At 41.2% G+C, this 71,731-nt stretch overlaps 1 protein-coding gene across 2 annotated transcripts; it reads right to left on the bottom strand.

Moving 5' to 3' along the window:
• Positions 1–33,045: 33,045 nt before the first annotated feature.
• Positions 33,046–59,796, bottom strand: tsc22d3 (TSC22 domain family, member 3). 2 transcript variants are annotated; one of them, XM_028416235.1, is made up of 3 exons: positions 58,963–59,796; positions 34,191–34,242; positions 33,046–33,713 (listed from the first exon to the last, which is right to left on the bottom strand). In XM_028416235.1, the coding sequence occupies exons 1-3, from the start codon at positions 59,301–59,303 to the stop codon at positions 33,429–33,431; spliced, it is 678 nt and encodes a 225-aa protein (XP_028272036.1). In that variant the 5' UTR covers positions 59,304–59,796; the 3' UTR covers positions 33,046–33,428. The 2 variants fall into 2 exon arrangements, with proteins under 2 accessions (XP_028272036.1, XP_028272038.1); XM_028416237.1 differs by lacking the exon at positions 58,963–59,796 and adding an exon at positions 34,661–35,097.
• Between the last annotated feature and the right edge of the window lie 11,935 nt (positions 59,797–71,731).

Genomic DNA, 71,731 nt, shown 5'->3' on the forward strand with positions numbered 1-71,731 from the left:
CATTGTGAATGGGTGAGCAGCTTTTACCAGACACATACAAGGTTGTTAGCTGTCTGGATCCCAGGACTTAATCCATGAGCTGGTAGGAGTTAATAAGGGTTTAGAGGCAGGAGGTTGTCTATTTAGGAGGGGCTTGAATGTCCCAGTAATGTTGATGTGGCATTGAAGAATGTCCTGTGTCCTGGGTTTGCACATGGACTAAAGAGATGTGAATACAGCACACACGTGTGATCATGTTCTGACTTCTGATGTCTGTGGGGGAAAAAAAGGGGTCAGTGTTCTGTTGAATGAGACACTGAAGCCAATCACTAAGCTCTGTGTACGATTACACATCCGTATGTTGACTGACAAATCAATACAGAAGAACAGTCTGTATAAAAAATTGCAATTCTATATCATACACACAAACATTGAAAAGGACAGAAAAGTATGAAAAGAAAACTGTTACACCACACACTCTAATTTTTTGTCCATGGTGTCAAGGATTGTCTCCACTGTAAGCTGAGATCATTGTTTTTGCAGTAGGCTGTAACACCAGTTGCTCTGATGTCCGTGTTAAATGTGCATTAGAACACACCCACCTGGACTGGGGGAGGACTAGATACTACACTGATTTACCATCACATTTTCATATCAGGGTGGCTCATTATGCATCATCACTTTTATATTGCAGCTCCAACCCATCTTCCCTCCATCCTGAGTCAGCAACTCACAGAGAGGTGAGAAATAGTGGGTGTAGATTTCCATATCTAAATCCCCATGAAACTTCCAGGCAGGTGTAACTGTCACACCCCTGAGAGCAGGAAGTGACATATCATATCTGCCCATATACCAGCGTCAGCAGGAAAAGGCTTGGTCACAGCATTGGGTAGAACTCCTTCCTGAGTCACAGCCGCATTGCGTGCACGCCTACAAGCCCCAACACAAACTGAGTACACACACACACCCACACAATATGCGCTCAGCAGCATGGTGCTGCTAATCTGATGAGCAGGAATATGTCTCAGTGTACCTGCTCCGCTCCCTGGGGCCTGGCTGGGACATGCAGAAACCTTCACATTTTAATCCCATCAATGTTGCTTTGTACACTATTGAATATTGTAATTATTTATTTAAGAAAGAAATAGCTACATACATACACAAAGACAGGATGTCACTGCCTACTTATAACCTATTGTATGGTTATATCATATTCTAGTGCTGGACATGTTATATAAATGCAGACAGTTTGTGTACTGTGACTGTTTATCAGTTGCCCCACTTGCACTCCTATACAATCTAACAAGTGTGTAGTATCTGCCTGATGTTATCAATACATATAGTCTATTCAAAGGAAGTGAGAGGGCAGGGTTCACTTACAGTTTCCTTTTCACAAGTACAATTTGTTTCTTTTGTGCAGAGCTCAGCGATCTGTCAATAATATCAACATGTAATGTGTTTCCAAGTGAAGAAAGGCACAGTTTTTGCAGTATATAGCTGACCAGTGCTGTTTATCTGTATATTATAAATCAATGAGGGAGACTATCCCTCACATCACAATCATGCTCGTAAATCAGTGCAGCGATCCCAGTTAGATGAGGGATGATCTCACATCTAATTAGAGAGAAGAGTTGGACTTCAATCAGAGGGTGTTGTTGCCCCCGGGATGTTTTTTTTTTTTTTTTCAGGAGGTTAAGCATGTGGATGAATTCTCATTGACAGTAATAAATGAGGTTTTCATGCTCATTACACACATCACATTACATGACACGGTTAAAGTGCTCCTCTGTAACTGTACTTACCTGCTTCTTTGGCTTGTAAGTGTAACTCAGAGAGCTCGTGTATGAACATGATCTGACTGAATGGCACAGAGGTGGAAAAGTTCATGTGTTGCAGGTGTCAGTATGGGCTTACAACAGATCATATGATTAGGTGACATTTTGTGTGCAGTAATCAGTCATTTTAAATTTTCCGTTTCTGGTTTTTCTAGTTGTCTTTAGTGTTTTTTTTCTTGTATTTCCTGTTTTATTTCAAAGTGCTTGGTTCCCTGTGTTGATGAAGATTCTCAGTCATCCAGGTCATGATTTGTACAGAAGATTGAAGCAAGGCGTCTGGACTTGTAGAGTTTTCTTAAAGACGTTTCACTGCTCGTCCATCAGTTCCCTGTGTGTCCGTCTGTTCATTTTACTTCCTCTTGTGTTTGATTACCTGCCCTTCCCTGATTCTTCTCACCTGTGTCTTGTTATGTTTTTGTGTTTAAGCTCCCTTTTGTCTTTTCTAGTCCTAAATCCAACTAAAAGCTTTCTGACTAAACAGTCAAGACAATAGGAACCTAACCTCTCACTTTTAAAGACTCGCCCACACAAACGCTCTTGCCTTGAAATACCTGTTCTGTTGTGTGTATGTAGGACTGTGTGGATGAATCCACAGTTTTTACCTTTGTGTATTTAAATGTTGTTCACTCAGCTTCTTTTACATTTGGACCGGCCTTCCTTACCCTTCAACAAAAACAAAAGAGAGAACAGCTCCTCTACCTTGTTTTTGGTTGAATATAATTAACGGGCACCGCCTTGCTTCCTTGGAAGTCAGCTATTAATCAAACCAGACGTGGTTTCCACAGGAAGCAGGCCTATCCCCTCCTGGAAGAACTCCAATATCATCTCACTTTTTTGGCAGAGTTTACCCTCATTAGTGTTTATCTGCTGATTACCATGCTCTCAAACTGGCACTGTCCCACTCCTCACGTCTCAGTTTCCGCACCTAAACCAGACACATCGCCAAAGAAGAACAAAACAGAACTCAGTATCAACGCTGACCTAGACATGCCAGACAAGTTCAAACAATGGCTGCAGCAGCAACACTGGCACAGTCACGTTCATAGGCAGCCCGTACAAGGAAATCAACCGGGTGCATGTGTTTATTGTTGAACTCGGTGTAAGGTTTTGTATGGTTCGTGAACATGACTTTCTGCTCACCTACAGTGCCACTTGGACACGTGCACGAGGCAGCATGGGGCACACTCACAGCAGTTCACACACTGATCCTGCACACGCAACTACACACATCAGGTTGCAGAGTACCTTTATTTATATTTACACATTGACACCCACACCGTGGCCCAGATAGTGTGGCAGAGGATCCAACAACCTTAATTTAAAGCCAGTGTGCTCAGCAGTGGATAGCTTAAATTCTAGTTATTACATGTTTATGACCTTGTAATCAGGCCCAGTAAGCAGACTTTTCATACGCTACTACTACTACTGCAGCTCACTGTGTTAGCTAACTGAATTAACTAAACTACATAAGTGCTGTTAGTTAAACATGACCACTGAGCGCTGCCTAACTTAAAGCTTCCCGCTCTGATTAACCTCTGTGTGTGTTTGTGTGTGCTACAATCTAGTAGACATGTGCTTCTGAGCTTGTGTTGCACTGGGTTAATTGCATTTGCTGCAGATTTTTACATGTGATGTGCATGTGTTTTAGCGTCACTAAATTAAAGAAAAGAACATTTAATTTAAACTAATTGACCCTTTTCTCTCTGCTCTGTTTAAGCAGCTGAATAACTATTATCTTTGTCATTCTTCTAAACATAAGTTCTGGTAGTTCTGAAGGAACACTTAAGTGACACTGGGCTGCAGGTTGAGACGTACGTTTGTTCCAAAGACATTCCGTTTCTTTTTGCTTCCTCTATGTGAAGTGGCTGTGTGGGTGTTTTTTTGCAGCCTTTTGGCTGGTTCCCTGCCAATGACCGTACTTTGAACCAGCAGCAGCTGGGGCGTGAGCACAGCCAAAGATAGATGGCTAGCTTAAGCAGGAAAGCAAAGACCAGCCTCTCTCTCTCTCTCTCTCTCCCTCCCTCCCTCCCTCCCTCCCTCTCTCTCTCTCTGTTTGTTTCTATCTGTCTCTCACCCTCCATTCCGTGCTTCCCTTTCATCGCTTCCCACGTCACTTTAATAACTCTGCCAAAGCTCTACCAAAAAAAAAAAAAAGCGACTGCCTTCCTCCTTCCAGCAGGTTTATGGCTCCCACAGCCGCAGATCTGTGATGTCACCCTGCCAAGCCTGGTCATTTTGACCTAATTTTTTATTTTTTTTTTTATTATTTCAAACCAGCCTCAGTCCCAAAGAGTAATATGTCCCAATCATTAAAACATGTCAATCAAAATGTCCTTTGAGTTGAACTCCAAAAAAAGCATGATGTTGTTTTCTGAGGTTTTCTTTTTGGCTGACAGGGTGGTCACAACATGTCATGTTAGTCTTGGAGATATTTGGATATTTTTTTGTCCCACTGCGTTTGCTCCATTACTTCCACTGTAATAAACACACACATACAGCAGTGGTAAAAATCGCACAATAGAGCCAAATATCAGGAAAAGACACATCTATAGAGCACTGAAACTATTTATAGACGGTGTTTTTGTTTTGTAAAACACATCGTCGTTGTTGCCTTCTGCATCTTGTTCTAATAATAGCTCTTTCTTCCTCTCTCCGCTTGAAATGGTCACTAATAGAGTGCAGGTTTCCTCTTTTCCCTCTCCTGTACCTCCTTGCTCACTGCTTGTTTTGTTCTTTAAATCTCGCTGAGTCAGGCAGAGGGAGGGGCTAGCTGCAGCTGTATACAGCTGCATTTGCCTTTTTTGTAGAGAGAAAGCCTTCATACATTTTATCTGGGGTGTTTCAGGCAAGAAATTATAGAGCCGGTATAGGAATAACAGAGGCCCAGCCAGTGGATAAAAGCTGTTTTGATCTACGCGTAAAAGATGGAAATGGAGGATTGTTTTGATATTTATAGTCAACTCACTCCAGTCTCAAGTCATTTTACATTTTTCCATCAACACAGTCTATAAGTGCAGTGCAGGCTGAAAACCTCAGAAGACACACACACAGAGTCATGCTACAATGTCTTTAGGGACTAAAGTCTTTCAGTATATAGATGCTTGTTGTATATATGATATAGCAGTCTCACAGCAAAATATGTAATTAAGTGTTCAAAATGTGGTTAACATTGTGAAATATTGACTATTATACCAAATCATAATGCTTTCCAGAAGGTAACAACTGTTGCTGCCTAACCAAATGAAGCACATTTGGTGTGATCCTGGCTGATATCTTTCTTGCATGGCTTACTCCTCTTCCACCGTTCGTTTCATCATCTTCCTCTTCACAGCTTAGCCATCTCACAGTCTGGATTTAGGGTTTTTGGGGCAGTAGGTAGGACTTTGAGCTAATGTGGCAGTATTCAGGACCAACAGCACATTAGAGAAGGGAAGTTCAGTACAGTACAGTACAGTACATAGTGTACATGCTGTACATGTCACTAATGTAACAACTGTCTCTAAGGAGGTTGGTGCAAATCCAGTGACTAGACACCAGTGAGTGACACTGATCCCGGGCAATCCATTTGGTGTTCCGTGGCATGGCTTCAAATCTGAGCATGCCTTTAAGACCCAGTGTTGATCAATTAATTCCCTATACAGGAAGAAGCTAAAGCTAAAGAGGATGGATGGATGGAAACTGATATTTTCTTTGAATGAGTTTAGACTGAATGAACTGGTTTGGAATAAGCTGTAAATGTGAGGGTAAATTCAAATAATATACATTTATAAAGGCAGCATAGACACACAGAGTGAGAAAGAAAGAAGGGAAAACAACATGAAACATGCATCTGTCATCCTCCACCCACAGTGTTACTCCATGTTTTTTCTCCACCTTTAGTTAAATCATCTTCTCAAGAAGAAAAACACCTAATGCTCTGAGGGAGTGGGTGTGTCCCATCGTGAGTGTGTGTCTGTCTCTCCTCCATGTCAGTCACCCCTGGCAAAGGATGAGAACGGCTGTGTTTGTTCTTGATGTGTGCTGTCCCCACCTGTGATGGAAATAACAGCGCTATTTATACAGCGACACATCCATTCATGACATTGTTAATGGGATTGGGACTTCTCCAGCTCTGCTCTTGTTTTGGCTGCTAGCAACCATCTGTCATGGGCCGGACATTTTTACGTGCCAGGCTGTCAAACAGGAACACTGGTACCCTGGACTGGCTTCACAGAGAGGGAGAGGGAGAGGGAGAGGGGGAGAGAGGAAGAGGGGGTCCTGCTAAGTGATGGCTGAGGTTCATATTTTACCGTCTGACATACAGGACTCACTAAGTCAGAGGAGAATGAATCACATTTTTATCCTTTAATGTGAGTACCAGTTCACCAGCTGACATTAGAGCCATTTCATTAAAATATGCAATGACACCTAATTATTATAACCTGAGGTTGTTCTTGCACGGCTGCTTTCATGAGACCTTTCATTCTATTAGCAGACATGCGGATTTACAAGGTGTTAGGTTTGACCCACATTTCCAGCCATGGCTTGTCTCTTAAACGCCCTGGCAGCTACAGTGGGCAACTTAAGTCCAAGCTGCTGACCTTGGGTTGGCTTTAAACATCTTTGTGTGGTTAATCCTGCTGCCACAACATCAGACCTCTTTAGGCTGACTGTGCTTTTGTTAAAATACTAGAGCACCAAAACCATCACGTTTGGGTTGTTTTTTTTTTCCTTTTCCATTTTAAAAAGCACAATTATATATGTCTACCTACCAGTGAAATGATGGAAAGCGGAGGCACAAAAATAGACATGGCATGAATCTGGGAACAGGCTGACTCAGATAATGGGGGAAAAGTTGAGATGGAGGCCAAGAAAAGGGCCATGCTGTTGAGGTGAAGTCATCGCTGGAAAAAGAAATTATGGGGCCCCCAACCCTCTTGGTACGCTAATAATGGGTGCTCTTTCCCCTCCTTGAAGGAAAACAAACATTAGCTGTGCTGTACAGAATCTGTAAAGAGAATGTGTGAGAATCGTGTCCATGTACTTTCATTTAATTTTGCACTTTATTTTAATAAATACATTTTTTAGCTAAAAGAAGCCTCTGACATAACACATCAAATGAAAAGTAAACAAGGACATTTTGTATATTTGCTTTTCCTGGTGCACTAATTTGCCTCAAACCAAACATGGTTGTGAATTCCTCTCAGGGGCAGAGCAGCAAACGTTGAAACAAACAGTTTATTAGTTAACATCCACTCAGTGTGTTTTTTTAGGCTGACTGAACCCTCTCACCTTAACCCTCAATGATGAAACGGGTCATTTTAGTGTTAAAGGGTGGAGTAGGAAAGCCAGCAGATGAATGAAACTCTTATGCCGCCACCTCTGCATCAACAGCATCATTGACAACCAGCGGTGTTGATTTTTAATGCTGAATATAGAAGCGGCACACGACGTAATGTGCTCGCTTTAGAAACAGCCGTGTGAGCTGTCATGACAGGGTGGTATGACATCTGCAACAGCCAATCAGCCAATCTGTGTGTGCAAAACCTTTTTTTTTTCTTACCCAATATGGCCAATGCTGAAAGAAGGGCAGGGCTCAGCGGTTTTCCTCTTAAATAGTTAAGAGGAACTGTGTCTCTGTGTCCATAAGTCATTTCCTGCTCTATACTCTGATGTCTGATGCCAAAAACGTACATTTAATGTTCATACAAAAAAACAACTGCTTTCAGTTGCAGACCCAAAAGCACAGCGTGTTCTTAAACTGCTGTTTCACATCACTTCCTCTTTTCATATCATTGTTTTTCATCCCCGTCGCCATAGTAACCACCTATCAGTGATGCCAAGAACAACAAAACAAACAACAAAACATTTGGTGCGATAGAAGGAAAAAGCCTCCCGATGCAGGTCACACAGAAACTGAAACAGCTCAGTTCCGACACATACGTTTGAAATTTAGCTTACTCAGTTGTTTGTGTCAAAGTGCAGTTTGCACCCGACTTTTTATAGGCCAGACAGCCTTCACAGTTTTAAGAGTGAAGTGTGGGGGGGGGGCTTTAGGTGGAAAAGGCTGTCTGGGTCTGGCGCTCTTCCTGATGGTGACTCAGACCAAAGGGGGGTTTCCTCTCAGTCTCCCGTCTGATTGTTGTGTGTTTTTAAGCTACTTCTCTTCTGTCATTCTTTAACCATTTCACCATTCCCCTGTCTGTTCTGTTGCTCTGGTGCACCCCCCACCCCACCCACCACCCTCTGCTTTCTCTCAGGGGTCTGTCCTTATAAGGTCCGCTAAGGGTTCTGCTGACAATAGGTCTGTTGACATTCGCTGCTGTGTCCCTGCTCTCCTAGTGAGCTGAGCGGTAGGTGTTTCCCGACGCTCCCGCTAACAGATGCAGACATAGGAGAAGGTAAACAGGAAGCAGATATAAAAGACTGCTGTGCTCCCAGGGTTGACATCATCTGTTTTCTAACTCTTTTTTTTTTTTAAGTTAAAAAGGTTCGGTGATGTTTGGTTTGTTACAGCAGTCTGGAGGGAGGAAGCTGTTAAATAAAAAGTCGCCTCTATCAGCAGGCTGTGATTTTTAACTCAGTGATCTAATCTCTGTTTTTCTTTCGTTCTTACTTTTTGCCAGGGTCTTTCTCTTTGTCACCCATGATATTTCAAACTGTGGCTCACAGTAGCAGTTTTTCTTGTTGGATGGTTCCATTTTGCATACCCATATACCCATCAAATCAGATGGTGTGAAAGTTTGTCCCACTCTCTTGCCTTGCCCTTTCCATATTGGACAATTAACCCACTAACATCTGGCTTTTGCTATGAGAGGGAAATTAGCGTTGCTGTAGTCATGGGTATTTATAGTAACTCCAATTGGTAGTGATGGAAACATGACACCTGGGTGGACGTGCTTAATTCATCCAATTTCCAGTATGATGCTATGAAGTGCGTCAAAGTTCCGTGCCATCTCAGCCACAAATTCCATCTGTTCCCATTCAAGCTTGACAGACACCCTCAGTCAGTGCTGAGTCAAGAGACTTAAGTAAACATTATACAAACAGTAACCACAGTCACTGGCCTCCATGCTGCTTACTGAAGAGGTCAAAAATGATACACCAGAAAATAAAAATCATCATCAATCATGAGGCACAATTGTCTGAAATAGTCACATTTAAACAAATGTTGGTGTACGGTGTATCTGTATCTGTAAAGCAGTGGTGGAATGTAAGTTTCTACTATTTACTGCACTTATGTGCATTTTTACATTTCCTTAATTAAATATATTAGTTCATACTTTAGACTTTTACTCCATCACATTTTGCAGCTATTATCTATACCTTCTACTCCATCTACAAAAATATGGATTGTGTTGCTTCCACGTAGTTTAAACCAATCAGGTGGCTCTCTCAGCTCCAGTGACAGCAGAGCTCATGTTTGGCAGCAGCACAGCAGTAGATACACAGTCACTGTCCTCCTGTCTTCTGCAGCTAACCTTACCATTGAACATGGAAAATAAGAAGATACACTACCGTTCGAAAGTTTGGGGTCACTTGGAAATGTCTTTATTTAAAAAAAACATTTTTTTTTCAATGAAGATAACATTAAAGTAATCAGACATACAGTCTAGACATTGTTAATGTGGTAAATGACTATTCTAGTTAGAAAAGGCTGATTTTTAATGGAATATATACAAAGGTATGCAGAGGCCCTTTTCCAGCAACCATCACCCCTATGTTCTAATGGTACATTGTGTTTAATCGTGTTAAAAAGGCTAATTGATGATTAGAAAACTATATAAAGCTATGTTAGCATAGCAAAACTGTTATGCTAATCAGCTAATCTGGTGACCCTAAACTTTTGAACGGTAGTGTATGTTTAAATTTGGATGGCCCAAAAAATGTGTGGATGTACCAGAGCATTCTACGTCTGCCTCAAAGAAAAGAGCTGCTGGCAGGGATTTACTAGTAGTGACATCTGTAGAGGCAGAAGTAACACCAAGAGCTGTATCTGCATTCTTTATCAAAATAGCACCACATAGATACTGAGAGACAACTCACTATGTGAGTACTTTTAATACTTTAGGTATTTAAATGTAAACATACTTAAGACTTTCACTTAAGTAGGACTGTTGATGTAGCACTTCTAATTTACTTAAGTATGTATTTTGCAGGGTAATTGTACTTTTACTTAAGTACCAAGCTTCAGTACTCTCTCAACCACTGGTTTTAAGCCTTTGCACAACCTGTATGAGAAGGACTTTTCAAGCTTTTTCCAGCCTCACCAGTTTGTGTAAAAAAGACAGAGCCGATGCATTGTTTGCATTTTTAAACTGGCAGTGAAGCCAGTCACAGAGCCCATACAATACCAGTGCATACCAGAAATCTGAATATGTAATTCGGATTATACATTTTATTTGTGAAAACACACCTAGACACAGAGTAACAAAGGCCTTTAGATTAGATGTGATGTTCAAAGGGGAGAAAAGGCAGCACAGTGAGGTGTCTTATCAGTGTTACAACAGCACATTCTCTCTGTTAAGGTGTTATAGTTTCTGTTTACATTGCATGAGTGCCAGATCAAAGAGATAATACGTTGCCATCCAATCTCCAAAGTAAATGAAACTCTTACATTTTCATTTTGCAAAGTAAATGTTATTTCAAAGACAAACAAATGAACAAACACACTTACAGTGTTTCAGGCCTAAAGCCTCTGTTTGGAGTCAAACCTGTCGCTGTTAAACATGTGCCTCTGTGTAAAGAATATTCCTAGACATCCCATATATCTAAGTGTACAAATCCCTTTAGCCCCTTAATTATCTTTCATCTGTCCCTTCAAGGTACAATGGTGAGCTCAAGTTTAAGTGGAGCGGATGAATGGAGGTCCTAATCCACTGTTACAAATAGAAAAGCCACAGAGAGGATTTGACCTTCTCACATGGATGGGGATGACCTAGATGTGATGATAGCACCATCTCAAACAGCTGATGTAAGCAGCCTTTATTATAAGGAGTCCTCTGGTTGGAGTCTTTGCATGACTGCCAGATTACTTTGTAAGAAATTATGTTTCTAATGATTGTCCAGATATAAGACAAGATGCCATGCCATGATAACTTTCCATTATTTATTACATATTTTGAATCAACACTGCTAAATGGTAAATACATTCATAATGACGTACAAAGCCAAGAGGAGTGTGGAGCACTGAAAAACCAGACTAAACAGGACAAGTGTGTGTGTGTGTAGATGTAGGTGTGTGTAGGTGTGTGTGTGTGTAGCTAAGGAAGATAAGAGAGATAAAAGTGAGATGAGATGTCCGGAAGATTCTATAGTCTTTTTTATCAGTAACAGAGCAGTTTTCTTGGAGGCTGTGCATCATAAACTCATCCTGTGCCCACACATGGTTGCCATGGAGAAGTATGGAGTTGTTGTCAGTGGTGCGGGTAACCAGGCATGGAGGGGAGAGTACAACAAAGGCTATGTGAGTCATTCGGTGAGTGACCCACCTCTGCCGAATGACATGATGAAATTGTTGCGTCCTTCCTTATATTGACATTCACATTTTACTGCACAACACCAAACTCTTGTTACCTGGTAACCGCTGTTGTTGTGATTGTACAGTCTGAAAGTTTCTGACACCTTTTTTCCTTTATGATGCAATAATGAATCTTGCCTAAGACAAACCAATGACAGAGGTGTGATGACATTACACTGTGTGTTTGTTAATTCTAAGTCATTTGTTAAGTAACCTTAGGAATAGTTGCTTATGAAAGACCAACACACTCAATGTCAGCCTCCAGTGCTGAACAGAGTAAACAGTACCAGATGGTGCTGACAACACAGTACCGGCACGGGCACTGAGAACACTTAAAACAAAATGAGACGTGACCGGGAAACAGGCTCTTAAATACAGAGGTCAGCTTGTCACATTGTGTTACTGCTGTTGCAAAGTTGCATCCACAAGGCTTCAACACATGTTCTGCCAAGATGGGTCCACCTTTTTTTTCTTCTTTTTTTTTCTCCAGCACTCTGTTCTGGCTGTGTTTACTAAAGTATCACCACGCATCATGTGGAAGAGGGAGGCCATATGGTGTCACACTTAGAACACTAGTGCAACCACGGGCTTGTGGTGTTCTACAGTGTTTTCACGTTATCTGTAACAACACATGGAGACTGCCTGAGTGTCTGCAGGCTGTGGTCTGCCACAATGTAGGGCAACGTCCTAGCTCACATAAGCTTTTGTAAATTAAAAAAAAAGGTAAACCATGACTGGAAATAAATGTTTAATTGTGTTTTGCAGACCAAATATTTTTGTTCCAGTATTTTCTCTCCAGGATAGTTGTATCTCCTCCATGTGCTGTATGTTTGCATTTTCTTAATTTTCCATTCAAGTCTTGGAACTGAGTTTGTGCTTGATTGTGCCTTGGCGTGCCATGTTTATGTCGTTACCCACATAACACTAGTTTTAACATGTCTGTCGTTGGTCCCTTAAATCAACTGTCAGCATTAAACACAACTGAAGGTTTGCTGCATATGGTACTGGAAAAGATGAAAAGTAGTATGTTTTTAACATAGATGATCAAGACAAAGACAAAAGTTCCTTCAAGTTAACCATACAAGCAGCCGTGCATAATGACCTGCTTTGGTGGCTGCAAGCTACAGACATAACCACCTCTCTGTGTGTTTGTCATTACCTAATTACACATACATTTCTCCTGAACTAAAAGGACTTAAACTGCTACCTCTTTTCTAAACCCTGTGTTTTTCCTCCGGGCCAACCGCAGCTATCCTGTTGTGTGTTCAGCACTAGACATTATCCTGATGTGTTTACATTCCCATCTGTTTGCAGTCAGACACACCACACACACAGGCAAAGACCTGCTCAAGGCCATGCACTTTGACAAGTGTTTCTGTTGCATAACAAATGGAATGCCAAGCAGCCGTCGCATATATTCACGCTCATCTTACTGGATTAGGTGCATTTTGTTTAGTTGGGGAAAACGCCATCCTGCCTCATTAAGGGCCGGTTCGAGCTGTCTGTTCACATATTGGAAATGTAAGGTAATGCGACAACTTATGTAAAAGGGTAGAACACGGGTATATGGTCGTCTGTGATCACTGACTCTCTTCAGGAACAAACACAGACGGGTGCCAAAATGAAGGTCAACTGATAAGAAGAGAGATACGTCCTAAATTATTTCTAACCCTGTTAACCTTTGTTCTGAGGACACGATAATAAAGAACTCCTTTTTTGCTACTATTTAACACACGCATTAAGTTTGGTGCCTTAAGAAATGTTTAATTGCTTTGCACTGTGGGTCAATCCTACACTCACTTTGTTATTACTGCAACTTAAAATCAGATAAAATCTGCAGCCATGATGCTTGGCTTGTATATTTAAATCACATAAATCCATCTCCATCATCATCTCCATCATCAAACTCCATCTTGAAGCTCCAGATGTGTGTGTGTGTGCCTAATAGAGTATCTGAAGTCAGATCTGCATGTAGATTTTTTCGATAAATATTTGAGTGTGTGTAAAAAGTATAGCATCTGCTTTGAAGCCCATGCTGTCATCTAAGACTTTATTGTACATCAGTGAGTCACAGGACATACATCTCCATTAAGCTTGACATGCGACGGTCACGGTGACTTAATGCCCAATCTGGATTTGTTCTATAATGTTCTATAAAGACAGGCTAGTACTTAAATAATCAATACAATTTCATAGTCTATCCGTAACATTGGTTACAAAACACCATAACACGTTTATAGTAAAAAAAAGGGGCATCTGTGCTAGCCCACCACTTGATGAGTCAAGTTTCTGGTTTACAAATGAGCTCACTGTGCATCCTGTCTCGCCATCCTCCTATCTGCAGATCGTCCCACGAGAGCACTTGAAGTGGATCTGTGCCTCGCTCTAATCTGTGTGTACATCTGCCTGCAGTAACATGGAAAAGAGGTGAAACTAAAAGAGACACACCCAAGGAAAACAGACCTATCCCAGTGTCTCTTTCCACCTAGTTTCAGTGTGCGACATTAAAACATAACTCATTCCTGTGGTTGGCTATTTTAAGACTCGTGTCTCAGCGCCTCCATTTTCTTTTCATTCCTCACACCTCACTGTCACCAAGTGTGTTTGTGTCTGAGCTTGCTTTTATCTCCATGGTAACGGTGGTAGAGGGAAACCCATAATCAGCAGACAAAATCTGACTAAGAAATTCTTCCATTGCTCATGACAGCAAACCAGCAGTATCTCAGAATAGAAGACCCAAGGGCTTGGTTTGTTCTCTCATGTACTGAAGCACAGAGCAGGCAGGAGGCAGGTTGTATGTAAGAGTGATAATTGGACAGCAATCCCCTTTTTTTTCCCAGGCCCCCAGTAGAGAGAGCGATATATATAAAAAAAGAGAAGGAAGTGGGTCACACCCTGGTCAACTATGGAAATCCAACAGATGTGTGTCACCGGGAGTCCTGGCACGGCTTCTTTCAATAGGAAAGCTGAACAAAGTTGATTCACACTCAGTGCCTGGTGGCTATTGTCCAAAGTGTGTCGGTAAGGCCTGCACTGGCAGCCAGGGACTGTAATTCCACTTAGGCTCATTGAAAACAAGCTAATGGATTATCTCTATTACTGCAATGGGCCGATGATAAATAAAACCTGGTTGGTGATTGTGTACCTGTTATGCAAGAAGCCTTCTCAAAAGCAGTGGATTTATTTAATCTAATGTAACCCCGGAGTACAGTAAGACCCAGCTGATGTGTGCAGCTGTCTAAATAGCATGTGAGGCCTTGAAGCAGTCAGGGATGATAGTCTCCCTCTGTGTGCCACTCCAGGAAAACCTGCAGAATACATGGGAAAAGAAGAGCAAGCATGTGCAACACAAATGTAACACAAATTATTACTGATGGAAGAATGTTTAATGAGGATGAGACCTCTTGTAGTTTAATCACCTTTTTCTAGACATGCAAACAAAAACCAGCATTACTGAGCTTTTTAATCAATAAAAAGATTCTAATAAATAACATTTATTAAGCTGTGTTTGCCATATTTACAATATTTACCTTAAACTGCACAGAGAAACCCTTTGTGCAAGTGTTTAACAATACATGAAGAAATCCTCGCATACACATGGTGGGCGGCCATCTGCCTTGACTGTTTGGGGTGAGCAGAGAGCTTACAGAGAAATAATGAAGATGGAGAAGCAACAACAAACAGTGTTGGTGCAGCCAGTAGCTGCTAATCAGAAGCATGCAGGCCAAGGCCAGAGATACCTGCCGGATGTTACAGGGAGAAGACAAACTTAGAGATAATATCATACGTAAATCCAGAAAAAAAGCAGGATTGTGCAGCTTTGTATCACCAAGACATCACTCTATACAGTGATCAAAGTCTGGCGGGCTGGTAAGCACGACAGTGTGCAATTTACTGTACTGGTGTGACAGTACATGATTTGGGGGGTTTATGCAGCCTTAAATTTGAAACAATCAAACTGTCACTTCTGTTTTGGGCCACCAACATGCAGAACGCTGCTGAGGTTTTAAATGAACTTATAGAATTGTCTAAATTACAGACCATTGCCTCTCTTAGGAGAACATTATTCCACGCTAGCTCAGCCGATCAAAGCCCTTAAGGAAGTGTTGGGTGGTTGAATTACGGGATTTCCCTCGATGCCGAAGACCAGATGTTAACATTAGATTGGTAGGCATGGTGCCGACTGAACACACAGCACAGTGTATATATTGTTGTGACAGGGTTTTGTTTTGGAAAATATAAACCAAACATAACAAGCCGCCCCGTTGCTTTGGACATAAGAAACCGATCTGCAGTGTCTTCTTTCATTCTTCGTCAGTGTTGATTTTCTCTTCGCACTCTGACTCCTGAAACCCCCTAAGGGAAAATAATAGAAAGTACAGTGAGGCCTCTGAATTTTCTATTCTGTTTATTTGGGTTTTGCGCTGTGTTAGTTTAAGAGTAGCGCTCAAGTTTGCAACCCCTACACACAATGTGGATAGAGCTAAAGTGAGAGCTAAAAACTTTTCTCGAAAGTTTACAGTGGATGCAAATTAAATACAATAAAATAGTTGTGTGTGTGAAAATAGTGAAATAGTTGTGTGTGATTTTAAAGCGATCTCAAAGAGGTTAAGCCTATCTACAGCTGGTAATGATGCAAGTTGTTCCTTCGGTGGCCGCAGACCAAACACTAAAACCCCAACACCACCAGCCACTGACAAGCACTCCAAAAGACTCCTTCATTTGACTAATCCTCACAGACCCAGCTGTAGAAATAGAAACTATTATGCAACAGAACAAGGTTATAGCTGTTAGCTATTAGCACAGGATGTGTACTATTGAATGTATTGCCATATAATGCTTCATCATCAGCTATGCTGAGCAAATATTTTCACACAAAATCACAGCAGTGCTTTAACCTTGTTTCTGCAACAGTCCAATCAGGCTGCAGAAAAACAGCTTGTCTCTCACCTCCTCAGCATTCCTGAAACAGAATCTTATTTGTTGATGTTACGTCCAAAGCATACGCTTCTACTTGTTCAATTTCTTGCCTTTTTGTTTGTTTATTTGTTTGTCGAAACAGAGCTATGTCTCACACATTCGTAGTTATCCTGTGAGTCATCCTGGCTCACGCACTGGGACTATTTAACCAGCATTTGACATTATCAGTGCCTCCCAATGGTGTGCACCGTGAACAAGGCCCTCCACTGTTGTGTAATGAAAGCATTCCTGCACTGACAGAATCCAACAGCACGCGAAGCCATTTTCAACAAGGATGACATTCTCTGTCTGCTAACACTGTGAACACATTTGTCCTCCAGCGTGCAACATCTCCACATCCAAAATGTAGGTCACAGACACCAGTGTCTTAGATCCATTAGTTATATGTTGGATAGTAAGACAGATGATAAATAAGGGCCTGCTTTAAGCTACACACATCCTCCAAGATCAAAGACTCATAAATGCTTTCTGCACGTTCAGCAGCTGTTTTCATTGACTGGTTTTATGAGACACACGTCAGTGAAAGAAAGTCTGAGGTTTTTCTGAGTTAAACCTAAAGTGCTCAGTATCATCTTGGAGCCTCTGTTGTTTCATTCTCACCAAACAGTAAAGTGCTTTAAATAGAGGTATAAAACCTCCCATGCATTTTATGTCAAATTAAACTGAGATGTTATTGTTTTCTTGCATTTGTATTGCATACAGCTAGAGTCAATTAGCTGCAGAGGTCTGCTGAACATGTCTGTTTTTTATACTTCTTCAATATCAGCAAACAGAGAGAGGTGTGTACCACATAATCAGTTACATTCGTGTGTGTGTAGAGGATTGGTCTTTTAGAACCATGGGAAAGTGTCACAGTTATTTACAAATGAACTTATTTTGCAGCGATAAGCACATTTGAGCGCCTTAAACTGGGACTTAAATGAGTTAAACTTTGTACTGATCCCTTTTCAAGTTTTGGATCAGATTATGCATAGAAGCACACAATATTGAGAATTGGGACTCTTATATGGCAGCAATAGAGAAGCTGAAATCCATATGAGCTGCTTAACATCCAGACCATAAAGGAGTCCGAATGTTTTCTTTGTTAATGAAATTAACTGAATCACATTTACAGTGTATTTTGTGTCTGAAAGCCTGATATGGATCACCGTGCACTGTGATTTGTAACAGCACATATGGGGTTAGTTCAGGAGTGCAGGAAAGAAGTCACTTCTGCAACTGGATTTAAGGATTGTTCTGAAGATGTTTCACCACTGTGGCCACTCGGGGGGAGTGCCGAAAAGTCTTAAAAAACATCCTTAAGTCCAGTTGCCTCGATTGAAACTTTAGGACAGAACCTGGATAAATGAGAGCATCCACAGACTGACCATGTGCTGCTGTGTTTTTTCATATTAACATTTCAGTTTAATAAACTGATTTTTAGGTTGGTTAGACTTGACACTGTGAGATTATTTTTTTTTCTAAACCTCACTTTAAGGTGTTAGATTGACAGAGGAATAAAGTGACATAACACCGGGATGCTTCCATCTGGGTGTTATGTCACTTTATTTTTTTATGTCAGCTGATAAAATCATCTGTCCCACAAGGGGAAAACATGCATACTGTAAACAAAAGGCTGATGTTAGAGGATTTTCCGAGTGTAAATGGCATTATTGGCAAAAACAAAAAATGGGGCAGCTGCAGAACAATGAAATTCTGATGACATTTGAATGTCTGATGGCATGAATCTGCCTAGACATGTCTGGGCAGTTTTTTTTTCCTGGTGGATAAACATCACAAAGACACAAATGAGAAGCTGACCTCTGCACTAAATGGGTTATTTAGTGCATTTAGTTTTGAGTGAGTGCCAGTCTGGAATGATAAAAGTTTGACCAGAACACCAGCATGAAGAAAAGACATAAGTAAGCCAGTTATGAAACAGTGACCTTATTCTGTCTGTTCGTCCTGTGCTTTAAAGGTGAGATACACTGACCTACTCTATACTACACTACAATGCTTCAAACACATTTCCCCCTAATGATGGTCAGCAGGAATGTTCTGTCATTTCTGATCCACATGACCTACAAAACAAATCCATTGACCCAGAGATTAGCGTGAGGGGAACATGCCACATGTGAATAGATGTAAGTCAGTTGATCCAACAACTACAGACTGTCACATGCCATAACTTTGAGTGGAAAGCTAAAACTTTATCCTGTTTGTGTCCATGCTTTCCACGATTAACACACTTACAGCTTCTCATGTGTGGATCAGGTTCACAATGTGACCTGTGTTTAATCACATGACGTCACCAAAACTGGAGTACAACATATCTAACTTGATAGGACAAAGAAACCAGTGGTGCTGCTGATAGTGATGAGGACAAGCCACAGCGATGGTAATCTCTGATCACAAGTTACCTGAGGTGTGGAGCAGCTACAGGTAACTGGTATGGCCCCCAGGTTAAAAAAAACAAAACATCAAAAACACCAAACAAACTTGGAATGTGGGCTTGTGCATGATCAAAGTGGACTGATGACCTTTAGAGCTGTGTTACCTTCTAGCTCTAGTTAGCTATGGCATGACCTGAAGCATGTGTCATGTTGACAGTATAATTACTCTGTGGCTTTAATATCCCCACAATAGAATATAAAATAATATTCCTATGTATAGATATCTCTACCTCTGCTCCTTTTGGTTAGTTAGTGTTGCATCACTTCCTGTTTCCATATTGTTCACAGCCTTGAGATAGGAGGGGTGGTGTGACGTTCTTAGCTCGTAATACATCAATGTATCATCATGCATGTGTAACTGGCCTACACACATCATAGGTGTGGCTCTAACCCTAACTCTAAGCTGGCAGACGAGGATGATACAATGTTAATTTCACATATCACTCAGAGGAAGACGAATCAATGAAACTACAAGTGATGTTACTATCATTTCCTCGATGGTATCTTCTGAGGAGCAATGGAAAAACAGGCAGAAGTCATCACATACAGGAAACAGCTGGGCCCCAAGTCCACAGAACTCTACCTCCACATTATGAGGGAGTTAACCTACTCTTCAGCAGCCGACCAGTGCTTTGACAGCTGAGAGGAAATGAATGCGAAGTAGGCTGGGGATCCTTCCCATCCAAGTTCTGCAGCCCTGTGTCCCAGTGGCCACAGAAGAGAGAGAGAGAGCGAGAGAGAGTGTGCATGTTTGTGTTGTCAGTGAGCCAGGATAGCTTTCCCTCAGGAAACTCCTTGAAAATGCTAAGTCAGACCTGAACAGTGCTTTGTGAGTCCCACACTGCAGCTGAAGCAGCAAGCAGGAAAAAGCCAGAAGGATTTCAACGCTTTCCTGTTTATTTTTTGATACTCTGAGAAACTATTGTTAATAGGTAGCTCAGATATCAGACAATAACACCGAAATTAAGCTATTGAACCGACATCTAAGTCATGAGTTAAATGTATGTATCTTTTTCAAATTTATGTTTACACATTCCTCACATTGTAACCACATTTAGAGAACTTGCAGCATCCTTGAAATCATAAAAATATGTTCCAGCCTCCATGATATGAAGAAACAATGCAAAAACATTGTCCCAGACCAAAGACATTTCCTAGACCTTGTTTGGCCGTACCAACCCCGCTCCTCTGGGACTGGCCATTGTATTTGTCCATATGTTGTTTTGTGGCTGCACAGCAAACCACTTCCTCTGTTTTTAATGCCTAACAAACATCACAAGCCCATCAGAAACCAGACAAAACTCCAGGCTGTAGTCCAGAGTCCACTTAGCATTTCCAATTTGAGCAAAGAAATGTCGTGTCCTGTGCTAGCAGGCATGACCACAACATTCAGAAGATTTAGTATCTCAGTAGATGTGACACTGATTAGCAACAGTGATCTATTACATGAAGTTAGCAGAATACAAATCAGTTAGAAACACATCCTGCTTACTCCTGGAGGGCCTCTTGCTTATCACTGAGTAAGAAGTAGAACACTTTATTTATTATTATTTTGTTTCATAACTGGTGACGGCTCATGTTATCACCCCATCTATGATCACAAAAACTACTTTCCTGCAAAACATCATGTGAAAAGTATAATATTATTGATAGCTAGCGAAGGCACTTACATGTATGTATTCTGATACGATTCTGTCTGGGAATCAAAGCAAACAAAGAAAAGTAAGCAAAACTTAAGCGCTTAAGCACACACACGAATGTGCACACAATCCCTCTGGTTGAGCACTGCTGCGTGTGAAGACTGTTGAGTCTGCAGAGCTAGACAGCGTCTGCTCAGGGCTCTGTCTGCCTCACAGTTATGCAACACAGGCTCGGCTGCACCGCATGCTAGCTTCTGATTGGCTTCATGGAACGATCTGATTTCAATACCCTTCCTCTGAAACACTCCATGCTTGGAGTTCCACTGACTGTAAGCTGTTTTTAATGAGTGTGCTTCACTTTAGAAAAATCCATTATGTGGATTTTTTTTTCAAATGCATGCTTCTTCTTCTTCTTCTTCTTTGGTAGCTGACGCACATGGATGAGATCTAAGAGATCTTAGCAAAGTGAAACTGTGGGACTGAGAGAGAGAAGAGGAAAAAAGGAGAAACTTAATGCTAAGTTAACAAATCTAACCTCATACCGGTACAAATATGGGAGGATCCTGCATGTCTAAGGCGTAACAAATCAAAGATGAAAACTTAGCCTTACATAAGAATCAGAATTCCACTTATGCCTGCTATGAGATGCAACCAACTTTTTTTTGTTTAACCTCTTAAACCAAGACCAAATATAGAGTAACCAAAGCTGAGGCCAAAGCCTCAGCAAAGTCCTGAATTATGCAACCAGAAAAAAAAACATTTGATTCTGGTCACTGATAAACACCCTGGACCACCAGAGCTGAACCGATCAGCACTGCCCATTTCAGGCTGCATTTCTCTCATCAAGGCAAGACTAACACCCTGAGAATCTGTCATATTTTGATGCCGGCGTCCTTTTTCTTGGAATCCTTGTAATAATTCCTGGAAGGTATGTGACAGAAGACACTCCTGCAATCTTCCATGAAACAATATTTCAGTGTCATTTCTTAGAAAAACACAATCACTCATAAACGTCTCTGTTAGCAGGAAGCTGAACTCTGTTCAGTTCAAAATGCTTGCACTGTGCTGCTGACACATGTCGCACTAACCCCTTGTTAGGCCTTTAAAGAATTATGAGGAGTTTTTTCTGTAAAGCTGGCAATGCCCTCTCTTTATGTTTGAGTTACCGAAACTGCAGGCGTTTCACCATCAGACACTTCCTGATATCCCCAGGAGAACCAGAAACAGACGTGACCACCCTCCTCCCTGACCTTCTGTTCTTTTACCGGTCAGTATACGAGGGTTATGAACCAATGAAAAAGCCGGTCACTCTCCCTGGCTCTATGGTCCAGAGGTGAGTCGCCATCTAAAATAAATACGACAGCAGCCATCAAGTCATACACCATGCCAAGTCTGAGCTGTACCTGATAAACTCAGAGGGCAGCGTCCTGCTTGGCATCACTCCGTGTACAGACTGTCATTCTAGTGAAGCTTTGTTCCTCGAAATTGCCTCATATATTGATTTAAGACTTCTGTTATCATGCATCTCTCTTCAGATAACAACTCAGTGATAATAGATAAGACAGAGAGTAAATCAGTGCAGTTGTTGTAGACATTTAGGTTTAGTTTGAGTGTAAGAAGTCATTGAAATTTGATGAAAGTGATTCCAGTTTTTGTTTTGGTAGTTGTTTATGTGCATTATATTTGCTGTAATCTTTTGCTGAGTTGGCACAGACATAAAGTGGTTCAAATGATAAGAAGTCTGGGAAGTGATTTTGCAGAAATGCAAACATGAAGTCTGACTTCTACACAAAGAGGCAGTCTGTTCTGTACATACAGGAACACCACAGACTACATGTCAGCTGCCTTCCCTCAAGCCTGAGGTTATCTCTGTGAATTAAAGTATGAGGTGACAGAAAAAAAAATCAGATGTCACACTGTGTTCAGAGAGGTACAGGGAAAAGGTGTGAAGCAATTTATTATAGTTACCGGGTAAGAGAGTCAGTGGAGGTTTGAATTCTCCACCGTGCAGGCAGTGAAAGAATGTTAGCTCACAAACTGGGTTCATAAAACATTTTTGGGGGGGAAATGCACATCAAAAAATGTGAACTTGTATTTAAAGCAATAAAATGAATCTATTTATTTAGACAGAAAATGCCCATAAAGCTTAAGAGAGAAAGGTGAGGTTTTTTCAGTAACACAAAGTTGACCTTAAAATCTCACAAAAACTGTCCTTTGACACAAAGGTTGGATTAACAGAAACACAAAACCCCTCATTTCAGACTTAATCTCATACCACTGTTTGACAGCACAATGACAGCAGGTAGCAGTTTTTAAGTGCCTGTCACTGCAGACTGTTTTTGTGACTGTTGAGTTCGATGTGCCGTAATTTGAAACGCAGGCTGGCTGATCTGAAAGAAAGATTTTGACGGACACCATTTAACCACATTACAGTGACAAGTCATCCACTTTGTCACGCTAATCATTTCTTCATGTTATCTAAAGCGGTGAAGAATGTGCTGCAGGGCACAGAGTTAGCACATTTATGTAACCCTGTGTTGAGCCTAAAACGGCCTTGTGTGTGTGTCCAGGTGTGTGTGTGTGTACAGAGCGTGTGTGTATCAACAGTTGTCTGCAGAATGCATTTTCCTCTTTTGAAGTGAACGAGTGTGTTCAAAAAGACAGAGCATTGTTTTTGCAGCTTCTTACCAACTTCATCATGACACTGTGCGGTTAAACAAGTTTCTCTCTGACAATCAAAACTAATGGACAGAGGTGAAGGTCACTCATAAATAACTGTTGCATAACAGCACAGACAGATGTAATTTGGTTGTTCTGTCTGCATACGTGTGTGCGTGTAAACAGTGTATTTGTAATGTAGGCATGCTGTGTCCTCCCTTTTTCCCATGCCATAGTAAAGATACTGCCTCCTCCTCATTTATCTGTAAAAGGCGACACAGCAGGTGTGGCATTCCTGAAGTCGGGCCAACTTATGCTACTCTAAACTTTACCATCTGTAGCTGTGCCTCCAGTGATGCCAGGAATTAGATCACAATCTTCAGCACCTCTTCAAACTTCAAACACGCTGGGAAAGGAAGGGGTCACCACCACTGCCTGAAAGGGCTCTGAAATATGAATCAGAAACACTTTAATAATCCTAGGGGAACACTGCTTCAAGACATCATATAACATTGACACTTGAAGGAGCTTTTAGAAAAGTGCTTCCAACAGTGATAAGTGTCTTTTAATTCGTCAAAAACATGAAGCACCACCAACCACTGTTGTAAACACTGATAAAAAAGTGTAAACAACTAACTTTAAAGGGGTAATCTGTATAAACTGATGCTTCAAGCCAGTTCGGTGTTATCTTTGTTACACAACATCCAACCCAGATTAGCTACATGCTCTCTGTTTGGTGCAGGGTTCAGGCCTCTAGCACATGTTGGCAAGGGCAAGGGACACCATACTGTGCAAGGAAGCACAACAACACATTCATGCTAGGCTAAAAACAAATCAGGCCTGCTGGTAAAGAAAAAGAAAAAAGAATCAGACTTTAAATTAAAATATAACACAATGACATGGAATGATAATAGAGGCCATTTTTATTGACTCTGCGTGCAGCAAAGGTGGTTTATGTCTTGCATAACTTGACTTTTCTGTCAGCTCTGACTCTATGAGCCCCAGATCTATGTGGCCTTTGCTGCCTGAGCCAACATATTTTTCTTTCCAAGAAGCTCTCTTCACCTGTTATTCTTCCCTTGCTATGTATTTTCCCTCAAGGTCTTTAAGTTCAACTTTTTGACCTAGTGACAGGTTTTCATTTAGTGAATTTTAATATTTAGAGTATGTACAACATGTGCCTGTTGCATGTGGATGAAAGTCTTCTGTTGGAAAACTGTCAGACTCCTCATAGCGAGGCCCACTCTGCTGTAACGGACTGTTCTCTGTCTGGACTTCTTGTTTCTCAGACTGTCAGTCACCTGAACTCTCAGCAGCTGAGAATGTTGTTTGCTGATATGTCTCCTCTGCAAATTGACACCTCGTAGACTCAAAGCTCACCGGCTGCACTTCAACACAAATTATTAACAGATAATTATTATTATTAATAGATCAAAGTGGCTGTGGACACATGCATTTATCATTTATGAATGATGTTGATGGAATCAGTACTCTATTTTTATTGATTGTTATTGCACTTGGTGTAAAATACGCTATTCAAATCATTGGAAAGACACCCCTATTAAAGTCGTACATCTGTGCAGGCTTGAACTGATAATTTAACGTCTACGTTAAAATATTCCGTAACCCCAGATTGTCATTTACGATGGCGCCCATGGCACTCGGCAGTAAAAAGAAAAACACACTAACTAGATTTGCAGTATCGTGTGCAGGGTAAATATGAGTTAACATGCTCGTGCACTGGGTTTGGAGGTTAAGAATGTGTGTGAGCATGTTATTATGCACAGCCCACAATAAAACGTGTTATGTAATAAACACAGAGCGTGAGCTGCTGTGCTGAAAAAGTCATTTTATGACAAGTTCGTCTGAATGCATGTTGACACTCTCTTAAGTCTTTTTAATCTGCTGTAGATGATCATAAATTAATCTGGAAGGATATTTTATTACTTTTGACAAACAATAAAGTCAATTTTTTTAATGCCATGCCCTATAATATATTACACAATCTCACCCACACTGATTGATATCTTTTTATCTCATTGCACAAATGCCACAGTTCCTGGAGACAGCAGTAGCTCAGAGGCATGACGGCATTGTTCCTGCTTGTCAGTGGTGCTACCATAATGATCAGCTTCTTAGGCCATATATTCACACGCTGAAATTCCATTATGTAAATATCAATGCTAAACGTGTTTTACACTAGTAAAACAGATGAAAATAATGTGTATATAAGTACAGTAATTGATGCTTTAAATGTAGATTTATTTCTAGCTCTGATTTAATTTGTGCACTTTGTGTACTTTAATCTCTTTACATAGAAGTTCAGAAGTTTGCAGCAAAACATGCACAACTGGTCTGTGTCCTAGAAATCAAGAAACCCTTTAATTTGGATTGTTTGTAACATTCTTATATAAAGCCAAGTCTTTTTCAGAAGCAGCATCTGAAGCGAATAGCCACTGGAATGCAACAGCCGTATAAAGCGAGCTAAGGGGTGGCCTGACTTGTAATTTAAGAAAAACATAATCATGTATTGTAGCTGCCAATGTAGGAACATAAAGATTTGGCCCACAAACAATCCTTTCTGATCCACAATAGCTCCACACAGCTGGAGACAGGTTAAAAGCTGTAAAGCAATCCTCATAAAGTTCACAACCCCGGAAAACCACAGGAAGGCAATAAAGCATCAGAGAACACGCTGTTCTGCCATCCTGAAGGCAGCTCCACAACACGGAGGTGAAGCAGGACAGGTGTGATCTCCGGGGACGTCCCTCCCTGCTCTGTGCAATCATACCTAATAATTATGTCTGTTCAGTTATGACATTTAATTATATGTGTGTGTGTTTTTATCATAACCTTTTTAAAATGTGTCACATTCATCATTGTGTAATGTTTTGGCATCGTGCGCTCTGCTTCCTGTTCAGTTTTGGGACATTAACACACCTGAAATGTTTTTATTGTCTGTCTTTACCTGTCTTACCACTTATTTCAATCATGCATAAGTAAAATGAGTAATGTAAAGAAAATCTATCTTTCTGCAACATTCCCTTCGAGAAGCTCTTGAGAAAAAAAAATCAGTGTGCAAAACAGGAAGTCCTCAAACTGACAGGACGCTTAAATCACAATTACGAGTAGGGCCTCTGCAGCATGTGTGCCGGCACATACCTTTCATTTTATTAAACATAAGAGGACACTGTTCTGCCTTCTTCATGTGCTATCAACTTAATTCTGTGAATGAATTCTAAGAAAATATGGATGTTCTTCAGCCGCTCCACATTCAGCGGAAATGTCATAATTTAAGAAAAGAAGCATATTATTTAAAGATTTAACAGCTGCCATTTTAAAATCTCAAACATCCTCCTTTAAATCTGGTACATCAGAGGCTTTTGACAAGGAAAGGCAGACGTGTAAACACCTTAATAAATGACAACATGACATTTTTTTGGCCATCACCAGGACTCACTGACACTTGGCAAGATGGAGTCATCATCATCTGTATCAGTCACACCTGTTTTTCCAGCCATGACAAGCCAAAATGTCATCGCTGTCAGGGAAAGCACCTCACTGAACTAGCCTCTCCATCTTTGCAGGCAGTGGAGATGATGGTGTCCCAACGCCAGGGAGATGACTGGTGAGCCAGGCAGGACGGATGGATCTGCAGGAGACCAACAACAGGTAGCACACTGAAGCAGGATGAAAACTTGTAAACAAACAAAGCAGATTCAGACATAAGCAGGGGCCACAGTCTGGCATGATGGTAGTGGCAACGCTGGCTGTTTGTGGAAAGGTTGATTACAAGGATGAGGTGAAGCTGGTACATGTTGTCCTACTCTGCCTATGGCACGCCCACCCAAACAACCACAGACACACGGAGAGAGAGAGAGAGAGACTTACACAGGAGACACAGGCAGCATCTGATTGTAAATATGTTACATACACAAAGTGTGACCAAAGTTGTTTTATAATACAAAACAACTATTTTTGAAAAAGCACAGGTGTAAATATGGATTACATTTTGGCTTCCTTGGTATCCTGGTGTTAGACAGAGTGGCTTGGAGGCTGTCATAAAGCTTGAAACCACGCACTCTCTGACATGCACTTATTCCTTACTAGCTGTAAGCTTTTATACAAGAGATGAATCTCCAAAATACGTCTATATGCATCTCTTCCTCTCATTTTTTGTTTTTCTGTGTTGTGCAGCATTGTGACTATTCTTTCCCTGTTCCTTCAACACTATCAAATAGAGCATCTGTTTTGTGTGTGTCTGTGTGTGTGTGTGTGTGTGTGTGTTTGACATGACTTGCTGATGTGGCCATGCAGCTAACTCCCCACCCCACAGGACGTAATAAAACAAAGACTAACGCAGGATTTGGGAACATTAGGCTGTTATATAGACGGTATAATGGTTCACACATGAGGGAGACAATCCCACTAAAGCCTGCACATTACATTTATTAAAATTCTCATTAGATGCTTCTCACATCATAATCCAAAACTTTACTTGAAAAAGTCCTGATCTATGAGTGTCTCTTCACATTTGACAGATAATATTTCTCCTTTCAAAACATATTGTTTGTGACCAACTTTTTCAGCTCTTTATTTATGTCCAAGGTTGTCTGGAGTTCATTTCCTGTTCTGTTTACATTTTAAACTTCCTGACACACACTGGTAGCTCTCTCTCTCTCTCTCTTTCTCTTCACATTGGCCGAAACTAGAACAGAGGATGAGGGATGTTTACCACACAAAGGGAACAGTCAAATACACACATTAAACACAATGGGCGAGGAAGAGTTGTTGCATAATGCTTCACACACTGCAAATAACTGCTAAACACATATTTGTGGCAGAAAAAGAACATTAACTTGCTCAAGTAAACTCTTTCATAAATGCAACACTGTTTAGTGCCTTACTGTCTTTTACATATGCAGACATTTACTGAGGCCTCGGTGCCTCCTCCTCCTGCATTCTCATAGGTTGTGTCACACAGTCTGTACCATAGACTAAATATAGATCAAATACGTGTTTGTTTTTAGAATCATATGGCTGTAAGTCACGGTCACAGCTGTGAGTACAGTGTGAAGTAAATACAAGCTTTCTTGTTCATGCATTTCAATGAACTTGATTTTATTTTACTAGGGTAGAAATCTGTACCACACCCATTACCCCCCCCATGAGAGATTTACTGTTCACACTCACAGGATGTGCACAGTTGGTATAAAGCCTTGCTCCTTTCTCCTACCACTTTATGACCTAAAATGTGTTTAAAGTACATTTTTAATTATCTGTATTTATATAGAACTTTTTTTACCTACTTATATTTTCACAAATTACTTCACACTACTCCATATTTACACTTTTGCACTCACAAGCACACACATTCACACACTTAGGGTTACAAGTCTAACCCAAGGACACATTGGCATAAAGCCAGGGCAGAGCTAACGGACCACCTGAGCTGCAGCTGCCCCTGAAAGAAGGACCTGCTCAGTTCTTATAGTATATGCATTGTGTCAGTAGCAAACACCTGTGACTTGATGTATTAATGTAATGATTTATTCCACTTCATACAACTTTCTGTTATATTAATTCATCCACTAACGCCCTGGCTGCTGCAGTGTTTGGTGCTGTTTGTGGGTTTTTTTGTGTAATCTATTTTAAGTTTTATATTTTTCTAATAGAAATGTGACATTTAGAAATAAAGTTCTGTCTCATTGAATTTAATGAATGTTATTTCATTTGTAATAATATTAGTAGCAGTCAAGTGGACAATCTTGGCATTTATTATGATGGTGAACAGCACAATATATGTTCTATGTTGTTCCAGTTATGCAACCGTCTCCTCTCTGATCACATGGTGGTGGTGTGTGTGTGTGGGTGGGGGGGGGGGGGGGGGGGGGAAGGGGTCTTCTGAGGCTGTGAAATACGCACATGATCTTACTGTGCCGTGGTGCCATGAACCAGGGTGTCACCGTAAATCCGAAACCACTGGCTGTTTTTTTTTGTCTTTATGAATAAGATGTCCTGACCAGGCTGCATTCCTGAGGTGGCCTCAATGAGTTGTGGTACAGGGGCTCAGCTGATCACTCAAATGCAGATTGGGTTGTACTTAATGAAGCTGCTAGATGTTTTTTTTAAGTTAATTCTGGCAAAAAATATGCTACAAAGAATAATATTCTCAAATGCAACATACATTCGGCTAACTTAGTGAATGTAGATAATGGAGTATTGAATGATCAGACCTTCATAGCATTTTCCATCTGTTTAGCATGACTCTTAAACAATATATTGCAGGAACATTCATGCTTTTTACAGATTTTGATGTAAATTATCCTTTTTCCAAGAAAAAAAAGATTAAATAAAACTAATTTGATCAAAATCTTGGAGCTGACGAGTGGATGAATAACAGTTTTTCTGCACAGGTTCAGACTGCAGAAAGAACAGGGGCCACTTAACAACAATGAGAAACAGTTACTGACATGCATTTATGACCAGACATCAAAAAGTACATAAATCTAACCTGTATGAGTTATCATGCAAACACAAACTGGACAAAATGCATGAAGTGTTGCATAATTTCAGCAGGACCAGCAGTAAAAACTTGAATGAACTCGTGTATTGTTTTCTGTTCTCGGCCCTCTCTCCCCTGAGGTCACAGCCCCCTGTTAAAGGCAGATAAAATATGTGCTGTGGACGAAGACATCAGTGGTTGCGTGAAGTATTTTGACCCTTCAGCTTAGTAAACAGTTTGATTCTGTGACAGATAATTAAAAGCACATTCTTTTATATTACATAAGGATCTGTCATTGGCAATATGCAACTCTTTTAAATTGGTTTTACTGGAAAACGAAGAGTAACTCTTTGTTCACGCTGCAAGAAATTTACAGGGCATGACGTTGCATAAGTAAATGAAATCAAACATTTTGTTGACGTGCTGATATTCAGAATAAACACTCTGTATGTCTGCACAAAAGCGCAAATGATTGCCCTACATGCAAACCCAACCACACTGAGGCACGACTTATTCCACACCACCCCCAGATTTCCATCTGAAACAGATGTTCTTTTTTTGTATTGCATAACCCTCGTAATCCAATACAAACTCTTGTCTCGGCCTCTTGGTTTCAAGCAGACTAAAGATTCATTCTACAATTCTTCCCCAGACTTTCAATGTTTAACTGTACTACAGGAAGGGAAGTGTAATAAGTGATGCTTTGACTCAGATGTTCTGGTTTTTGAAATTCCGCTGGAAGCCAAATATGGATATGAGTCTTGAGTCACGGACTGAAATGAATGAACATCTTCTACACGTCCACCGCTGAGATGAGATCAATGTTTGACGTATGATTTTCAATAGAAACATGGGTCATGTTGTTTTGAACGTCTTGGCAAGAGGTGACACATCTGATAATAACATATCTTTGCATAATCATAGTCCTTTACAGTGCATTCACATGCATTAATAGATATTCATATTTTTCCTGTGGTCTGTAGCAGTTGTGTTTTTCCATCTACTTTCAGAGTTTTGGAGCCAAGTGTCAACTAATTCTAACGTATTAGAGAGAAAGGAAAAAAAATCCTGCTTCCAGCTGAAATCTGTGATCCCCATCAAAACAATCTTCCTGGATAAATGACACTGCAGGCCATCGTATGAGAGTATTTGCTTTTGGATTGAACCGTCTGAACTGAAAAAACAAAAAACAAAAGTACTTTCCTGAATCGTTTCAGCTGCGACCATGACTGGAATTTTTTCATGGATAAGTTTCAAATTAAAAAAACGAAACTAAACCACTGATTTAGTGTTGCTAAAGTAGTCCAAAAATAGAACAGCAAAACAGCAAATAAAGCCAAACTCTTAATTGTCTCCAGGTGTTTTGTGAGCTTCCAGTGTCTTTGGCATGAGAGCTCTTCTGCCAGATGATTTTTTTCCCCCTCTGTGGTTAAAATCATATTTTACGCCATTTAGTGCAATGTGATTAAGCTGCAGGTCTCTTCTTTAGCAGACCCTGCAGTTTCTTCTTTTATTGACATGCTCAAGGTGCTCCGCTATCACAGACAGGACCTGGAAAGACTGACTATAATTATCTTGTGCAAAAGAGCCAATAAACCCTCCCTCCCTATCTATCAGTCATCTTAAATAAATGTCTTCCTGGGTCAATAAACTCTCCGCCCCCCCCTCTTGCCACTAATTAAAAGCACAATGCATTTCAGAGCAGGTATATCGATCAGGCCCCGTCAGCTCCATGTAGCACCTGGAAGGGAGCACAGGATCATGTGCAATGGGGACGATGCTGTGTTTACCGTGCTGTTGATAGCCCTGCTCCAGAGCTGAGCCTCCTCGTTTCTCAGCGATGAATGGACGCGAAGCCTAGTCTGCGCACCAGGGAAGCCACAACATATCTAGTTACACACAGGCCGCGCTGACTGGCTGCCAACCCGTCTGAAGGAAAATGCTACCAGGACAAACTGTTTTGTTCACTGTGCCAAAGGAAAGCTAGCTATCATTACTTCACTGTCATTAGTGGTTCTGCTGTTTTTGACTTTGGAAAAATAAGTGTGCTTTTTAATGCTGCTTGTCTTCTGAAAGTCAGAACTTAAAGTCTCTGTGTGTGTAGTTGGGGCCTCGTGGCTGTCTGCAGCATTGTGCTTAATTTTACAAATCACATGCTGCTTGTCAGGCTGACCTGGTAAACACAAACAAGGCTCACATGGATCAACATATATTCAAAGATACAGTGAGCCTCGGGGACTCTACTGGACCTTAAAGAGTTCAAGTTAGGAGATGATACAATGGGTTGTTTACACAGAGATTCAAATTAGGGTTGTTGTCTTATGTCTGCTGCAGAGAATGTGGAGTGTTGCTACAGAACAGCCCAACACTCCTCACTGGATTAGTGCATTGTGCATTAGGGCCTATGCTTATTCAAGCATATGAAATCACAGCAGTGTGTGTGCACACCATGATGACAATATGACAAGATACTGTATTGTGTAAACATAAGGTTTATTGCAAATGTGCAGTCGTATCCGAACAACGTAGTGAAGAACTGTTTTGGTGGATACTTTACAGCAACAATACCGTTATCTTTACAAAACTTCAGCACTAGCTACAAACAAGACTTCTCCCTGTGAAGGTTTACACATGGTCCTGGTTTGCTCAGCTTCTGTTGCTTAAAAAAACAAACAAACAAAAAAAAACAACAAAAGTCTTTGGTAGCTAGAAAACAACATCTGAGCTCAGTGTGGAAATGCGTTCCTCTCTTTGCTTTTGCTTACAGGCACTGTCGTCATGCCATTGTTTTGTCAGGTTGGCGTCTAAGCGAGAAACAGACCAGATACTGGGTGACGCTTCTAAAAAAAAAAAAACAACACAACAACAAAAAAAAAAACACACAGGAGTGCATCTGCAGCCAGAAATGCAGGCGTCTGCTTTCTAACCCTCTCCACTACCTCATGGCAGTATGTACACTGTAGTTATCCTGTAAAGAGTTAGGCAATTAACATGGGCATACATGCCACATCAGATTACAAAACACACATCTTACAAACCAATGTACAGTGCTCCTATTTTACAAACAACTGATTTTTGTTCGGAATCACAAACAAAAACAGAAGATAGCAGGATTAATTTCCCCCAAATAAGCAGCAAGCCCCAACTGCAGACAACACAAGATTACATGTCATAAATCGTAACAGTAAAAATCTTGTAAAAATGCTATACTGTATTAACCTCCACCTCTGTCGCCTCAGCTTATCCTGATTATTCTTGTTACACTTAAAATGTACATAACACATGAGCAATACATTGTAGGTACAGGATTGATGTGTGGCTGAAATGTGCGGCTGGAAGTCCGTCAACGTTGTATTTTGAGATATGACAAATCCACACGATGGGGCTCTTCTGGTTGAGACCTGGAGGACCGTCTCAGATGGCTCTCCCCTGGGTCAAGAGGGAGCGGACTCCCCACACTTGCCAAGTTAGCACCTGCAGGGCCAGCCCAATCAACACCTCCCCACCGCCCTCTCTCTCTCCTCTCTCTCTAGAGGGTGTTTGTTGGAAGGGTTCGGCTAGGCAGGGAAAGCCCCCCCTCTGTCTGAAAGCAAGAGCTCGTCTGTATCAAGTCAGCCCTCTCTCTGTGCTTAACACTTCTGTCTACAAAGAGAGACTACGACAAAAAGTTGGACGGTATCAGAGGATGGGCCTGACATGGCACCAGTCAGAGCATCTCAAGTTCTGTTTTTGTGCTTATCAACAGTTCATTTGTGTCCCATTGATCAATAACAGCCCCGATGCATCACCTTCATTGTTTCGAGGGTTCTCGCGGCGGCGATTTAGTAACGCTTACGATCAAAATGGAGGTCCATTTACAGGAACAAAACAGTGGCTCTGCCCGCCCCTAGACAGAGCCACTTATACAGCAGAGCCAGTGCTGTGGTTGCAGGTCTGGGGGTGCTGCTGCTGCTGCTGCTGCTGCTGGTCTGGGGTCATCTGGATGCTCTGATTGTCCAGAGGCAACAGAACATCTGTAGGGATGCGGGACTGGAACTTCTCTAGTTGCTCTGGACTAGCCAGGTTCTTCAGCAGGTAGTTCTCCCTCTCCAGCTGGTTGTTCTTCTCAGCCAGCTCTTTGATCTGCTCTTTGAGGATCTCCACCTCCTCGCGCACAGCGTACATCAGGTGGTTTTTGACCAGATCCTGTCGCAAACAAAAGAAGAAACCCATCAGTTCGGTAGTAAGCAGGCAGGGGAGGGCTGATACTTGCACAGCTGAGGCATGTGCTGCTAGAAGGATTGCGTGTGGGTGCCAACTTTTTTTCATCCTGTTGCGTGCCAGTATGAGCCTGTGGTGTGTGTGTGTGTGTGTGTGTGTGTGTACTGACACGTAACACATCTACACATTGGCTACAGTTTACATGGGTGCTTAGATCACTTCTGCAAACTACCATCTACTTTTGTCACATGACAGTAACCTGTGCTGCTTTCACTTGACAGGAACTTCCCTTTGGACAGCTGCTCTGTGTGGGAGACCATGACGGTAAAATTATCTGGTGGCTCTTTCAGTTTTGGTTTCAAGTAATTGATGTTTTGAAGGAAGCCATCAGTGGTAGGTAGTTTGACAACACATGCATGAACTGTGGTACAACTTTTCTTTCTGTTTGTTATCTCAGCTTACCATTGCCTGTTCAATCTTGTTGTCAATGGCCACAACGCTAGCACCAGAGGCACTGCAGAAGACAAGAAATACATGTCATTAGTTAAACAGACCACAAACTTAAACTTCTCCACATTTTCTACTGATAAAAAGAAACACGCCACCTGTCGGTGAAAACAGCAGAGAACGCTGTTGTTTCTGCTGTTATCTGTTGTTTTTGAATGAAGTATAAACTCCATGTTGATTGCTTTGGAACAGTGTCAGTTCATTTGCACTATAACCAGCACAGTGTGTCAGTGTGTGTGTGTGTGTGTGTGTGTGTGTGTGTAAATAGTGCGGTCAAAGTCCAGATCAACAGAAACACAAAGCGCATCTGCTGGCATTCGCTTACAACAACAACAAAAAGTAACTGCATACTTTTATTTTGAAAAGCTCAGAAATTAGTCCGGCGGCCTGCACAAAACTATTTTAAAGTAATCGCGCAGAATTACCTGTTGTCAAGTTTGACCGATACAACGTCTCCTCCGAGTAGCGAGGAGAAGAAAGAGATGGAGAAGTTGTGCAACTGATAGACGGCCACTTCCATCGGGTTTTTGGCGAACATCTCCGTGCTCATGTTGAGTACCAGACTCGTTTGGATTATACTTCTCGCCACGTTTGCGGCTGGTTGGTCACCGAAGTAAAGATCCGGGTTTGTTTTCTTCGGTTTCTTGTACTAGTAGCGATGCACTAACTCGCCTCGGGCTGAGCGCGCAGTGCAGTGTCGGTGTGTCTGTGAGCTTCGCTGATTTTAACGAGCGACTGTCTGATGCTATTTCTGCCACCGGCTTCTACTTATATGACTGGCCTCCTGACGTCACATGACGCGCGCATATATTAGTCAAATGAGGCGGTGAGGGGGGAGGGGGCAGTCTGCGCGGGCCGGTGGTGCCTTCCCGTGCCGTTGGAAAAACAATAAACGAACCCCAACCTCAACTTTTTTATATAAGAAACCAGAGGGAGGAGGGGAAACAAAAAAGTAGGCTACACTTTCACACTGTCACTGTCACGTACAATAAATAATCAAGTGCCTTATTAGAGAGGATAGTTGCAGATGTATTCTCAAATTTACTAAACAAAGGTATGGTTATTCTTCTGTAATCATCATGCAGAATAAAGCTTAAAAAGTAAATTTTTTTCTATGCTAAACTTTATAAGATTGACACATTTATTAAAGCGATGCGAAGTCAACTACAGAAAAGTAGTTTGATCTCAACAACAAAAAACTAAATAAACACAAACTATGCTTATGACAACAAACAATGTATTTCACGATAGAGTATTAGTAAACAAAACTACAAATTCAAATTCCGAGTTTGCAAGTCGGTACTTGAATGCAGCATTGCTTCTGCCCCGCTTCTGAACTTCTCCTCCGTCACGTGCCTCTGCAGTTAACCCACAGACCGAAATCTGTGGCCCACCAGCAGCAAAACAAGCAAACGTTCAATAAAAACACAATTTAATGTAGAGAAAAAGTGAATAACAAAGTGTTTTTATTCATTCATTTTAACTGCGTGTTTAAGTTGTGACTTTAATCTATAATCTGTTATTTATTGTGTTCAAGACTTGCCAATGACTTTGTCTCCTTATGGCTTTGATTAATTAAACAATACCGCCATGACAACAATAACATGTTGTAGGCTTGTTTTCGTCACATATGCTATAACAGAATGTCCTGGGTCATAAGTATAAATGCACATGTCCAGTGAAAAATGTATTTTTCCATCTTGGGCCACGGTACATTTCCAATCAATCTTATTTGTCTTTGTCTGCACTCTACTGGCCTCTAGTGGTCAGAAGTACAATACACATAGAGGACTACATTCACAGGCATTGTGTTTATCAGGGAGTTTTCCATGCAGCTTTTCCCTGATTGGAAAACTTACACATTTTGTTTTAAACACTGATTATGTGTCTTAAAACCTGATGTTTTTTAAAAGCTCTTCCCACCAATGTGAAATATTTGAGTGTTACAGTCCACAAAATAATAAACATCTAAATTATGTGACCTACAAAACTATAGCTTGTACACTTAGATTTAATGTACAGCATCTGGATTTCTGCTCCATAAACAAAGCACTGTTCTCTCGCCTCTGACCCTTTGTACTTCAGGTACCAAATATGACACAACTGTTCTCAGCCTCTCAGCGAGGCATTATAAACAATTTGTGATATAAACTGCCAAAACAAGACACAGACAAAAAGCACACCCACTATCATCTTCTGTTTCTTCACAGCCTTCTCCACTGAGTGGCTGTTATTGAGCAATAGACCTTGTTTTTTTTTTCTTTTTTTTTAACACTGAGGCGTCCATACAAGTTTTAATAGCTTTAATTTAATTTTAGTGCTTCTCAACTGTCACATTATGTCTCCTTTTGTTTTTGCAATTATCTGTCTCAGTGCTGATTACAAGCCGCTGTTACAGTGTATCTACAGTGTTACAACCTGTGTAACAATACGTGTTACATAATGTACACAAAGTGCAACACTATACATGATATTACATATTGTTACACAGGTAGATACACTGTAACAGTGACACTTTAAAATAGTGTTACCACTTGTATGATTATATGTGCCTTTATAATTATATAATTATATAATTCATCTGTTCAAATCTCCCTTTAAAATATCTTAATGCTCTATTTTAATAATACATAATGAGAGCATTTAGCTTGAATAAAGAATAAAATACTGTCATGGCATGTCAGTTCATAAAGATGGTTTGCGCAACAGATTTTCTTTTTAAAAAAAGAAAAGAAAAAAGCAGTTATGTTCTGTGACAAAACTATTGGAATGGAAAGTCTGACTTCTAGTAGGAGTAACAGGACAAAGCAGAAGGCATTAGGGCCCATAGTTCCTGTCGTCTCGGATTCTGCGCCGTGACAGTGCAGCTGCCAGGTTTAATATCAAGTCCTGCTCAAGCAATGAGAGACGGGTGAATTAGCCCGCCTTGCTGTGATGGTCCCATTTTGCAGACTGTGGCTGAGCTCAGATGCACAGAAAGACACCGGAGACAGTGGGGAGCCTGTCTAATGACTCATGTGCACTAAGACAATGAATGCGTTTAAACTTAACTTTCCAGCTATATTTGCATTTTTCCTCCACTGTTGAATCATGAATTATGTTTACTCAACACATTAAACAGCTCTAGTCACATCTGCCTGGTACTGGACTTATTGCATACACCGCCATTTCAACAAAATAAAGTCTCTCATATTTCCGTGGAACACACGCTGCCTGACCATGTTTGGCATTTGCCAAATCCAGTGAGTCATTCTGAAGCTAGGCGATAGGCCACAGTTTCCATCAGATGTCCTCTGTGCAAGAGCCAACCATGTTATATAATTCTGTGATTCATCAGCGCCAATGGCTAAAGAAAAAAAAAAGAGAGGCTGAGACATGCCGCCAACCTTCCAGCTTTTGTTATGAGCAGCATTTTGTGGCTCTGACACACCGATTTCAACACATACACGGTTAGAATCTGCAAAGGGAAAAACATTTGTAATGTTTTTAGAAAGAAAGATGCTTTTTTTAAACATGAATTCCCACCTGAACCCACCATTAGGAATGCATTGCCTGCCTGAGACAGAGGCTTCAAAATACACATGCCTGCCATAGGTTATACCCAGAGGCTATCTCAGAGGAAGCTGTGGTCAACAGGACTGGTAACAACCAATGAATACTGATCTCACTGCATGCAATAGAACACCCAGAGGCAGTCATTACTATATCATCTCCTCTAGTCTCCTGAGCTATAAATAGCAACGAGGCCTTGGTCTTCCTCAGAAGATGTTTAAATAAATCATACAGGGTGTCGATTTCTGCCCTTAGATTGCCTGTAATATTCCTTGATGTGATATGTAGCGTCAAACATGCAGCGCATGCAGACGGTGTAGACAGGACTCACATTGTTGTCCAATGACGAGTGGAGATATCACTCCCTGTCTGCTTTCAACAACAACCACCAATGTACAAGAAACATTTCAGAAAAAAACAGACTACAAGATCTAAAAGGAATATCTAATAAAAAATACATCTGGTCATAACAGCTTCATCTGGACAGACAAAACATTTAAAAAAACATTATTCATTATCATATCCACTCCATCATGTAGTTGCTGACAGACTGTCCTCCCCACCCATTCTGTCCTTAATGCTACATGTCACTGTCATGCCAAATTACCCCTCAAACACAAGTCAAATTGTCCCACTTCCCTCTACTTGGCCCCACTTACCGCCGATCTGGTCTCTTAAACAGACTCGGTGAGTAAGGGGGTGAGTAGCTCATAGTTCTCTCAGGATAGCTGAAGTGCTGGTAGTGACAGCAGAACCTCTGAGGTGGCTCGGCCAGTCGGAGGGCGCACACCGTCCTAGGAGAAGGCGGCCTAGCACCAAGAGGGGCGAGTGCAGCGGGACGTGTGTGAGACTGTCCCATCTTCACTTCCAAAAACGAAGTTTCAAGAGTCAGGAGCTTCTTTACTGTTTGCTCTGCTGTTGTTTTTGCCCTCCACAACTCACAGCACAAAGAGATAACTGAGTGCTAGAGATACCTCTGGATGTGCAGCCATAACTGTTGAGTGCCATGCTCAGAGTGGCACTTGTGTGATGTGTCTCCAGTCCAGAGGAAAACAATGGTCGGAATGACAGTTTCTTGACATGGTGCCAGTTGTTTCAGCGTTTACAACTGCTGGCGTGTCTGTGTCAGGGAGACAACTCAACTCAAAAATCTTTTTTCTAACAGTACCTGAAGGGAACAATCATCATACCTGGCTCCATAGCTCATTTACTCAGCATTCATATGTGTAGTAAAAAGCATAGCTGGCCTGTTATACCATTATATACAAACATATATATCTTAAAGCAGCCAAACAACAGAAGGCTTGTTTAAATATTACGGTCAATTAGATGGTTTGTCACACAACTGAGACAAATTAATCATCTCGTTTGTCTCTTATGTAACATTTGCTCTGTTGAAAAATCCCTAGACACCTTTAAAATTTGGGATCGTGAATTGCACTAAGCCTCTTTTGTCATCAGGGCTGTAATTTTAAGCCACTATTGCCATAACTAGCTGCACACTCCTTCACACTCCCACATCCCTGTGTCTATTTACAGACTGCGATGTCATTTAAAACCAGTCTTTTCATTTTGTTTGGCGACACGAGTAACTCTTTCCTAGATATGGAGGGCATTCATCTTTCAGAAAATCTATGCTGTCAGTTAAACAGGATTTTAAATTAATATAGTTAGATATTAAACATAATCTGTTCTGTGAATGGTACCACATGCTCTTTGCTGTCAACACAATGTCATTTATATTTCCTTATTCAGTCAGGTTGACTCAGTTTAGCGTCTAACAATGATTGATCAAGCATTCCTCTGAATGCACAGCATCAGCAGGAGAAATGAATGGCAGGAATTTGGCTTGATGATCACACCCATGAAAGTGAGAAATTCATTTGAACTCAACAACAATTAAAATATGTTCAAGTTTAAATTAGTTTGTCTTCTGTATATACATAAACACTGACATGTCAAGGTCAGTGAAGAGTGGATATCGCAGCTGTGATAGCCATGCATAATAGTACTGATAGCAGAGACCATCCAGAAACTGAGCTGCTTGCAGTTAAAGCAGGTGAGCGTGTCACTAAGTGAGGAACAGTGTCGAGCCGATTAGCCCCTGATAGAGAATCTCCTTTGCCGTGTAACAGCTGCCCAGGTGGCATGCTAACCTTTGATCAGTACAACTAAGAAGGCCCACTTTAATGCTTTGCTTGCCAGAATTTACTACATTCAATTTCAGCTAATACACAATGATATACAATTCACTGACAGTAGCTTTCACTGGTAATAATAGCAGGAAGCGTGCAGCAAATGGTGCTGTGTGCACTATATTGCTCTTAACAAGCTTGGGGACTTCACAGCATTTGGCACAAGGCTGCAATTCAGCAGAAGTCTGACATCTCCAGGCCATAATGCAAAGATTTACCTCGTGTTTTCTAACACGGGGAATGTTTTACTGTGAACATACTGGAGTGGAGTAGAGACCCAGAGGAATGTGTTGAGGGAGTACTGTAGATATGGGGAACCCTTGTCAGGAAACACCACCATCCCACATCCCAAGAAATAACACTATGTTCTAGTCCATAGTACACACACGCACACACACACACACACACACACACACACACAATATCGTCCATCATGATAAATAAGGCATTAGAGTATATTTTGGATGCAGTTAAGTGGTCTCACTAATTGGTCTGCAGATGCTTGACAAAAGGTCAAAGGTTGCAGCCTCAATTGGCCATGCAGTAATAAATAGCAGTGGACTTTATCATTAGCTATGTCAAAGCCTTTTGACTTGTTATGGGTCACCTAGTTTACCACTAAGCCTCCTAAGAGAGCTCCTGGGATTGCTTTTTCAGTTCTACTCTGCACACCACCACTAAAATCAAAATGTAGAATATGAATGAGTGAATTCTTCTGACACATCTTTGCTTATGAAGCACAGCGGCTGGACAGGCACTGGGCTGGATCATGTCCCAGAACAAAAGGTTCTGGAGTTCAATGCCATCTGTCCATATTTATCTGCCTATTGCTACTTTAGTGTACTTGTATTCCTCAGCTGCTTGGGTTGGTGTGGTCATGAGTATCTAGGTCTAATGGTGTCATTGGACTAATGGGTACATGCTGCACCGAAATCCATCTCCAAACTAATGGCTGTGCTGTGATAGAGACAGAAAAATTCCAACACCTACCCCCACACATAAACAACAGAATGAATTGTTTGCCAGTGATTCAGAACATGATATACTGTACAGTTGTTTGGCTGCGGACGTCAAAGCAGTCCAGACTCTCAGAGAGGTGGGTGTCCTGCGTCAGATTAGTATTTTAGTAACTTTTTTGTTATTTAGTTTTTAATGTTTGTGCAATTTTTTTCCATTTAAAAATCTTACCATGCATGCATTTACACAAAAAAAGTACAAATTTACACACACAGACACAAAATAAAAAAAAATGTTTGTTATTAGATGTTACTATGTGCAGTCTTTGGTTAATGTGAAATAAGACAAAAGGATTATTGTCCTCCTCTCTCTCCTTCACACACTGTGTATAGTGTCCTTATTTCCACTTTTTCTTTTTACTTTATTCTGGTGTTCCCACCTCCTACGTGCAAAGCATTCTTCTCTCCATCTTCCCACTTTCCTCATCTTTTTCCATCCATATATCTGGCTGAGTGTGCAGCTGTGTGACCCCAGTCACCAACAACTGGGACAACACTGGAGAGAGCTGGGCCCTCCATGAGCTATCCCCTGGTGCTGGTGTGTGTGTGTGTGTGTGTGTGTGCATGCTTGCTTGTGTGTTTGTTTGCCTTTGCGTATGCTGATGCGTGCAGTTGGCAACACGCTTGCATACACATGCACGTCTGGCCTTGTCAGCACGATCTGGATTTAACTGGATGATAGGCACCCTGCTAGTTCTCACTGTCAGTGTCATCCAAACACTGAGTCGTTCCCACAGACTCCAGCAGGCTTCTCCGCTGAGCATTAAAGCTAATCCTTTGTCACCTGCAAGATGATGATGGAACAGCGACTAAGTTCCCATGGATAATGTGAGACAAGTCATTGGCGGTCACTGAGAAGGAAGGTGCAGTGACAGCTTCTACTTTAAATGAGCCTCCTTACCTTTCCAGTAAAACTCAAATTCTTACAAACAAACTTGCAAAAAAATAAATCTTTTAGCTGTCATTTAAAAATAATTGTTGTGATCAGGGCTGTGCCCTACTAAGTTATCCTGAGAAAGATTCATCATTTTGTTTTCTTTACAAGACCACAGGAATGTCACATAAATTGCTCTGAGCTGTAAATCAAACCAGAGATGAGAAAAACATGCCACTGATCAGCTAATGATAACAGTGATATGGTTAAAATAACAATAAACTAATTACCTTTCAGACTTTTCATGCTCATAATAACTATTTTGGTTATTTTGAATCTGTTTTTCTGTCTTAGAAGTCTGTGTTTGAGGACATTCGACTAATTAAAGTTTAAAGACTCATAACCGCCCAAACATCTTCTCCGGTAAAATGTTTTTGTTAATCCATAAACATGGTACATTTAAATGTTATCCCCATTCTACAAGTTTTCTTGTTGTGGACGATTTTCACAGCTACTTTTATCCAAGCAGGACACTGTATGCTTCCACTGGTGGTTGTATGCAAGTATGTAAATGTAACTGGAAAAAACAGGACCAGATTTATGTGAATGGATTTGAGCAGAATTGCTTTCAAGATGCTACATTAATTAGACTGGGAATTGTATACTAAATCTATCTAGTGTAGTCAGACATCTATATGCACATACAGGGAATAATGCGGACATAAATATTAGCAAGAAGGGGACTCTGTCTCATTTGTGTTGAATGTACTTTGAGATCTTACGCTGTTTTTGTTTTAATGTGAGGCAGCACCATTGAAAACTCTGATTGATTGCTACAGACAGAGAATCAGTGCAGTAGGACATCGAGCTACGCTGTGTTCATATGTAAATATGTCCATAAATTTAACCAACGGTACAGTTGTATTAAAACCATTCACTGAGACAGGCTGCTTTTCTTCCTCGAAGGGGAACCTGATGTAACTCAAAGTGCAGCTGTGAAGTGGTACGACAGGGAACTCATGTATATTCAGCACGTCATATAGCTCTCTCCATTCCAAACAGCATCACGGATTAAAACCATTCAGTTTTTGGAATTTAAGAAACCACAGGGCCAAAAACAGAGGACGGCCTGAGAAAGAGACGGGGATGAGACCAGATGTGTCGGCCCCCGTTGTACTGAGTCTTAAAAGGAAACATGTTGGATTTGAATAGAAAAAAGCTGGTGGAGGAAAACTGAAACCTTTGTTCAGATGTCATCCACTCATGTGCAGCCTCTCAGATATATATGAAATGACATACAACTGATCCTTCACACATCTTGAAAGTATTGGTTGTCCATTTCTTGCTTGCTACTGTAAATTATCAATGGTTTGTTTTCACATCTGCGTTAGGTATGTGTCCATTCGTGCCAGAAAGTCATTGCAGTTGGATATACAGCAGACTATTAGGTACCCACTGCACAGACCGTTTATGTAAGTGACTCAACTGTGGAAAACCCTATCTGGGTATTGATTAACTACGAATCATTAGGTCGCCTCCTCTCTGCTGTGTTTATTGTCTAATGTTTAGTACAGGCAATTTAAAAAGTAACCCTGTCCAAGGCTATACTCTACTGTATAGAGTTTGTTTAAGGTTACCTTACATTATATATATATTTAGTGCTATTTGTGCTGCAACACAAGAGCACTTCTTACTCAGGATATGAGCCAACTAGGGGAAGGATCTACATTAACTCTGGTGGTCGATCCAAAAATTCTGGGAACATGGTGGCATCCACTGTGCAGCAGTGGGCTAAAAGGTTGTTTGGCAGTTTACAGGAACCCCAGCCTGTTTCCTGCTCTCATAAGGCCTGCCCCTCAGACAGAGGCGTGAGTCTTGTAAGCTCCACTGATGGGTCATGTGTTTTTTGCCTCTCTGTTTGTGGTCATGGAACAATTGCAGACGTGCATCACGGTTGGGTGAAGGGAACAGATAAGAACTTGACTTTGGATATTTGGTAAATTCTAACAAAAATTATATAATCACTGTCATATAATGCATCCCAGCATTTGAATCACTTTTTTATCTGAAATATTGTCTTTTAAATTTGAGAACCAAGCTCTTAGAGAAACAAACAGGAAATTCTTCTACTTGAAGTGACTCTTGAACTTGGAGTAGGTCAGAGTACACAGGACAAATTGTCTTTCTGAGATGTCATTTTCCCAGTCTCCAGGCTGCACAGAAGAGTGAGTAAACACGATCTGCCATCCCAGTCTTTGTATAAAGCCCCAGGTAAACAATGTTGGCTAAATTGTCCTGCCTGCAGCATGTGCCCAAGGGGTCCAAAGTTCAGCTATGAAACCACAGAACACTTGTTGTATCTATTCTGCACGCACACACTGAACAGGTACACTGACTGGTCATACTTCAGTGTAAGTAAAGGTGTGCAGCCAAGCATGGACACAAACAGCGCTGAAGGAGTTCCACCCCTCAACACTATGTATGCATGCAATAAAACAAAAACTGGCCAGCATGCATGAAGACACGTAGGCACAATTGGACAAATTTAATGTAGATTAAACTCACACATTCACATGAATGCCAGTGTACGAGACTCAGTTTGTGTCTTTGTCTGAACAAGCAGATTTATAGTGTTTGGCAGGGAAGATCTCACTCTCTTGCAACACTAACATGGACAGATATTTACCAACTTGGTAAGACTGGTGTTTTTTACACCATAGAAGGAAATGTTCGAAAGCATTATGCACAATCACAATGGGACATTCAGTTCTGAGATTGACACGCTCGAGCATCAAACTGAAGTAAAAGTTTGCACGATAAAACCACAAGCAGATGATGGAGGCTATGCTTGTTGCAACGCTGACGTAAAATCTGTAATCAGATCTGGCCTATCAACAAGAAAAAGTGCGTACGAGTTCTTTATTGTTTTTCGAGATGAACTGATTTGCCTGCCTGAACAGTGTTTGAGAGCCAGAAAGCTGTCACCTTATCTTTAAGCAGTGACGTATGAGGTTCCCACCAGCGTGGCGGGCCTCAGCTTTTACACTGGCATAGTAAAGTACGGGAGAAATGTGTAGAGAAATATGTGGAGACAGAGTGATGGAGGCCTATACCCTGAACAGCAGAGAGAAATCAGATGTGGAAACCAATCAAAGCAATTCTAGACAAGATATAGAACAACAGACTGGGAGAGGTCAGCAAGTTCACGCACTCAGGCACAGCACTCCGGAAAAGCAAACTGGTCGAGGGTTGTGTTTGGCTTTAGCTCTGCAATAACACAAGAGTATGCTGCAGGGGAATTATGCCAGGCTTAGATGTGTTCTGCAGAATTTTGTATATGTGTGCCAACATGTTTGTTAGAGAAACAGACAGCAAGACATATTAAGACACATTAGACTGCTGTCAGGGCTTTTGGTGTTGCTGTGTTGAAGCATTCCTCATTGTTACAGTAAATCACCCTTTGAATTGTAAGAGAAACTAATGTAAGTTACACAAAGTATTTTGAGGAAGTATTTCAGGATTTGCAGAACTGAAACTAAATCATGTATTTGAACAAGTTCCCATGATATCTCCTGACTTGCTCGCACATACATAGCCGCACAGGTCATCAGTGTCTTTGTTTTCCATGTGATATTCACACCAGCTTAATGATTGTGGTGTTCTCTTTTTGTAAAGGGTGTAATTAAAGTCGTCATACGGCTTGGTGCCTGCAAGGTGTCTGCTCAGTTTTACAATGTAAACACACCACAGCAAGTCTAAATAGTAATAGTACACGCCTGTTGTGTTTTTAAATATTGTTTATTAGAGAGGCATACAGAATGTTTCATCATATTGTTGCTGGTTGATTTAGCTGTGCAGTTCCTGTGTCTTGTCTGCCACCTTGTGCACAGTCGTTTATCCTGCTGTCTGTGTCATCTGGCCTCTTTCGTTCAGTTCATCTCGCTCCTCCCCATTTATTCCGTCTGTCTTGGCTACACAACCCTCCCTCCTCTCACAGCTATTGTTATTCCTGTCCTTTCACACCACCTTTGAGCCATAAATCCTTTCTGACTGGCATGCTTCAGAACAGCCTAACCCTGACGCTGTCACGAGATAATTATCCTGTCTCTGACCTGTCTAGTCATATTCCTACTTGTTGTCTGGTACGCCTATTTTTGGCACAGGTGTTGCTATTGAGCCACTAGAGGACAAGAGTGTGCATGTGTGCGTGTGTGTATGTAACTGTGAGCATATGGACAGAAGGCGGGAGGGGTTCATGTTGTAACAACATCAGCCCAGCACACAATAAACTTAGAGATTTGTGTTTACTCGGTAATGTAGCATGTCTGGGCTGTGCTCCTGAACAAAGGTGAATCCACAGTGATGCTGCCCGGTCATGTCCTTTTATCCTTTAAAAAAAGTAATAAAATATAAATATAATATAAATATAAAATATAAATATAAAAATAAGACTGGAACATCTGTGTCATAAAGCAGGGCAGCCTGTATTAACTTGTTTTCTTCTATATATACATATACATGACCTACATGTACAAGAGGACATAATGTATCTGACACACTCCCATGGCTGTGAAGGAAGTGCTGCAAGATTATGTGTTTCCTTGGAGACACATCAGACCACATTTTGAGGCAATATTTCCTGCATTTGCTTTAAAGAACACTGTGTGATTGTGGGACGTACAGATAAAGCCGCTCAGGAGAAAAACATAATGCCCGGCCATGAAGACAGACACACAAATTGGTAGAATAACAACAATCTATGATATCACCTTTCATCACAGGGCAGCTACCACCAGATAGCATGTGTCTGCGCCCTGAGGACAGGCCCTGGCTTTGTATTAAAGACTACCAAACACCAAAACAGGAAAATGCAAAAATGAGGAAGAGAAAATGAGAGGAGGAGAACGAGGGAGGGAGGAGAGGGTTTTCACAGCTGTTGTTAGGCAGTGTTTCCTCAGATAGGAGGGTTTGGCTGTACTCCCAGTACTTTAGGTAAACTGTCAAAAAAACATAGTTACCTTGAGATGTGACGGGGGGGGGGGGGCATGCTGGTATGTTTGCAAAAGAGAGAGCGAGGTACCACACATGATCTGACAGCAACTAAATCACTTATACACAAAAGCTATGTAACAAATTTGTCAGATCTGAACGTCATTTTTAGTTGACAAGATGACACATCATGAGCTTGTGCAGTAATATGATGCACAGGAGTAAGAGTGCAGACACACGCAGAACTTGTTAGCCTCTTATCAAGGGATTGAGATGATAAGAAGTATCTGCAGTACGTCTGTAATCTGTCCCACTGCACGTCTCATTGTGTTGGTGAAAACAGACGCTGTGGGCTTGTTTAGACTGTCAGGCCAACACAGTCACTGCACTCCATTGTTATTACCATTATGGTCTGAGACAATGTGGAGTGGCAGTGTGAACAGTGGCAGCTGATGTTAGGGCCTTGGCATAAATACGGAGGAGTTTTGTTTTCACAATAGAAGGCATCATTTCAAAATATGCATGATAATCATGGCAGTTATTTACAGGAGGATTCCCACAGGATCCACATCGAGGAATTCAAAGTGCTCTTTGCCCACTGACTGTCCAATTTGAACTCTTTTGCAATAATATGCAAATACCAGTTCAAATGGCAGTGTGAGAGGAAAAATGATGCCCCCAGGAGGGGTGCTCACTGATGCTTTCTCAGTGGCCTAGATATTATTGCCACTTAATATTGCAAGAAAAATAAAACACTCATGAGACGAGTGCTGCCTCTGAATCTCCTTCCAGAAAGTCTATTTGAATATGAATACGTGGAAGTATCTGGTTTGTCTTTCATTTTTGTTTTTCTATCCTCCACATGCTAGCTGTCATAGAATAACAGTGAGAGACTTTGTTTTTTTATCAGGGTGTTTCTCTAAATTTCCCACTGATATGAGCTACAATAGCATCCTCTCCCTCCAGAGGGATAGGAAGTGGGTCTGTGAACAAAAAAAAAAAAACTGTGTCTAGAAATACACCAAAAGCTTTCGCTCAAACCACTCAGTGCATCTGATAACCACTGACAAAATCATGGAAAAAGCGCGGAGGGGTTGGATGTGTTTTGCCAACATTTTCACACTGTTGTGACTGTCTGTTTGTTATGTAACCTCTGGTGTGAACAGCCTTGGAATGAGGATGAGCACTCAAACCATTATTGTACACCTACACATCATTCATGGTTGGAAGGTCAGAGAACTAGTGTGCTCTGAGTCAATTCTCACCACCCCTGTGGAGCTGGCAGTGTGATTGTGGATTTTATTTAGCATCGGAAAAAAAAAATTTGGAAAAGTTTATTTAGGGAAAATTAAGGTTCAATAGCAGCTTTAAGCCTTTTCTTTTGGCCCTGCTCTTCATGAGCCGGTGCAGTGCTGCAGCTATTTTGGAACAGTGTAAATATTACCATGATACATACACTTGTTTCAACTTTATGGCCCAAGAATTCTCATCTGAGCAATACAAAAAAGAACTGATTCGTAACAGCTTCTTACATGTGTGCACTTTCCCTTTGACACCTTGATGTCTAAATTTTTTAAATTACACCCAATACATAATTTACAATCCCAGATGGATAGATCGATGATTCCCCTGCTGAGCGAAAAACACTTAAACACTTATTTAGAATGTCATCTCTTCTCTTGAGATGTTTAGGTGAACCTTTCTGAAGGCAAGCCATGACTTTACAGTTCAGAACGGGGCCAGCTGTCAGTTTTCCTGTTTGCCTCGGGACAACTTCTTCCACACCAAAAACATATTCCTGTTGACACAAGAAAAGCCTTCTGACACCAACCAACTTCCCCAGCATCAGCTCGCAAGTCCTAAAAAAGGTTGTGACCTCAAATGTTACATAAATTTCCCTTTTCTTTCTCTGTCCGCCTGAGCGGTGCAGGGCCTACTTCCCCCTTATATTACACCTTGCATTCAGCCTTGTAATAAATAGGTCTTTGTGTGCATTGCAGGCCTCTGAAAGACTTGTGCCTAGGATGTGGATGGCAGCCCGGATGGAATCCGCCTGCACTAGTACATGCAATTGAAACAGATAATTAGGAGGAGATGGTAGAAACGGGAAGGAAGGCGAGTTTCAGCACTCATCAACGTTTCTTCCAGTCCATCTTGGCTCAGGCCTCGCTGGGTTTTAAACCTTACATTGCTTTGCTGCATGTTTTCAGAGGACTGCTGTTTAGCCTAATGCCAGATTGTATAAACAAGACAGCATGCAAACATAATGATGAATCTGTGACTCACTCGTCTCCATGGCACCATACTGGAAGGAATGCAAATGGAGGACTTTTAATGTCGCTGGTGCTATACTGTGGCTGCTTTTGATGGCACAAGGAGATGTCAGGAGAGGGAGGGACGGTGTCCATCAAGTACCACCGAGCCAAGCTGCTGACTGCCTCTTTAAAACAAGCTGACAGAAGTCAGGTCTTGGACAGGATGCATCTTATTTTCGCTCATTTGAGTTTGCTGGTGCCTCACTCTCTCTTATTCTCCCTCTCTGTGTGTTGGGGGACAGCCAGAAACAATCACAGACTCACTGAAACTTGGCTAGGATGTTCATTTTTCTCCTCACTCTCTCATAGCCTCTTGTCTGCCAGAAAGGCATCCAGAGAGAGAGAAAGATCTTGGCAGAACAGATCCACCTTTTCATTCCACCACCGCCCCTGTCTGCCAGTAGGCTCTAACTAGTCCTTATGATTCTTGTTTTTATATCGTCACTCAAAGTTAGCGAGGAGAATTGATTTCAAGAGTCACGGCTGTGGGCAATAAAATCCTCCTATAATCAGCTTTGTCACGGTCTGTGACTCACTCTGATAACTGCATTGTCATGAAGAAGTGTTTGTTTTCTTTGCTGGATTTTGTTTTTTTACATTTTTTTCTCAAAAGCTCCTTTTTAGTTATGCAGGCTTATGATTTTGGAAATTTGGAAGCACCAGTGACAAACAGGAAACCGTATTCATTACACTAAGGTCAGAGCTTGATGGTTCATGAGGATCTGCTAACCATCTGAATACAGTAGACTGAATTCCAAATGTCACTTTTATTATACTCAGTTTCTGCCAAGGTCTGTGTTTTTGCCTTTGCAGGAAAAAAGTCTTTCTTAATTTAGTAAGGAAATTTGTTGCGTACATCACATCTGATGTAACCAGTGCAGAGCATGTTGCCCAACATGCTCTGCACTGTCCCAGGATGGCAGCTGTAAAGGTGTTCTTAGCATCTCAGTGTTATGCAAAGGCTCGATTTATTGATGCAATTACAGACGTCGGAGTTCCCAAACATGAGGTGACTGCGGCTGAAGTGACAAATCTGTCAAATTAAGTAAACACTTGAGAGAGCTTTAACTGAGCTGAATGGTAAAACACCACTGAGGTGCTGGAATTCAAATTAAGAATCTGATGTCAGAGAGTAATCCAAGATCCAGTTTGCTTTTTGCTTTTAAGTACACACATTATATAATTGTTTCATTTCCCAGAACAACATTGCTAAACTGAGTGGTGTTAACACACTTTGACATGAGCTCTCTGACCAAAATGATGCTCTTTCATCCTTCTTAATACCAGACTCATTACAGCTCCACCCATTGCATGACAGCAGAGTCATGTTTGGGAAAAGCAGGGCTCTTAAATTACACATCCGCCCCCAGAGCTCAAAATTGTTTACTAGAGAACACAGAAGTTCAGTCAGAATAGAAAAACACGGGTTGTTGCCAAACTGCAGATGTCCAGTAACTTCAAAAATAGAACGTGTGATTGGTTGTGGCGCTGTAACCTTCCCCGTGTCCTGAAAAAGAAAGCCTCCCGACCTGACCTGAGTTCAAAGAAGTAACTGTTTCCAAGACAGCATACTTGGAAGCGTATTCCTGACACTAGCTGCACGGATTGCAGGCCGAAACACACTGTAAGGGTTTCTGTACTAAATGGATGTGCATGAATGTGCATGTAGTTTTGGTGTGTGTGTGTGTGTGTGTGTGTGTGTGTGTGTGTGCGCGCGCGCGTGCACTCAGGGTACATCATGTACCCAACCTGCATGTGAATACTGCCCAGGGAGAATAATGATAGGCCTGGCTCAGACCCGCTCCACAAAAGCACTGTCTGGCTGCATTGTGTTGCTGACTATTGTGGTGAAAGGAGAAAAAAACTGACACAGTGTGGGACAACAACACTTGGGATTATGAGGAATAAATAACAGAGTTAAACACAAATACAGATGCCAGGAGTTACCCCCAAACACAGCATTTTATACTCATTTCTTCAATTTAGGGACACAAAAGAGACAATATGATCACAGAAAATTATTCATATCCTGCCAAACTTTAACGAGGCTCAAGTAGCAGATTGGGTTACTACATACTCACTTCTCATACAGCGTTAGAAAAAGATTGTTATTCCCATGCTAATGAAAACAGGCCAGAGTGATTTCTTTTAACTGACCTCCAGGCAGCAGCTTGTACCACTCAGCCTGTGTGGCACAAAGTGTAATGACTCTATCGTTTCAGCTTCCATCAATCTACATACGAGCTCAGCTTCGCTAATACGACTGCATCCTGCAGCAAGATGTCATCTGTCTGATGAAAAGACCAAACCACCGTGCACCGCATTAATACCAATTACAAGCTGTGTAACCATCTAATGTCTACTTAAAGAGCGTAATAATTATTATATTGTTTGTTTGTGATGCTATTACTCATTCTAGTGCAGGGTGTCTCTGTTTGTGATGGTAAGTGTTGACAGGCTTCCTTTATTATCTAATTAGGCGCCATAGTCATGGTCCAAACAGATAAGGAAGAGAGCGCAAGCCATGGTCACTGCCCCCCTTTCCTGCACACTTACATAATTCCAACAGCTGCCAACTAGGACAACTAGGATGGAGAGGGGGAAAAAACAGAAAAAAACAAGGATAAAGAGAGAAGGAAGAATCCAGGCACATAAAAGAAAAGGGGATACTGACATGTGAACATCAAGCATGCATGTTAATGGAAGTATTTGTGGAAATTACAGTTCACTATTTGTCCTTTTCCTAACCGTCCTACAGGTGCCTGCACTTTGCTTCTATGGAAGGGTGGAGTTCCTCGTCATTATTTTGGCTCAGCAACTACAAAGTCTGCTTTTTTTTCCACACAGATTTATTTTTCATGGACTGTCTCTGTCATGGGGAAATTCTTGAGAAGATTTTTGAAGTCATGTTTATACAGGAAAGACATTATGTTCTCTTATAACTGCAGCATGATGAGGACCATGACCTCGCCATTATTAAAGGACCATTCCAATGGTTTTGTCCAGTGAATCACGGCTCCATACTTGCATTACTGACAGCTGTTTCATAACCAATGAAAGCATTTTAACTCATTTTTTCAGTTTTCTTTGTTCATCAGCATACTATTAACACACTTTAAACTGGCTCATATACTATGTCTCAGGAATGGACCATTCTTCTATATATAACTCAAAAAGATCAAAGTCTGCATAACATCTATATACCATCCTTCAGCGCTGACGAGGAAGTGTGCATCATCACTTCCTTCCCATAATTCTTCCCGCACACTCTGATCTTGAGGATTTGACTTGCATGACACTGTGCATTACTTATAGATTTATAATCCACCTCCGGTACATACTGTATCTGCACTCAGGACAAAGAAGCTTAGCTGGATTCTGCTGTGGTGATATGTCAACAACGGAGTAACGCTATGGGTCACCTTTGTAGAGCGACTGTACTGTATTCTGCAAGTGTGTTTTTGTTGTATTGTTCTGTTTCATGGAAAATCTAAAGCAAACAATTAAAGATCAGCCACAGGTCAACCATTCACACAAGTGTCCAGCGACCAGCATATCGAGATCATAGAAATACTGACTTAAATGAACTGAAACTTTTTTTTTATTAATCTGAAATAACATAAGCAAACATACACTAAAGGACTAAAGGATAATTTCAAAAAAAAGTGTAGTTTTTAATAAAGTAATAATTAATTATAATAATAAAGTAAGTGTTTGTGGTGCTAAGATTGAGAGTGTGTCAAAATAAAGGACACAACTTGTGGTCATAATAAAAGTGCATGTGTGGTTAATCAACTATGTTTTGTGATAGTGACACAATTCATTCTTGATGAGGTGTTTTTATGGGATGTAGTTGTTTTTTCGTTGACCTTGTACTTATTATGACAACGTCTGTGCTGATAAGATTCAGGGGAAATTTTTCTGACTCACGCAAACATAGAAATGTCTGAGCATTTTACTCCGTTTGAAACAAAATGTAGCTGCAGAAAGTAGCGGCAATCTCATGCGCCTGATTTGTTTACAGTGTTGCTAGGGGCAACCGTACATGGAAGTGTTGGTAAAGGCAGGGCTGTGCACTGGGACGTTGCATCAACCTGTGGTTCTGGGTGTGTCTGTGGACTTCTGAGTTGACATACACTTTGGTAATAATAGCATTCATTGTCTTGGTGTGTGTGTTTTGGGAGGTCAATGTGTGCACGCTTAACAACTTGATTATCACTTTACAGAGCGGTGTCTTATATTCACATACGTTTTAATGCACTCAGACAGACACGCAAACCATTCAGTATAGTGCTTCCAGGCATCTTCTGGCCTAACACTAATGGCAGCTTATTCAGACAGTCACAGCAGAACAAGGCAGTAAGTCCAGAGGTCTATTAAAAAGCCATTATTGTTATTTCTACTTTAACATGGTCCCTCCGTAATAAAACAAACTCTGGGCTTAATCTAAGGTGCAAATACACAAGATATGCACTCCAAAATGCAAGAGTTTATAATACTGTAAATCACTTTATTGCTCCCTGATTGTCTCTTTTCAATAAAGAAGTGCTTGAAGGCTTTGTTATGGAGGAAACTCATAAAAACGACCGTAAAACAACACTTTTCACTGCTTTCTGCTTCCTCCAGCTGCTAAGGAATGACTGACTTCCTTTAGCTGCAGAAAAAAAGGCTGGGTCCTTTAACATAGACATCCGCAGTCTGCCTATATCTTAGTTCTATTAAACATCAACAACACACTATTTTTAACCAGCCCAGACTGGTGTTTTGTCTTGGCCTCCTGTCTGACAGACTCTCTCCTTCCCTCTCTCTCTGACTCTGCCCTGACACTGCTCCCGCCTCACCTTTGTTGCCTTTGTTTGTTAGGGGTTGGCTCCACAGACTTGCCTGGCCATGAATCTGTGTTTCCACCCTGACATCCTTCTCTTTTACTTGTTTCAAGTAATCACAATTTTCCCTACCACCTACACTTGATAACATTGTAACTGCCTGTGTTTCTGTAGGAATAGTTTTTTTTCTATTTTTAAAGGAGACAGCATTTTTCTCTGTGTTTTTTTTATTTTGTTGTAAACGAAACCAAAATGGACCAAAAAATACGTAACTGGATACATGTTCTACCATGCACCTGACATGTTTAAGCTTTTTATGTGGGGAACATAGTTAATAACAGTAACAAGAATGGTATTTCACATCACTTACTGCGAACTGTTTTGTTTCTTTGCAGGACTTTAGATTACAGGAATTCTTTTGAAGTGGTGAGGACGTGAAATTTTAATTGCAACACCAGCGCAGGGTGCAGCAGTCTCACTCCCTGTGCCTGTAACTGCTTGTAGCTGTTTATGATAATTGATAGACAATAAGTTTCTAACTCTGCTGTGTCTGAAATGTCTACTCTGATGTGATGTTTTTTCATTATATAGTAACTGATCTGCGTTACAGAACAAAGCAGAAAAGTGTTTTGTTTACCTCGTCCTACATCATTACATTCCACACTGATTTGTGTGACTCTACACCACCATGATTCTATCTACATACGCTGGGGGGACAGTAGGCAGATGTAATGTGATCACAGAGGCAATAGCTGTATGCCTCTGTAGAGCCCCTAGAGGAAAGTGTGCGATTTGATACTTGAACATAACCTCACCTTTTCCTGCAATATTTTCATCAAATTATTTTTTACATGTATTTATGTGTCATGTGTGTACAAATTAATTAATTTATAGAATTCAGAGCAATAAAGGCATCCAGAGTCGCAGTGAGACAGGCTGCACCATGTTCCCGACTGGTTGTGTATCAGCTTCCATGTAAATCTTTGGCACTCAGAGACTGAGCGGGCTGTGTTCAGCTCCACTGACTGATAACAGATCATTTGTCAGATGTCAGCTGTATGTTAATTGACTAAACAGGTCACTGGCTGAGAAAAACCCAGGATTAAGAAGGCATAAGTAATCTGCTACCATGCTCTAAAACTGAAATATAGAACTGATGTTATTATACTGTGAAGGAATGGATGGAATCCATTCAGAGCTTCTCTGGTTTGCTTTGATTTGAAAGGGTTAAGGACTGTTAAAAGTACATTTCTATGGATTCCCAGACTGCACATGGTGGACGAGTAAATATCCGCCTTCGTGTAGGAAAGCTACTTTATGGTTTGTCTGTGGATCACTGAGTAAAGTTTTAAAGCCCAGCGGGGTGTCTGAGACAGCTGGGTCCTGTCTCCATTCCATTGTGGGAGGTCATGTTCAGTAGTCAACTGGATCAAACCCAACAGGCAGTGGTCATCTCAGGCCAAACTCTGAAACTTTCACCACTGCAACCAGGTCCAGGGTATTAGGGCAAGAACATGTCAGGATAAATGTAACTCAGGCAGAGGTTGGAGCTCTTCTGCCAGAATCGCTTTGCAGCATTTCTGAAAAGTGTGTTGTTATAAAGCACAACCTTAGTGTGTGTTTGTGACCCTTGAAACATATCTTGCAGGCAGTAATCAGACAGTCTTTCCTAACCAAGCCTGGAAAATTCTTTCTCTTTCTCAGTCAACAGGCCTGAACCAAGAGATGAAAGTTATCCAATCCTTTCACACGTCAGCCACATTCTTGTCTACACTGGTCTGGCAGCTTCTAGTAATTTCGAACACTTTCACAGCAAAACCTTTTTATTCCTTTCCAGGTATGAACCCATAATCCTGTCTGGAAGGCGTAACCTCCTCCTCCTCAGCCCTGTCCTGGTCCTGACGAGTGGCTTCTGTCAAGAGAGCCTCTTTTATGAGGTCTTTGACACTTTGTGACATTCTTTGTGTTGCCGCTGTTTTGTCCCTTTGTGTTTCGACTGATTACAGACTGACTGACTGGTCACAGAATGGAAGTCCAGAGATAAATGTTTGTCATTGCTGCAGGCTCGTCGCCCCTCCTTATCCTGGCATGCGATGGTGTTTAGTGGCTGCTAAATACGCGCTGACTGACTGTGGAGAAGGTGAGCAAGACTACCTTCCCTATTCAAGCCAGCCATAGCCTTCTTAGACTCAAAGTAAATAAACACATTTCCTGTGGTTTTATACTGTAGAAATCTCAGATCCTGTACCCTGGGCCTTTTTGGCACTGCTTTAAACACCAAATAGGACTTCTGACTTCAAATTCTCCTCTCAGCACATTACTCTGACCCTTGAATAATTTAAAGAACACGTTTTCTGGCTGAGGCCACTGCTTCATACTGATTAAACAAGTCTAGGAGATGTCTTGGCATGCTTCCTGAGGCTATGTTGAACACTTTATTCTGTTAACAAGTGGCAAATGAGAATGATAGCTGCTGGGCAGATTGACCACCCAGGGTGAGGTCACTGTATAAACCTCAACCAGGCTTTTCATCAATGGCCAGGCCTTTCCAAAAGTAAATGCTGGAAAAATGCATGAACTTCTGGCAGACTTCAGCTCAGCTAGGCAGATTTCTGGTTTCGACTGACAGGATTAGACCACAAGTACATGTGTGAATGAATGAGCGCATTTGTGTTTCTGCATGAAAAACCAAGGGAAGGGAACAAATTTATAATCAATGTTTGTAATCCAGGGAGAAAGCCACATGATCCTTGTCTGTGTTTCCCTCTTGAGAAGGGAAGATTCAGGAACATAGTGTACTCACTGGGGACTCTGTTTGTCAGGCAAACAGTTGAGCTGGCACACACTTGACAAAGGGACAGGTGAAGACTTCTATGAGCCAGGCAGAAATATCAAAAACATCAGAACTTAATCTTGTATTTAATATTATATTATAAAACTGTGACAGTATAATCCATTTGTTAGTGAAGAAATGGTACAGTATGTGCAGTCAAGTCAAAGTTTGAGCAGTGGAGCAGCTTGTGTAAAACTTTAACGAAGCTCTGCCAACAAGCATTATTTAAAGTATGATAGTGTAAACAGCGAATGCAGCGAATAATTACTCATCTGAGTCTGTGCAAGTGGACTGAAGGCATGTGTGAACTATCGTTGTCAGAGGGGAAGACAAGATGGAGCTGCAGTTCTTCAACCATAATGACACACCCTCACTATCATCAGTAAAACTAGTGCACATCCGTATGTCACCAACTCTGAGAGAACAGGGAATATACGTTCTCCAAATACTTTACATTGTATTATATATATTTAGACTGGTGTTAGCCTGCCCGTGTAGTACAGCATAGCTCTAATCAAGAGACTAATCATCACTGTCATCAGAGCACTGTAAATGGTTTTACTCTGATTGTACTGTCTGCACTCATGCAGTATAAATCAGCACAGCAGCAGATAAGAACAGTCTTAAGGTGTATAGAAACATAAAGACAGGTTAATATTTAACTTACTCTGTGGCAGCTCAGGCTTCTGGAGGAGGTTGATAAAGTACTGATAAAAAACATCTTGGCCAGCGAACATTACTGATATGATAACACCTGCAAATAACTGATAATCATTACCTTCGCTGTCTCCACACCAGCCAAACTTTATCAGGACAGACATTGTCACAGACAATTTATCGGGCTAGATAGAGAAAAACAAGATCTGAGTTTACTCAATGCGTATTGATGTCAATCAGAGTGAGGGTTTTAAAATGATGACTGCAGAGTAAATATCTACCCACATCAATCATTCTGTTTTCTTTGCCCTTAAGATCCTGTTTAGGTATTCAATAATTGGTATCAGGAATATAAGGCTCAGCAACAAGTGTCCATAGAAAAGGGTCAAAGGTTAAATGTGATATCAGGATTCTGACTGCACGGCACTATAAACAGAAACCTTTTATCAGCAAATTATCTGTCATTATCTGTGTCTCTGTCACATACATGTTGTTTCCCTGTTAACACATGTGTCTGTTTTAATGACACAAATGTCATCAACTTTAAAGTATATGTCACTCAAAGGTGACGTTTACCATGATAACAAGTTTGTGTTATTTCACCGCTTATCTCCCTATTTTACTGCTTTGACTACCAGCCATATGTCGTTACATATGTCGTTACATATGGCTGGGTCCGGCTCAGTGGTTCAGCAACTGTCGAAATTGTAGTTTGACTGAGAAAATAAGATGGCAATTGTTATGGTGACTCTTAAATTTGAGGCTCATTTGACAGTAGCCGCCACACAAACTATCCAACTGGCAGCAAGTCTGCAGCAGGACATTCTTCTCGTCACACAGCACAGCATGGTGAGCTGCCAAACGCTGCTTTATGAACATGGTTTGGCAGAGAGAGACAACGAGTCCAGCCAGTTTCAATTGACCTCTAGCAGTAAAAGAGCATTTTAATTGAATCAATATGACAACAAAGTGTTGTTTAAAAATAAAGCTGTGTTTTTGTTAAGCATTCTTCTTCAAGGTTTTTCTACACTGTTTAGTGTTTTGTTTTTGTTATTATGTCTCTACTTTCCTATGTTACAGCATTATTACTATACAGAACGTGCACATGTTACCTTTGTCATGTTAACATACACTACATGACAGACATGTATACACAATGAGATGCATAAATACATAGATATCACTTTACAGTTTGGACTTATTCATCAGGTGTAAAAGAGGAATCTTTACATTTTTGTGACTTTCTCTTTAAAATAAAAAGTCTTAGCTCAGCAAAATGGACACGCAGCCTATACTTAATCCATGACAGTAAACACTTGTGTCAGCATTTTTGACCCGATTAGTCTCTACTTACCATCTGGCTCATTTAAGCTGAATCTGTCCCTGTTTGTTTGATATACTATGTGACTGTTTAGTATTTATTTTCTTATTAAAGAGCCTTTTGGAATCAGACACCTAAAACAGACATACCTGTGGAAGAAGAGCAGTATAGACAGCATGGTCTGGTCAATGTTGCTGTTGCAGATCCCCTCGTTGAGCAAGAAGCAGGGGTCCCTCACCACAGAATCCAGGGAGTCCTGCCTCATGATGTTGTTCAGCTTGTCTGTGTTCAGGTTCTGGTACATCAGTTGGTTGCGGAGCTGCCGGAAGTGATTGACACTTGGGCTCGTGGGACTTGCTGGTGGGCCCCCTGTAGAGCCAAGGCCCTGAGCTGGACTGCTGGACAGGGAGTCATCACAGCCGTTGGCAAGGTCCAGGCAGCAGCTGCAACAGTCCAGGCCGATGGGCGAGCGGCATTCATCAACTGACATCTTGGAGGGCAGGTGGAGAAAAAGGAAAGATGCCAAGGGCAGGTGGAAGAGTTTCAGTAGAGGCTGACAGAGATTAAAGGGTCCAAATGATGGACAAAGTGAGACACACAGCTGTCAGTAACAGGGTGTGTTCCTCAGCTCTGTCAGAGGTACAGACAGGCTGCCTGGGCCGATCTAGCACAGCGTCCTGTCTCCTCTCCGGGGCCAAGAGGGCTGAATGGCAGGTTGAGTTCCTGCCTAAGAAGTGCTGCCACGCTGGGCCACTGTTCCTGCTTCTGTCCCTGAGTTTCCCCTCCTGTGGCTCTGCTGCGTTTAGCCTTTTGTTCGGGGCCGACGCTGCTTCAATGTGTTGCTACTGTGGCAAGAGAAAAAGTGAACACACCACACACACACGCACACATATATACACACTCACAGCGATTCAGCAGGAGTCCGCTTGAAAGCAAAACCCAGAAGCTCCTTGCTGCTTGTCACTTTTTTCCCTGGACTTTTTTTTTTCTTTGGCTGGCATTCGTAGAGATAGAGGGAGGGAACAAAAAGGAAGGGAGGGAAGGAAAGAGGCAGAGAGGGTGGGGAAACCCCTGTGATTGGTAACAATCATTGCTAGTTACATGTGCTGGGCCCCTCCTATTTTCTTTTGCAGCTTATGGGTAGGGAAGGGAAACTGACAGAGAGGGAGTGAAGCTTCAGAGCATGCTTGAAACATGTGCAGTTCTGCCTGCTCCTCCCTTCCATGCTGACAGCCAAAGGAGTGGCTGAGTGAGGGAGGCAGCAGGACCACACCAAAACCTTGATAACATGTCGTTCCTGCAAATTTGTGAAAAGTAAAAACTGTTACGAGTAGATATGAGTAACCTGCACAACACTTTGTATGCCTTTGCCTTTTTGTATTTTTTCATAAATAAAACACTATAAATTAGATAATAGAAACTCTTCGTTGCTAGCTGATCATCTGTATTTTTTTAGCACTGCAGTCCTAAATAGTTCCTTTTTTCTTTATGTGCTCTTGTATGACCCCTGGTCTCATGCAACAAAAAAAGTCATTTGAGTTGCACAAAAAACATAATGCATGTCCCCATGTGTTTACGTGTCAGTGCACGGAAAAGGCCGTGTGCTTTAGACTTGCATAGTAAACATAAACAGTATCTTATCAGGCCTCCTCTGTGTTTGAATACCATTCTGTCGATGTCCATATCTGTTCCCAAATAGTTTTGGATTGGGTAAGAGTGTCCTGTGTTCAGTGTTTCACAAGCCCCGCTGCTAAATACCAGAGCAGTGTCTGTGCAGGCACACAGACGCTGCAGGAGGATGACTCTGCTCGGGCCCTGACCTCAACAAGTGTAGTGCGTGCCGTCTACAGTTGGCTGGTCACACAAGAACACAACAAGATAATAATTACAAATAACATGTCCTACTCTGAGGCATGCTGCTGTTTCTGCTGCAGTAAAAATGTCACACCACCTTTTGTTGAGTAGCAGAGGGATCAATTAAGCAGAGAAAATGACTGACTATTGCTTTATTGAGTGTGTAATGATGTCCTCCGGCAGCAGGCCTGCCACAGTTTGGTTGGTGGATGGCATGGAATTCTGGATATATATATGGATGGAGGCTGCCATCTAGTGGACAACTCTCAGGGAGAACATTTTGCACCACTCTTGGGCATTTGTTGAATACAAATGTAGCATTTCATTAACTCAGCATAAATAGAATTGTGGGAAATATGTCACCAAAGCCTGGACATAAGCATTCAGACTGAAGTTTTGACAATTCAACTATTTGTCTCAATTGTCTCTTCACTGGGATAATAGGAGTTTGCCAGAAATGATCTGGGTGTGAGCGGTTGTTCACTAAACATAAGATTGGCAGCTAATTCCCGGCCATGGCTGAATGCTGATGCACACCTAACCCTAATTGCTTCAGCTTCAGCCACTAATGAAGTTGTAAAATGTCGTCCATACATTTCTCTGTGAGAAATGATCTAAACTCTCTCTCTGCAAGGTGGGAGAATCACCCTCACAGGTTTAAACATGATAAACCCCATGACTGCAATATTTGGTTTACATCCAGAACATAATATTCTGTCTGTTTATCAGTTCCTACCCTGTGCTCTGTCTGGATTTCTCCCTTTTTCTTGTAAAGACATAAAAGCCTGTGTTATGAATACATTTCTGACTCAGTCTCCCTATAGCTGGAAATGTGTAATCCATCTCGCCCATGGATCTGTGCTAGCCTGTTTTTGGAGAATATTTTGTCTCTAGATGTAAAGACTACACCGAGCTAAACGGTGCTGACAGTTAGTATGAAATATTAATTTGAGGAGAATTGCCTCTTACAGACATACTCCCACTGCTGTCTAAACTGGGTCAGTGAAACTGGGATAGTGGAGGCATGTTGCTATCAGTGACACATTCCTAAAATCCTTCCAAATAACACTGATAGGTTCAGCCAGAATACAAGGCACATGACCACATTTTGTTCTCAGGTATAATCTGCAGAGAAACAAGTGATAAGGGTCGTCAAGAAAGTATATTAATAACCTGTAGTAGTAGTAGTAGTAGTAACACTGGCTTTAATATTGAAAAAAATCAATGATATAATAAGTGCAAATTCTATAGAGGACACGTTGTGACACAGTTTAGCTGACCCAAAGACGGGTTAGTGTTAGTGAAGGCCAGATTAAACCAGATCAGTAACAGCACCACAGGGTCAAACAAGGACCTGTAACGTAATGTCAAACATTTCCTAGCTTATGACACAGCTGTCCTCGAACACAAAGGGCACACACTTTTTTAGTGTCACAGCCTCTTTTAACAAACAGAGTTTACTGTTATTGCTCATATTTTAAGGTCATAAATAAACAATCAAAGCATCAATTTGTTAACAAGCTGATGTTGAAAGGAATGGTCGAAATAATGAATTATATAACTCAAAATTCAGGCCCCAAAGGTGTTATCATTGAGACGTTGCATTAGATTTAAAAATGTAGTATGGGGGTTGAAATTCTCACACATTGTTGTGAGGCATATCCTCGTCACATCTGTGTGAAACATCCACATCTGTCTGCTACCGTAAGAAAGGCAGGTGGGAACGTCTAGAGGCCGGTGCTAACTGGGTCACCGTCCACAAATGCTGCCACAGAGTTTATTTTACGACCCAAAGGTCGATCCTTGACTGTGTCATCCGCTTTAATGTTCAGAGGAAGATGCATTTCTCCTAGAGGATTTTGTTTCTTAACACACATATTTGAAAATATTAAAATGTGGAAAAAAATTATTCTATAAACATGCAATTGTTCTTTTAAAGCCCCAAAACATGCAATTTTCTCACAGCTTGCTCAGCTGAAAATTCAACAGGTGACCCAGTTAGGAGGTGAGGGCAAAGTCTGTGTGTGTGTCCTGATATACAGAACAGCGTATCCTCAAACTGTGTGTGAAATTAACTCTGGCTTGTTTGCACTACTTATCTTATCACAAACATTACAAACTGTATTTGATTTTCTTTATCATTTCAGCTGTAGAGTAATTATGACTGTAAGGCAGTCCTCAAGCCACAGATGAACAGATGATACTGCCACTCATGGTAAACCTGTGGAACCACATAAATAAGAGCATGTAAGTCAGACTGCTCCATTTAGGAATGCGGATCTCTTACCCTGGTTTACCCTGGTACATAATCGTGCATGTGTCTATTTCGGAGTGTTCAGTACAAACAGACAGACCTAAACATCATATTCTGTGCAGAATTTGAATAATAACATGAGTTCCCCAGTTGTAGGAAGAGCATACAGGCACTAGAGGGCAGTGAAAGCAAACAGAACACATCTTGATTTCTAGCAGATTTCTCCACGGGTGAGAGGGAGGAGACCTACATCCAAACAGCTATATACAATACAACCATTTCCATTAAGAGTCCTGTTTGTCCCCTACAAAGAAGACAGTTTCAAGTGTACACTGCATATTAAAAAATGAGATTTATTATGAGATGTTGACATTTTTAACAGACATTTAAACAGAGCAAAACTCACTTGATATCTTGATATAATTATATAAACAAAATGCATTACTCAGATTTATTCATGGACACTGTAAGCTAATATTTTACAGATACAGTACAAGCTGTTCTGTGAACATCACTGAGGGCTGTTTATAAGCTAAAGTAATGTGTCATGCATTTAGTAATTCTGAGCTCTGCAGGTCAGTAAAGAATCTCAGACCATGATTTATTCACTGCTGCTGCTTTTCCCATGTGCATTTGATCCTCTGCCACAGGCTGCGATTGGCCAAGACATCAGGACCAGACAGGCTCAAATCCTCTCATTGGTTGGTGAGATATGCCATATAATCCTAAGCTCCTCTCACCCTCCTGAGGCTTAGATTTACTGTCCAGCCATCTTTTAAGAAATATGTCCCCCTGGTGTAAAAAAAAAAAAAAAAAAGTAAAGCACAAACTCCTTACAGGCAATCACAGGAGCATACAGCACCAAACCCAAGTGCCAGGCATTAGTTAGCTCTGAAGGAGATTCAGGCCATGAGTTAAGCCAGGGAGGTAATTACCGTTGTCAGGAAGCTGAGGTCTGAATACTCCTCCCTCTCTCTCTCTCGACTGTCAGATCATGGTCTCACACAGTCTCGTCTTCTCTACCCACTCACTTACTATTCAACTTTAAACCAGGGCTTCCACTCTTTTTTTCTCTCTTTAACATAGTCACTTTGTTCTTTTAGCAAAGGAAACCCGTGGGGCTGTCAGTACGCACCTGTCTGCCCTCAGCTGTGTTTTCTCTTTCTATTAGAACCTGGAGTTCTACTCATCACATATTCTTGCTGTCAGGGGTAAAACCTCACAAAAGAAGCTTCCATTAAAAAAATTAAAAGAATTGCCCACAAAGAACATATTTAACCTACTGTATGCTGCTGCCTGGTAAAAACCTGGGGTGGTTTAAGTCAGAGAAATAAGTTCATCCTTTGATGAAGCTCTGGAAATGCCAATTTCAGATGCTGAGGGAAGAAGAAGTATTGCTCCTAATGTGTGAGCGGGTTATAAGAAAAAGACACAGTGAAATGGAGCAGATTGAACCATGACGCCTATAAATCCATAGCACAGACGTCAAACATGTTTTATATTCTGCATGAATACAGTGTAATAAAATATGATATGTGTGAACCAAGAATAGAGAAGCCTATAAAAAGAAACCACTGGTATAATATCACCTATGTCCCATTTATGATTGACTTGTCCCTGCTGTCAGTGTTTGAAGCTCTTGATTTAATATGCTTGATTTCTCAAACACGTTTGTCTCCAGCTCCAGCATCATCTCCAATAATCTCTCAGTGAGGGTGTTGTCTCACATTCAGCTAAATAGGAAGTGGAGTTGCAGCCATTGGAAAAGCATATGTTAGCTTCTCTAACTCTAGTAACAGAGATATAAATGTGTGGGCCATGTGTGGGCAGGAAGAAATCCCTAATCTTGTTGCTGAACGCACTCCAAGCGTTGCTCTCACCTTAATAGCATCCTTGATGCTTAAAACCGCATGTAATTTTAGACGTAGAAGATTTCTTTTTTTGTAATATGCGATGAAAACGTGGCTTCGGGCATTCCTGAAAATAAAATCTGAGGGGCTGACGCCATGTGAAAGCAGTTTAATCACATTCATATCGACATATCACTGTTTCACACATAATCACTGAGCTGCCCGTGCCACTGTGTGCAGGAGCATCTGATGGAATGGGGGCCAAATGGTAATAGCAATCAATAAACTATTGATTATCTTTAATGGAGGCGAAATAAATGAAACAGCTGTGGGTAAAAGCATGCAATGAAGGATGGGCCACATTTTAAGTTTGGTTAATCTCTCATACCGGAGAGATGTAGAGAGTTCAGTTTGAAATTGAGGATAAGACCTGATATGTAATCTCTGTCATTATCCTCACACCAGACACAAACAGACACACAAATGTGGCCAATCGCTCGATATGTAGTCGTATTATAAACAGGATTTTCAAATCAAAACCAAAAGGGTACAGGACTAGTTTTGCAAGCAAGGTTTTTTTAAGTCGATGAATCTATCCCCTCACCCTTTTAAGTGAGAGTGCTTTTAAACTGCACTCTCCTTGATTGACCACTCTTGGTGGTCTGTGTGTTTAAGAGGAGACTCCTGATGTTAATGCTCCAGTGAATGAGCATCGATTGGCCTCGCCCGTCTTTTAAAGTCCACCTCTTCTTGGTTAATTACAGCACTGAGCATTCGAACAATAGATGTGTTTGTTTACGGCTTCTCACATTTCGTTTGTTTTTTTTTTACTTGATTAATGAGAGAGTTTTGGGTGAAAAGCTGATTTAAAAACAGCCTGAAAGGAGCGCAGTGAAAAGGCCTCTGAGAGCCACCGTGTGTGACAGCTTTGATTAGCTGCTGTTGCTGATGTATGTTTGGTCAGTCAGAGAGGATGAGTGGCAGGCTGAGCACAGCAGCCAGCGTCCTCAGCAGGTCTACTTAACAGCGATGTATCAACATTTAAGAGTAATTAAACACAAAGTATTTAGTGTCTATGACTAAGCCACCCACCCCACGGTGGAAGCAGTAATCCACGGTTAGCAGCCATGTCTACTTGGCCACATTCTAATAGTCAAAACCAGGCTGTGTTTTGCATTTCCTTACTTACTTAACCAAACTGCCTTGAGTAATTCCCACAAGCCCACATCTGAAAAAAAATCTTCTGTGCTGTGCAGCAGAGTCCTATCTTGACAGGATTTTCTCTGGAGAAGACAACATGGGAGCTCCTGGGCCCTGTCACTCAAATTAAACAGCACAGATACACACTATTCATTAGATGAAGCACACAGGCAACAGCAGGCGGCCTCAAGTCCATCCACATGCACAGTCACAGAGTCTTCATCTTCGTTTCTGTGTTTTCCCTCCTGTGCTTTGTTGTCTTTAATGAATTCTCAGGTCATGGCAGAGAAGAAGCCTGCCTGTGGCGTTTATTAATGCGATAATGTTTTGTATAATTTATCTGCACTTTAAACAGCACTGTGAGGACAACGTTAATTGCAGTCTCATGTATTCTGTGTGTGGTGAGGTTCACTGTGAGGTAAAAATATCCCTCAACTGGGATATTTACAAACAAACTGTCAAAAAGCTTTTTTATTGCTTTGCCTTTTATGAATCATCAGACTTTAAAAATGTAAATTGCCAATTACTAAACATCAGCCTTCTCTCCCCTCAGTAGGTAATTTTTAAAGAAATATTGCGATAGCTCTCAGCAGGGGAAATCTAACTTAGGCTAGAAGTATATTCATCAAAGCTTGTGATCAAAAGTATTCAGCAGTTTGGTGCTAATTCTTCATGTCAGGCATCATATGAGTGTAGCATGTGCATCCTGATAGGTGTCAGGAACTAAAATAATACACTTTTCTGGCATGAGGTTTGAATTTAAATGCACTGATGAATTTGTAGCAGCCTGTGCTTTTCAGAATCCCACACATTTGTGAGTTGACATTTGACACTTGACACTTTTAGTTGTGTAACTATCAGTCAGACAGTGTAAAGTCTTAGAGTTGTGTGTGATTTCTATATGATGTGAGTTAAATGTAGAATATCTCTGAAATTACAGCGCAACAAGAATCAGAAGTGGATGACTGTGTGTGGTTTGACTGCTAAACTATGCTATGCTAACTTTAGTAACAAATACACTGGTGTTCATTTACCACAGTTGCCACACATGGTGGCTGAGGGGATGGTGCTGTGCCATATGGAGTTACCACGATGGGTGGCGACCAGGTTTCAAAGACTTTAGAGTCCAAAGGTCAAGACAACTGTGACGGATTCCCAACTGAGATACTGTAACTGTGTGCCGCTGGTAGGGAAATGTCATAGAAAGCAGGTCAACAGGTGGGTTAGTTGGTGAAGATTACTGCATAAAGAAATACGAGTACTGTGTTTGTGTTTGTGTGCATTGGGTTTTAGTGGATATCGACTTGTCTGTGTACATATGGAGGAAGCGAACTGCTGCTGGGTCACTCAGTGTGACAGAGAAACTGTTTGAGGCCTCTGCCTTTGATGTCTGTCCAGCAGCACAGCATGATCTTCTTCTGTGAGCCATTGGGTTGCTGATGGTTTGGTGGCAAACAACGTTTCAGTGCAGCAGTCTTTTCCTCTGCATTATATTCAAACTGAGGCTCACAGCACATTTCCGCTCTGTGAAGGAAAGCTCATTTGATTCGCCCTTCATTTGCTGTAAACTGCTGGCAAACTGAACACAACATAAATATGTCACTCCCCCTGTTTTCACTCTGTACTGTTAGATTTCAGAAATTTAAAGGCATTCTTCCATGAAATACATGAAGAGGAATGATGGCCAAATTTATTGTGTTGGATAAACAATAATATCACGGGGTGCTGCTGAATCACACACACGCCAGACAGAGCAGACCACTGACGAGATCCACTTAACACCAACAGACAAAGAGCTGAGAGGTCAACTGGACCTGACGACTTAAAATAAATGACTACATGTAGAAATGTAGAAGTGAAATACATGTGCCTTGTGTTGCTAAAAGACTCAAGTTTATAGGATTATCACTTTTTCATGAGGACTGTTCCATCTCTCCCTCTGAGCCATGCCTTCCAGTCATACCCCAGGCCAGCTGATTCCATGCCAGCTGAATGCAGGCGCCTCCCCTGAGGACCGACAGTTTGGGAGTGTGGGAACCGTGACAACGATTGGTCATGACTCTGGGGTTTGGGCAGTGTGAGATGGAAGGTGTCGTGTACTAAGCTAAACATCTTGCTGTGGTATAGGGACTGTTTCAGCCATCCAGTCTGCACCTTCAGAGCGGCGTGGCTAAGCTGGACATACTGCCTGAACGTATCGATATCCTTTAAGCTCTAAAGCTCTCGTTTTCTTGCTTACATTTCCTTTTTTCCCCCTACTTAATGCATTCAGGATAATCGTTTCTGAAAGGACATGCAGGTGGCACACTTTGTTTCCACTGTCATTCAAAAACCTGACATGGGAATAAAATGGAATTTTAGTATTTATATTACTTTCCTACAAAACGGTACTGTACTGTTTGAAGAGAGCACAGTGATGCATTGATTATAATTCAAGCAGCATAATACTACAATAAGACTTTTGTTTTTTGGAGAAAGTGAAAACACAATGTTCTGTCAGAACTGATCGATTATACAGGCTTCAATTTGTTTTTAAATAATTATATTACATTTCATATAAATCACCATATCCTGGATATTAAAATCTTTAGGCTTGGTGTCTATTCTCTTCTTGTCAGAGCCTCTCCTTTGATGTACACCTGATAAACTCACAGATACAGACCTTGACTGACGCCTGTATAATTCAGAAAAGCCCCCACCTTCAGCTGGCTTCAACAGTCCTCTCCATCTGTCTTGTTCTGTGTTCCATTGTCGACCCTTCTGTCTGTCACACAACTTACTGCCATTTTCACCGCTATCTGATTCTATCTCAGTCCAAAGCCTTTAAACCCATTAAATCCTTCCCAATTCAATTTCAGGATGGCGACACTGCCTTGTGGGCCAGTGCCAGCAGGACGTTGTCGCAGACAGAGCCCCAGGATAATCAGAGACCCCTCCAGGTTTTCTAATCTAGCAATGTGTCCTGGGCTGGCAGGAGCAGATGCCTGGATATTCAGTTCAGCTCTGCTGTGACATGAGAACACCGCCTCAGGCCTCTGCAGCTGGACGACGTGTTATCCTGCCTTTATAAGCCTGCAGTCAGGTGTCATTATGGAGAAATGGATATTTAATCAGTTTGAGAATGAAATGGCTCTTCATGTGTAAACATTCAGTTTGGCTAATGCAACTTAACTATAACCTGCACAGGAGTGGAGACCTGCAGGTAGTGAACATTTATCTTGAAAATACATAATCAAAAGAAATCAGCAACAATTACAGGAGAGATTTTGAATTAAACAATTGATGATTTCAAGCTGCTAAACTGAGCTTTTTTATTTTGAAGGATAACGCATCTTGCTCAATGTACTTCACTTTTAATTAAATAATTTAAGCAGTGCAAACTGACATTGACTTCAGCCCTGTGGCTCCCAAAGCCACATTGTGGCTGTATTGTGGAAAACCCTCTTCGGAGCTTCAGACATGAATCTTTTATTCAGTGGCCTTCGGCTTTCAAGACACATTTCTGAGCAGAGTTTCCACCTACAGGAGTATTTTTTATTATTAATTTGTTTTGGTGAAAAGACAGAAAAAATAAACTGCGTGGACAATGCAGCCAACATGAGGTTCCAGACTGCTGTCCCTCTATGCTAATTACAAAAGTGAGTCAGCCCCCTATATACCTCAAATGTTCAAATGTCCAGCTATGCAGCAGAAATGTTGTTTACAGTCTAAAAAGCCTAAACAGTTGTTGGTTGTCTGGCTTGGCATCACATGCTATGTTCGTTTTGGATCAACTTGGACTGGCACTGCAATTGAGGCCATTATGCCGGAGCCTCACAGCTGCTCTTCTGGAAAACTGTGAGGTCACAGGCAGTTCATCCAAATTTTAAAAACTACTGTGAGCTGTAACTGCGTCTCTGCTTTAACACTGCGCAGATTTCAGCAGCAAATTACTGCGACCTCTGATTATTCAAGGTATTATCTAACTTCGTTATGAAACCCTTCGTTTCAATAGCACCAACAGTGTAGTACCTCAGGGTAAAGCCACCTGGAAGCTGACGTCTTTTTTGCTCAGGCATTTATGAGACGCTGTAATTGTAGGATTTTATTGGTGCCTGAGAAAACCGACTGGACAGTGAGGGGAAGTCGGCAGCTGGTACCTACTTACATCAACACTGATCCTCAGAGACCCAGACAGCCAAACAACAGACAAATCCACAGAGCGGCTCCTCAAAGGAACTCCAAATGCTAAAACATGCACAGCTGGAGAGCAGAGATGTAATCACTGAGATAGTTATATGATGTATTAAACACAGTAGATGAGTATGGCCTTGGAACTTTTCCACGCTGCATGATATTATTGCACACAGCACTGATTAGAAGTTTTGTTTCTCTGTGTCGTTGCTCTTCTTGTCATGTTATTTTCCTTTTCAAACAAAAGCACTTGCTCGTGTGAAATGTGATTTTTAAAATGGATTTCTGAGTTGAATTTAAACTTATGTGTACTCCACACAACTTCAAAAATGGGTCATTTGCCAGTGCCAAAATTTAATTAAGCACCCCATATTGTCCCATCTGTATCTAGCCTCATTAATTATTACTTTTCCCCAGACTCAGATATCCCTCTTAAATTAAGTATTCATAACCCCTGTAATGATTAACGGTATGTTTTGGGCTAATCTCCATGTAAATGAAGGGAGCTTTGCAAGAGATAATGTGCTGCGCCCCTATTGTGCAGAAATTATCAAATACTTTTTATTGACTTCAATGGGTTCCCGGGATGAATAGCTGATGTTTTATTTAGAGAATAGCATAAAGTCTTTATATTGTTAGAGTTTATAATATATTGTTAGAGATAGAGTTTTGTAATATATCTCTGCCCAACGCTTCAAATATAAGCCTAAAAAACAAACAAGCTGAAACATGTATGTATAACTAAGAAGCAAAAAGCAAAACAGTGACGTGTGGATAAAGATTTCAACATTTCTGGAACAACTGCTGCCATGTTTGTTTTGCATCCCTTTCTGATGTCACAAAGGGCATACGCATCATCAGAGTTTGCTAGAATAATGAACTCCTTTATCAACTTGTGTGTGACACTTATCTTACTTAAAAGAGCATCTGGTGATGTGTTTTCAGACTTAGATATTTGTTGTTTGTGGTTGCTGATGAGAAAATCGTTTTGAGTTTTTTACTTAGACACGATATGTGCTGCTGGGTCAACCTGTCTTCACCAGGAAAATGTAAGATAAGATCAGTATTTTAGTCCTTGGAATATGTGTGCATATATTTTGAGGCATATTTCTCCTGCTTGGTTCTCTTTGTGTTCATGGGGACGGGGACTTATTGTGATGGCAACTGAAAATGGAAACCACAGAAGCCCACAGAAGCCATTTAATGTCTAACCTTAACCAGTAGTTTTTAAGCCAAATGCAACTATGATTAAAATAAACTCAACCGCGGGTGAAAACAGAACAGCTTGCGGTGTCAGGGGGACTTAAACTACCACCATCCCAAACCTACCTCCTAATACGGATTTCTGTGGCTTTATTGGCCCCATGATCAGATGATGTAGGCCAATACGTCCATAAACATAAACATAATCATCTGTTGTATCTGGGAAATGTGTTTCGTGAGGATGTGTTGTGCTGGGTTGACTTTGTAGTTCATTGATAGGCTGGCATTGGAAGTAAATATTCTAAATATTCCGTTTTCATTGCACACAAATGGTGTGATCGTGACATAAAGAATGTTTCAGGTGTTTTCTGCATGTGTCCTGAA

Source organism: Parambassis ranga, chromosome 10, assembly GCF_900634625.1.
Source record: "Parambassis ranga chromosome 10, fParRan2.1, whole genome shotgun sequence".
Taxonomy (NCBI): domain Eukaryota; kingdom Metazoa; phylum Chordata; class Actinopteri; family Ambassidae; genus Parambassis; species Parambassis ranga.

Bases quoted from the DNA above. Each gene is read 5' to 3' on its own strand.
- tsc22d3 (XM_028416235.1), bottom strand. From the start codon at position 59,303: ATGTCAGTTGATGAATGCCGCTCGCCCATCGGCCTGGACTGTTGCAGC. The intron at 34,243-58,962 runs GTATGTCTGTTT...TGTCTTCTGCAG, and splicing joins ATACTGCTCTTCTTCCACAG to TGCCTCTGGTGCTAGCGTTG. The intron at 33,714-34,190 runs GTAAGCTGAGAT...TGTTTGCGACAG, and splicing joins ACAAGATTGAACAGGCAATG to GATCTGGTCAAAAACCACCT.